The 70,941-nt window shown below is 49.2% G+C and overlaps 1 protein-coding gene and 1 non-coding gene across 2 annotated transcripts; one reads left to right on the top strand and one right to left on the bottom strand.

The window, feature by feature from the left end:
• The first annotated feature begins 37,292 nt into the window (after window positions 1-37,292).
• Window positions 37,293-69,555, top strand: PHGDH (phosphoglycerate dehydrogenase). Its single transcript, XM_036272605.1, has 12 exons — window positions 37,293-37,569; window positions 46,456-46,607; window positions 49,687-49,752; window positions 53,191-53,245; window positions 53,337-53,435; window positions 59,545-59,677; window positions 60,162-60,310; window positions 61,670-61,822; window positions 65,658-65,790; window positions 67,354-67,484; window positions 68,312-68,549; window positions 69,295-69,555. The coding sequence occupies exons 1-12, from the start codon at window positions 37,432-37,434 to the stop codon at window positions 69,447-69,449; spliced, it is 1,602 nt and encodes a 533-aa protein (XP_036128498.1). The 5' UTR covers window positions 37,293-37,431; the 3' UTR covers window positions 69,450-69,555.
• LOC118638044 lies at window positions 50,584-50,668 on the bottom strand. Its single transcript, XR_004961012.1, has one exon. It is a non-coding gene; the product is annotated as a small nucleolar RNA SNORD62 (small nucleolar RNA).
• Window positions 69,556-70,941: the final 1,386 nt, after the last annotated feature.

Below are 70,941 nucleotides of genomic sequence, written 5' to 3'. Positions count from 1 at the left end.
GAGTCTCCAATGTTTAGATTTGGTGCCCATGAAGGGACAAAGTTTTGTGAGAGAGTGGCTGGTAATTACTGAGCACGTCCTACATGCCGGAGACTGTGCTGGGAGCTTTACACGACCCTCCCGCCTCCTCAGGACAACCCAGTTGGGCACTGTCCCTTCCTCTCTTGGGAACGCGAGGACTCGAGCCCAGTAACTCTGCCGAGGCCACAGGGCCAGCGAGTTCCACTCAGCTTTCACAGTCAGGTGGACTCAGGCCTCGTGCTGCTCATCACTGTGCCGTCTTAGGAAAGGCACCTGAAGGGACATTAATACTGCAGTCCTGGATTTAAAAGAAAAGTCTTCCCAGTTTTCTCCGTTTTATCACCTTACCTCCCGATCCAGATGCCGGCACTGGGCTTTCACTTACGTGCTGAGCTGTGCGGAGGGGCGAACAGGTTTGTTTCTAGGGAAGAAGGCTCATGGATCGAATCGGCAGGCCGTGGTCTGGTCCCCGCGCGATGATCCGGCCTCCGGGGTGTGGAGAGAGGAGGGCCTGCGTCCTCACCCCCAGGAAGGTTTCAGTCTCCTCTGGCAGGTGAGACAGGGGTGTCAGGATCACCCAGGGCGGCACGTGACAAGTGCTAACTGAGCAGGAAGAGCCGCTGTCACGTCGGGGTGGGGGCACGTCCCGGGAGGGGCCAGGCAGCGGCTGGAGGACCAGGCCGCGTGGGCAGCGAGCGGGAGGGTGTTTACCTGGACGTGGTGAATCGTGGGACGGAGGCTGAGCTGGGCAGAGGAAGGTGTGTTCGGGAACAGTGAAGGCGCCAGGCTGACTCTAGGTAGGCTCGCTGGGGGCGGGGGGGGGGGGGCAGGAAAGGCAAGCGAAGATTAGATTGTGCAGATCCTGGAAAACAGTGCGAAGTGGTCTGGATTCGTATAATAAATCAGCCCCCAGTGTGAAGCGCAGGTCCGCGTAGGCACTTGTAAGCCGGGAGGCTGTTCAGCAGGAAGAGCAGAAAGGGCTTCGGAGACAAGGTCCACTTTGGGTCAAAGGCCAGCTCTGCAATTTACTACGAGCGTGACTTTGGCTAGTTACTTAATTCTTCTGAGTTTCAGTTTCTTCACCAATAAAATGTAAATAATTCCCATCTCACGTGATGACAAGGCAGGAATCAGCAAACCTTTTCTGCTATTAGCCAGAGGATAAATACGTTAGACTCTGGGCCATCTGGCCCCCGCCTCTGTACAGGAGGACACATAGACAGATATAAACAAATGAGCAAGATGTCCAGTAACATTTCACTTGCAAAAACGGCCCACTGAACTTGACCTAGGGCTGTAGTTTGCTAACCACTGTTATAGAGAGAAATATTACTTGTAAAACACCCAGCACAAAAAAAGACCTTCCCTGATTATTGGCCTAAGAATCTGCCAATTCCTTATGCCCCCCAAGAGCCTTGTACCCCCACACTCTGATATAGTTGATACTTACACATATATGCCTCATTACATGTTTTTCTGCAGTGCCAACCATACTATTGTCCCATAAAAATGCCCTTCAAAACCAATAGATTTCTTAGAATATTATTTGCTAAGGGCATAAAGAAGAGAGTCCTCCTGGGCATAATCATAAATAAGAACCGCCTGATTTCTAGGCCAACAGGGCACCGGCTTTGGAAAGAAGTTCCTCCCTTTCCTCGCCATTTAAGGCAAAGGAAAAAAAGCCCTGGAAATCCACCTGCTGAATTTGGAATAGCACCGCATAGGGAATTTGGAAAGAAAGGGCACCCCCTAACGGAGCTTTTACAGAACTCGGTTGAATTCTCCAGCTAGAACTAACCAAGATGAAGGTACCTTGAAAGCAGTCTGCTCTTTACAAACCCCCTCACACGTGACCTCATTTGATCAACAGCTGTGTTGTGGAATAACTAGCCTCCTGAATAAATTGAAAAAGAAGTATTTAAGGCCTGGGCCAAGGGCACGCTTCATAAGGTGAAGCGAGAGCAAGAGAACAGGTGAGGTGTTGGCGGGGGGCACGGTGGAAAAGACCTACCAATAGTGGGAGACTTTGCCCAATCCCACGATTGTATCTGTTGCCAACCCCTAACAAATTGAACAACAGCAGAAAAGTATCAGCCCATGTCACTGAAACCTCTCCTGTTGCAACATAGTTTTTTTTGTTTTGTTTTTTATCCTCACCCGAGGACATTTTCTCATTTTTTTGTTCAGGTAGAGTGGGAGGGAGAGAGAGGAACAGAGAGAGAGAGAGAAACATCGATGTAAAAGGAACACATCGAGTGGCTGCCACCCGCATGACTGACCAGGGCCGGGGACAAACTGCAACCGAGGTACGCGCCCTTAGCGGGAACTGAACCCGGGTCTCTCAGGACCGCAGGTCGACGCTCTAACCACTGAGCCAAACCGGCCAGGGCACAACATAGTTTTTTTAAAATTACTATTTATTGATTTTTAGAGAGAGAGAAAGAGAAACATCGATTTGCTGTTCCACTTATTTATGCACTCATTGGTTGATTCTTATATGTGTCCTGACCAGGGATTGAACCCACAACCTTGGCATATCAGGACAACACTCTAACCAACTGAGCTACCCAGCCAGTGCCAAAGGAGTTTTTTGTTTGTTTTTTTTAAAATCCTCATCCAAGGATATTTTTGCATTTATCTTCAGATAGAGTGGGAGGGAGAGAGGGAGGAAGAAAGAGAGAAAAACATCAACGTGAGAGAGACACATCGACTGGCTTCCACCTGACGAACTGCAACGGAGGTACGTGCCCTTAGTGGGAACCGAACCTGGGACTCCCTGGTCTTCGGGTCGACCCTCTAACCACTGAGCCAAACCAGCCAGGGCCCAAAAGAGTTTTAAGTGAGCTTGCTATACTCTAGGTAAAGCAGTCTTCCAGCTGGTAAGCCAAGCTGCCCAACAGGAATGATCAGGGCCAGGGACAAACTGTAACCGAGGTATGCGCCCTTAGCGGGAACTGAACCCAAAGCCGGCATCTGGCATCACAAGACACTCACCGCAACCAGCTCATCATCTCCTTCCCCTCTCTGCCAGTAAGTCACTTCCTTAGCGGCTGTGTGAGGTTTGACTGTGGGATCAAGTCCCTGCATTGCAGAGAGTACACACAGCCACCATGGAGCCCTCCTTCCGTCGGAACCTAGGAACAAAGCAGAAGTAGGAGGATGGGAAATAAACAGACTATGTTAAAAAAAGGAGAAACCAGTTCTTCTGTGCGGTAAAAAAAAATCTCAATAAATTGAACATCCGATTCTTCATTGAACTATTTGAATAACAGGATTTGCCACGTACGTTAAGGGCAAAACCAAGGTTGTGGTAGGACATGTTTAACTCCAGAAACAGACGGGCTGAAGCAAGCCCAGTCCTCCCTGCTCCGTGGTTCTGCACTTTGGTCTTGCTTAGTCCATAACCAGGAAGGTTTTCTGAACTGGCTTTGATCCACCCTCAAATTCAGCGCATGTCCGCCCCACCCTCAAATTCAGTTAATGGGGAAAATGTTCTCAATTTTATCCATAACTGTTATCTTTCACTTATCCTAAAGTCTAGTTTCAGCACAAAAGTATTCCTTTGGTGAACATTCGGTGAAGCAGTATTCTGTGATTTTTGGGGGGAGGGAGGGCTTTTGTTGATGTTATTTGGTGAAGGGTGCTTTAACTTCACACTGTTCTTCTCCTGGAGGTGCTTAAGGACCACTGTCTAAAATCAACACTGTTCAGTGTTCTGAGAACAGCAGGCCAGAGAATATTTTATTATTCTTCAGCTTTGTCTGATGACAGTGAGACTCCCAACTGAATGCACTTTAGCTAACTCAACCTCGTTTACATCACTCTGCGGGACTTAGAATGAGAATTTTCTTTCCCTGGTTGACACTCACTTCAAAGAATTGAGCCTTCCATCTGGTCCCAAAATCTCTCCTGATGAATCACCAGAATGTTTGGAGTGCACATCGCCAATGTCCACTTGCCTCTTTCTGGAGATGATCTGTGATACTTCTGGCCCATTTCCCCGTGGGTCTTGCATTTATGCCAGTACCCTGGTCTGGGAAGCCAGCGGACTCTCCAGCTCCAGACTCTAAGAATCGGCGAGACATGTTACATCCTGGCCAGGAAGAATCGGGTCTGCCAGATTCCGGTCAGACTCTTCAATTGATTATGGATCAAAGAGTTTTTTTAAATCCTCACCCATGAATAGTTTTCCATTGATTTTTCAGACAGAGTAGGAGGGAGAGAGACAGAGATAGAGACAGAGACAAAAATATAGACTGGTCACCTCCCACACGACCCCAACTAGGGCTGGGGACTAAACTGCAACCAAGGTACGTGCCCTCGACTGGAACCGAACCCGCAACTCTTTGGTGCTCGGGCCAACACTCTAACTGCTGAGCCAAACAAGCCAGGGAAAAGACCAAAGATTTTTTAAATTTAATTCTCAATTTCTCTCTTTTTTTCTTCAGAGAGAGTGGGAGGGAGGGAGAGAGAAACACTGATGTGAGAGAAACACGTGGATCGGTTGCCTCCCACACAACCCCAACCAGGGCTGAGGACGAACCGCAACCCAGGTACGTGCCCTTGACTCACTGGTCTTCGGGCTGACGCTCTAACCGCTGAGCCAAACTGGCCAGGGCAAGGACCAAAGATTTTTTTTTTTTTTTATCCTCACCCGAGAATATTTTTCCATTTTTTGTACAGATAGAGTGGGAGGGAGAGAGAGGAAGGGAGAGAGAGAGAGAAACATCGACGTGAAGGGACACATCGAGCGGCTGCCACCCACACGACCAACCAGGGCCAGGGACAAACTGCAACCGAGGCACGTGCCCTTAGTGGGAACCGAACCCGGGTCTCTCCGGACCGCAGGCCGACGCTCTAACCGCTGAGCCAAACCGGCCAGGGCTTTTTACTTATTTCTCAATTTCTCAATTTTCTTGTCAAGGCCTAACCAATAGCCTTGCATGTACATAAGCAACACTGCCCCCTAAAGGTCCTGTGTGCTCTGGGCAATTAACTTCCCAACTGCCTTGGAAGATGGGGAGGAAATTGAGCAGATGAACCTGTCCCTCCCAGGGCCCCTTCTGGGGCTCAGAAGCCAGCTTGGTGGCTGGGTGGCCAGCCATCCCCATTTGACTGGGACTGAGGAGGACTTGGGGACATGGGCCTTTCAGTGCTGACACTGGGGAGATCCTGGGCAGGCTGGGCTGACGTGATCAAGCGTGTTGTTTGGAAAGCACGGCAACCTTGTCTGGAACAGGCTCAGAAATATACAGGCTGTCTGCTGAACGGAGGAACACTGGGAAGGAAGGACACAGGGACTCTCACGGCCCCTGGAGACCAAGCGACCAATACGTGGAGACCAATATGTAAAATGTGCATGACTGGTTTTCTCTGCTTGTTCCCAACTTTGGCCTAGGGAGTTGAATTCTGCAGAACAATTTCTGCCTTTACATGAATCATTGACTTAGCTGTCTTCTAAGTATTAGCATACTTGGGCTGGAGTATTGGAGCACAGAAAAGATTGAGAGGGAAAGTCACCTAAAAAGAATGTGTTTGTTGTTTATTTTTATTTTATTTTTTTATTGAAACCAGATTTATGCATTTGTGCAAAATGAGCTGCCTTCTCCTGGTGCTAGTAACAAGCACACTTAAAAACCACAAGCAAGCCCTGGCCGGTTTGGCTCCGCGGTTAGAGCGTCCGCCTGCGGTCCAGAGAGACCCGGGTTCGGTTCCCGCTAAGGGCATGTACCTCGGTTGCAGTTTGTCCCCGGCCCTGGTTGGTTGTACGGGTGGCAACCACTCGATGTGTCCCTTTCACGTCGATGTTTCCCTCTCTCTCTCTTCCTCTCTCTCCCTCCCACTCTGTCTGTACAAAAAATGGAAAAATGTCCTCGGATGAGGATTAAAAAAAAACAAACAAAAAAAAACCACAAGCAAAACAAACACGACCATGTTAATGAGGAGGTACATGAAATGAAACAGGGGAAAGGCTTTAAGAATCTGTTACCTTCTAAGAATCATGTTGTTATTCGTATTTTCCTCACAACCACTTGGGTGTCCTAAAGCCTCGTGGGAAGCTTTGGGTTTGGCTGCAAGGAGAGAACTAAGGCCACAGTTAGGTGTCCTCCTCTGAGGGACCACCTCTTAACAGCTCTGGATTTCACAGGCTGTATGGTCATCTTGTTCCCCAACCAGACTATAAGCCTCTGGAGGGCAAGGACTATTAACTCGCTCAGAAAATTCGTTAAGCACCTGCCCGTTGCTGGATGGTAAGAGGATGCTCCTGCTGCTGGACCTCCCTGGTGTCAGCCCCGTATGTGAGTCCCTGACTGGAGCCTGCTCTCAGACTCCTGGGGACTCTGGCGACACCTGTACTTTTTGCTGAGCCCTCATGATGCCCATCATTTATGTGCCCTGGCACCTGTCATTCTCCCTCCCAACCCTTCTGCCAGCCCTGCTTCTAACTGTCCCACTCTGTTGATGCTTCTACTTACAGGCTCTAGACCCTTTCAGGCTGCTACATCCAACTCGTCTCTGGACTATGTCACTTCATTCATAAATGTTTTCATTCCACAAATGTTTATTGAGTTTCTACTTAGTTCCAGGTGCCATGAAGGCTACAGACATGTTCGCAATCATTAGATTGCTCAGGAAGACACAGGCGTGTGAACAAATCCACACAGGAGAATGTTACATGTGCCTCAGTCCATGTGTGTGCGGCATTCAGTGGGGCACCAAGGATCAATCCTTCCATGGGGTCAGGAGTGAACACTGGATAAATAAGCTTTAACCGGACCTCTGTTTCTATGGCAGTTCTTTTTTTTTTTTTTTTGGTATTTATTTTCAGATAGAGCGGGAGGAAGAGAGAGAGAGAAACACTGACATGAGAGAGACACATAAAGTGGCTGCCACCCACATGACCCCAACTGGGCCAGGGACAAACTGCAACCGAGGTACATGCCCTTAGCAGGAACCGAACCTGGGACTCTCTGGTCCATAAGCCGACGCCCTGACCGCTGAGCCAAACCGGCCAGGGCCTATGGCAGTTCTTAACATTCCCCCTGATCATGCTGCATTGCTGGGTAGACCTCGGGCAGCAGTGGGCAGGAGGGGCAAGCAGAAGCCAGGTGTCTGGGCCTGGTGGCCAAGGGAATCCTGGAGTTCTGCAGAAATTCTGGATGCTCAGTGCGTCGCTCATTAATGCTGCTGGCCAAGTGTTCCCAGTCTTCTGTCTTCCGGGCATGTGGTAGAACTGCGTTTCATGGCCCCTTTGTTTTTTTTGTTTGTTTGTTTTAATTTTTTTTTTTATCTTCACCCGAGGACATTTTTCCATTTTTTTGTTCAGATAGAATGGGAGGGAGAGAGAGAGAGAGAAACATCGACATGAAAGGGACACATAGAGTGGCTGACACCTGCACGACCAACCAGGGCTGGGGACAAACTGCAACCAAGGTACATGCCCTTAGCGGGAACCGAACCCGGGTCTCTCTGGACCGCAGGCCAACACTGTAACTGCTGAGCCAAACCAGCCAGGGCTAGTGGCCCATTTCTAAGGCCATGTAACTAGCTCTGGCCAGTGCAATTAATTGGCACTGTGACACACTCCAAAGTTTTCCTTTCTCCTCTGGCATGACAAGTGACAATACTTCAGACACTGTTCTTCCACCAACCTAGAGGAACCGATACAAATGCCGACACTCTATTGTAATGCTGTGTGAAATCGAGTCCCTTGTCCCTGACCTTGGAATCTCATGTGTTCTCTGGACATCCATAAAACTGTCACAGGTTAACTCGTTAGTTTGCAAGGAAGGTAAAATCTCAAAACCTTCCTACATCCAGAGAGATATAGACCAAAATGGGAAGACTGATTATACGGTAAGGATTCCAAACTTCCCAAATTGGATGCTAGTTTTAACATAACCCTGATGGAATTTGTGACCTTTGAACTTAGTAAAATGATTCTTCGGTTGACCTGGAAGAATAAATAGCTAAGAATCACTAAGAATGTTTAAAACTGGGAGTAAAGAGGGCGTGCTTTCCTAGTCAGATATTAAATTATTCATAAAGTTATAATAATAAAAAATAATTGTGGTTCTGGCATAAAAAAGATAAGCAAATCAACGAAACAGAAGGAAAGGCACAGGAGCAGATTCCATTGCACAGAAGCTAACATAATAGCACGAGGGAAGCATCACCAATCAGTGTTGGAAGATCGAGCTACTGAATAAATTGTGGCAAATAAAAACTAACTGGCCATTTTGGGGAAAATTAATTTAGAGATTCACATGATGCCACAATATATACCCTTTTGATGGATAAGATTTAAATATGGAAAAGCATATCAAACTATTAGCAAATATAAACAAAGTCTGGAAGAACATTTGATTTCTGAATGTGAAAAAACATTTTGAAATATCTTACAGAATTTTGAAATTGTCATGTCCTTTTTTAAAAAAAAAAAAAATGTGTTTTTTTAATTGATTTTAGAGAGAGAGAGAGGAAAGGAGAGGGAGAGAGATAGAAACATCAATGAGAGAGAACATTGATTAGCTGCCTCCTGCATGCCCCCCACTGGGGATCGGGCCCACAACCTGGGCATGTGCCCTGACCGGGAATTGAACTGGTGACCTCTTGGTGCACTGGTCAACGCTCAACCACTGAGCCACACTGACTGGGCGAAATTATCATTTTCTTTGACCAGCAATTTAACTGAAAGAATGCAAACTTCACCTTTGGAGATCTAAAATCATTGACTGTCTTGCTTACTGCTGCATCTGTAGAATGGTAGAAATTTAATATACATCTATGGAATAAACAAAATAAACGATGCACAGAAACCTAAAGATGTGTGTGTAAGGGTGTTGTTGTAGTCCCAGTTGTGTGAGTCTGTTGCCAGCAGTCACTCTGTGCCTTGAGATTTAAATGAAGTTGGCTTAAGAATCCTGACCCTGCAGAACGTTCATGGCTCTCCCCATGGATTCTGAGAGTTTCGGCATTTTGTGTTCTCACAGTTTACTTGTATCTTGCTCAGAGTTCAGGCTCTGAATCCTTAACCCCACTGGCATCTCATCTCTTACGGTGGTTACATCTTTTTGTTCCGAACCAAACTACCGGTGGCATTCAGTCCCCTTCCTTGATTTTCCATCTTCTGAAAACAAAACAAGACAAAGCAAAACAACACAACACCTCCCAAAGCATCTGAATGTGTAGTAACATTTACAGGTTTGAGATTTTTTTAAATGGTATTTTTATAGCCACACAAAGGGACTCATTCAAAAATCCATATTAAAAACTTAAACAACTCAATAGCAAAAACCCAAATAATTCAATTTAAAAATGGGCAGAAGATCTGAATAGACAGCTTTCCAAAGAAGACATTCAGATGGCCAACAGGCACATGAAAAGATGCTCAACATCACTAACCAGCAAGGAAATGCAGATCAAAACCACAGTGAGGTATCACTTCCTGGCAGAATGGCTATGATCAAAAGACAAAAAATAAGCCTGGGTGAGGATGTGGAGAAGAGAAAAGCAGTGTTGGTGAGAATGTAAACTGGCCACGGGGTGGGTGAAACGCATGAAGGGATCAGAGGAACAGATTTCCGATGATAAAATTAGTAAGTCATGGGGATATAAGGTTAGCATCGTGATTATAATTAATAATACTGTACTGCACATTTGAAAGTAACCAGGAGAATAGATCTTGAAAAGAATCACTGTGAGAAAAGTAATTTGTAACTATGTGTATGGTGATGAATGTTAACCGAGCTTACTGTGATCATTTTGCAATGTATGCAAATATTGGATCATTATGTTGTGCACCTGAAACTAATATAACATTATGTTAATTATACCTCAGTTTTAAAAATTCATATCTGACATAGTCATACATAAAAGTCCTCCCACGAATAACTTCTCACTGGCTACATTTCTCCTTGGGCGCCCGTCCTGACTGTCACTTGGCCTGCTCTCTTCACCTTAGAACGCATCTCACATCTTGTCAGCTCTGTGTTTCCAGGGTTAGCTTCCCCTCGGGCTAGTTAGGGAGAGTAAAAGTGCCTGCCTTTGTTCCGCAGAGAAAATTTGCCTTCTCTGCTGTTTCAGTCCTGAGCCTCTCTTTGCGTATCTAAAGCTTCAGTAATAGGCTAGACGACTCAAAGGAGCATTAATTTGGCCTCAAGCTCTGGCAACACAGAAAGTGGGCAGAGGTTTTCACATTTCAGACTTTTCCTCTTTTACCCATCAGGAATTATAAATAAAAGGGGAACAGTATAGATGTCTGTTTTCCCTTTGATATGAAATAGGCCTTTCCTCTCCCCTTAAAAGGTAGAAATGACTACAGACAGTTTGGGTTTTAATATTTTTCTGTACCCAGCTACATTGAATCTTAGAAAATTTTAAAACTATCCAGATGACCATCAATAGAAGATATAAAGTTAAAGAAATCATGAAACAATGAAGAATGTAATAGAGTTTTAAAATGGAAAGATGACCAAGATGTGTTACTAAGATAAGAACAAAAAAGTTCTTGCAGGAAAGTGTGCACAGTGTGAAGCCGTTTGGCAACACCTGAGGATGTATTTTTTGGTTGTCACAACTGGGTGGTGGTGATGAAAGGTGGTGCTTACTACTGGCATCTAGTGGTTAAAGGCCAGGGATGCCACCAAACATCCTAGGATGCACAGGGCAGTCCTCCAAAGAATTTTCTGGTCCAAACTACCCAGAGTGGGGAGGTTAAGAGACAGAGTGGGGAGGTATAAGAGACTCTTGTTCACCGCTGTTCTGGATGAATATATGCCAGACTCTTATCAGCATCCCCAAGAGTTGAGTTATGGAGAAATTACACCCTTTTGAAGTAATTAATTTTTGTTTGTATTTTTTTTATTTCTTTTTCTTTATTCATTTTTAGAGAGAGAGGAAGGGAGAGGGAGAGAGAAACAGAAACATCAGTGAGAGAGAACATCGATTGGCCGCCTCCTGCATGTCCCCCACTGGGAATTTGGCCCACAGTCTGGGCATGTGCCCTGACCCAGAATCGAACCGGCAACCTCTTGGTGCATGGGTTGATGCTCAACCACTGAGCCACACCGGCCGCACTCTGTCTGTATTTCTTTTAATGGGCTTATTAAATCAGAAAAAAAAATGTTTTGAAAAGCCGTGAACAGTTGTAAGAGATAGCACATTAAAAATCAACATATTTAATCAAATTACACAGCAGATGAGCAAACGAGGAGAAGGCAAGTTCAGAGCAGCTAAGAGAGGAGAAACGTGGCTTGTTCCCAAAGGACACTGAGCTGGGTACTGAACTCGGGTACGAATCAGCCCTCTATCCAAAGGAGGATATTCTTCCCCAAGCACACTTCCCCGACGGCCAGTTCTTTCCTGGTTACACTGGGAAGAGCTCCACCTACAGGTTAGTGTTGGCTGGGCAGGGATAGTGTGGGAACGGGTGTTCCTCCCTGTTCAAACGTCACGCCCAGAGTCCTGGGGTTGGGGAATGTAACAGTTAGAAGCTTGATGGAACATAAAAGTACATGTAAAATAGAAGCCATCTGCTATTTGTTCTTCCATGGGGTAAAATTTATGTTTTCTTTTTCTTTCTTTCTGTAATTGTTTTTGTTAAACTGATGTCTCTTGAGCGCCATCTGGTGGACTGGCGGACAGATTTTTATTACCAAGATTGCTCCCACGTCTTCCCCACAACCATTTTAGTCATATCAGCCACCGTCTACATCTAAGTTCCTCTCCTGGAAGGACTGTGTCTTGTCTTCAATTCCTTGGCACCTTGTGCAGCTGACAGATTGTAGACAACCAGAAATTGTGGAAAGAGCGAATACGGATCCATTATAAACTGGAGTGGATGTTGGAGTCACATCTGAACTGGTGTTGGGAGGAGCTGAAAACCAGGAATAAGGTGACCTGCCAGTGAAGGGCCAGCGCAATACCTAAAACTGCAGAACAAAACCGACTGCAGGCCGAAGAGCTTCTGAAATCCCAAACAGGCCCCTGGGGAGAACACAGGAAGCCCATAGAATTCTCCTGGAGCTTGGGCAACTTCTGACAGAGTGGACTCAGGCCTCTCTAACATGTAATTTACCTTGTCCTTGTCATTTCAGCTCTGCCCCTCTCATCCTCCAGTAACACAATTCCTGGCCTCCAGAGTGGGCCCAGGGGAATAAGAACAACTCCCCCTTCTAACAGGGACCTCGGCCAACGGGTGGCCCATTGGGTACTTGAGACCAGTGCTGCAGGGTCTTCAGACTTCTCAAAAGAAATGGAAATCTTGATTATCATGTGAATTTTCCAATATTGTTTCAGATTGCTTCTGGGACACTAGTGAGCCAAAAACCACACAGGTTTGTGGCCAACAGTTAGTGAACCATCAATTAAAAGATCTCTAAGCTTCTTTCCTGCCTTCTGATCTCTGCCCACATCTATGCATGGCTAGTTTTCAAATGAGGTCAAGTGATAATCCCAGCTCAGTGTGAACCAGAAGGTCAGGAGTGTTCTTTCTTTGAAGTTTCAGGACACTCAGTTTCTTTTTAGGGAAAAGACCAAGGTGTTTCTCTTTAGGTAAAATATCTTCCAGAGCAAGCAGCTCCATTGTCCAGAGTACCCCCTCAACACTGCACCCAAATACAGCCGTCTCCTGGGCTTCTTTCTGCCACAGATCTCTGCAACATGTTGTGTGTTGTTCACTGAACTAGATCAAGCTTCTGCATTCTTTTCTCCAGGGTAAGGTCTTTTACAAACTCTTTTCACTTACTTAGAAGTCTGTGATGCTATCAAAGTAATTAAACTAATTTCAATCAAGCACCACCATGCTAAAGTTTTGAATCATTTTGCCAGTTGGCCTTTAAAAAAACAGGGTTGAATATAAACTAATATATGCACACATATAATTTGCATGTACATATATGTAATTATTCACTATAATAAAAATGCATTATATCTGTGCATATATGTACATGTATATATGTAATTATTTGGTTTTTTACATGCAATATTTTTATTTTAGACATGCAAGGAAAGCTATTTCAGAATCTACTAGAGATAAAAGAAGCAACATCTTGTTACAGCTCAGCACAGCATCCAGAGCACACAGATGAGACAATGCATATTTATACAGCATTAAACAGCTCTGGCCGGTTTGGCTCAGCGGTTAGCGTGTGGGCCTGCAGTCCGGAGAGACCCGGATTCGGTTCCCGCTGAGGGCATGTGCTTCGGTTGCAGTTTGTCCCCGACCCTGGTTGGTTGTGCAGGTGGCGGCCACTTGATGTGTCCCTTTCACATCGATGTTTCTCTCTCTCTCTCTCTCTCTCTCTCTCTCTCTCTCTGTCTTCCTTTCTCTCCCTCCCACTCTGTCTGAACAGAAAATGGAAGGGTGTCCATGGGTGAGGATAAAAAAATTAATTAATAATATATTGCAGGGCTGGGGGAGGGATAGAGAGGAAAATGGAAATAAAAGACTAGTGTTTCCCAAAGCTTTCGATGTATAAATCTAAAGTTCTCATTCGATAGCCCATGCAGGTTTCATGGTGAGAATGGTAGAACTGAGCTGCATGCCAGCCAAATACACGTTTTTGTGGTCTTTCAGTGGTGGACCAGTTTGAGCATCTTTTGAATTTATTGTTTAATGGTAGCTTACTTAACTCAGGCTTTCAACTCTCTAGGTATAAATAGTGAATTATTTGGTACTTTCCTTTTATTAAAAGTATACACAATAATGCCCTGGCAGGTTTGGCTCGCCCAAAATAAAATAAGCCTTCTCAAAATTAAAGATGATATCAAGTTCACACACACTGCCAACATACTCGTCAAATAATTGCACATAACGATGAATTATTCCGGGGTATTATCCCGGGGTAGTTAGTTCATTGTCCTGATCCTCAACAGGAAGCAACAATGCAGACTAGCGCGCCTCCTGTGAACACCGCACCACTCAAGAAAGCTGCACGTTTTAGGTCCCCGGGCTAAAATGGTTTGAACAAGTTCTCTCGTGACCTTTTTCTTCTCTTTGCCCCATAGCAGGACATACCATTTCTTCCGTCGAAGCTTTCCTGATGACGGAAAAGCAACATAAACTGCTTGGCAGCCGCAGCTGAGGTTGAGGGGAAGGCCCTGTCGCTCAGCTGCGAAGGACAAGCCATATTGCTCATGGTCTGTAATTATCTTTTATAAACAAGACACATGTCTTCACTTTATTCACGACTTGAAAGTTCTAGAGAACACAGCGTGGGAAAAAAGAGTTGATGAGCCCTGGCCGGTTTGGCTCAGCGGTTAGAGCGTCGGCCTGCGGTCCTGAGAGACCCGGGTTCGGTTCCCGCTAAGGGCACGTACCTCGGCTGCAGTTTGTCCCCGGCCCTGGTAGGTTGTGCGGGTGGCGGCCACTCGATGTGTTCCTTTCACATCGATGTTTCTCTCTCTCTCTCCCTTCCTCTCTCTCCCTCCCACTCTACCTGAACAAAAAATGGAAAACTGTCCTCGGGTGAGGATAAAAAAAAAAAGAGAGAGTTGATGAAAAACGTCTGATCCCTTAACCCAGCCTTGCCAATAGTTGTGGGACATTTTCTAGAGTTGTCAGTCCCATACGAAAATCTGAGCTAAGCAGCTGAACCCTCACTCAAGAAAAATACTCGGTCATGCTACCTCCCAAAGCCTGCACACAGACCCCAAGGATCACATGGACTCCAGGCTCCTGCTACATACTTCAGGGGCCGCACACACAACCTGCATATCGAATTTGGTTGGAACTTGGCCTTTTTTTTTTTTATCCTCACCCGAGGACATTTTTTCATTTTTTGTACAGATAGAGTGGGAGGGAGAGAGAGGAAGAGAGAGAGAGGGAAACATCGATGTGAAAGGGACACATCGAGTGGCTGCCACCCGCACGACCAACCAGGGCCGGGGACAAACTGCAACAGAGGTACACACCCTTAGCGGGAACCGAACCCGGGTCTCTCCAGACCGCAGGTGGACGCTCCAACCGCTGAGCCAAACCGGCCAGGGCAGAACTTGGCCTTTTGACCGTAAACTCTCCTTCAGTCCATCACTCCTTCCAGCAGAACTGAACCAAGATTCCAAGACCCCCCTCTCCTTTTTTTAAATCCTCACCCGAGGATATTTTTACATTTATCTTCAGACAGAGTGGGAAGGGGAGAGAGAGAGAGAGAGAGAGAGAGAGAGAGAGAGACATCGATTGGTTGCCACCCGCACGACCCCAACCAGGGCCGGGGATGAACCGTAACTGAGGCATGTGCCCTTGGCCAGAATCAAACCCGGGACTCCTTGGTCCACAGGCCCACGCTCTAACTGCTGAGCCAAACCAGCCAGTGCTCCAAGACTCCCTGTTTATGCTCCTTCAGAGACTAGGTCCTGTACCATGCGAAGCTTCCCTGTGCCATTAAGGCCTATTAAGATCATATCCATTCACTAAACATACCCAACTCTATCTTTTTCTTGGGTCCTCTCTCCTCCATTTATCCTTATCTCTCTCCCTTCGCCTCAGTTAGGGTTGAGTTCAGGGTCAGCACTGAGGTTCTGTTAGCACTGGTGATAGGCTAACCAGGAAAAGACTAAGAACCCCGACCTAGACCATTGTCCCAGGTTGGGCGAGGCTTCAGTAGTGGGTAACAGGAGGATGTCCAGGGAGTTGCAGCATGTAAATAATCAGGCAGGTATGCAGTACAGAACCTCAAGAAAGCCTGGCAAGGTATCAGGCAGCATTAGGAACCTAGCCAGGGAACTAAGGGTCAGAGCTAGAATTTTAATGTCTAGGATTGGAATAAGCAAGTCAAGAACTAGAGTTCTCAGCCAGGAGTCAAGGTAAGAAATTAGACACAGGGGAACAAAACAGCCATCCAGTCGCTGATGTTGCAGGAGACTGGTGTTTTGAAATAAGGGCACACTTCACAAACAAAAGTTTAAGGTCCCAGCCCGGCTGGTGTGGCTCAGTGATTGAGCATCAACCCAGGCACCAAGAGGTCGCCAGTTCAATTCCCGGTCAGGGCACATGCCCAGGTTGTGGGCTCGATCCCCAGTGGGGGGCATGCAGGAGGCAGCCATTCGATGTTCTCTCTCATCGATGTTTCTCTCTCTCTCTCTCTCCCCCTCTCCCTTCCTCTCTTTCTAAAATCAATAATAAAAAATAAAAAATAAATTTTAAAAAAGTTTAAGGTCCTGCCCTGGCCGGTTTGGCTCGGCGGTTAGAGCATCGGCCTGCGGTCCAGAGAGACTTGGGTTCAGTTCCCGCTAAGGGCATGTACCTCGGTTGCAGTTTGTCCCTGGCCCTGGTTGGGTTGTGTGGGAGGCAGCCACTTGATGTGTCCCTTTCACATTGATGTTTCTCTCTGTCTCTTCCTCTATCTCCCTTCCACTCTATCTGGGGAAAAAAAAAAAAGTTTAAGGTCGCAGCAGGACTAGCAGCAAGATTGATTTGATTCTAAGCCAAAGAGCTTTGGCTCTGGAGTTCCTTATATTCATCCTGTATATCAACCCATTTCTGAGTCAGAGACAAAACTGAACCTGCAAGTGAAGACCAAGTGGATCTTTTCTGGGCCCTTGGGGTCTGAAGGCGAGCCGGCAGGAACCAGCAGGGATGCCATTGCATGCCCACCCCTGCTGGTATTTTATAGAACCATCAGAGTGCGAAGTCAGCACTGAACATATCCTAAGCCAGAGGCTGGTTGTCTGGGGATATTTTCTTGGTTTTATTCATTTATTTGTTTTCTATAAAGCAAGGAGAAAGACAGCAGTGTTGTGGTTATAAGTGTGAACTTTGGAACCAGGCTCACTGGGTTCCTGTCATAAGGTGACCTGCACGACACTGGCGTGTTTTAAAATCTCTGTATTCCTCCTATAGAGTTGAATATAGTCTCACATTATGGAAGATAATATTACAACCCATTTCATGGTGTTGTTATGAAGAATGAATGAATGAATGAATGAATGAATGAATGAATATAAAAATGATTACAGCCTGGCCAGTGTGGTTCAGTGGTTGAGCATTGACCCATGCACCAAGAGGTCGCTGGTTCGATTTCTGATCAGGGCACACGCCCAGGTTGTGGGCCAGATTTCCAGTATGGGGCATGCAGGAGGTGGCTAAATAATGTTCTCTCTCATCAATGTTTCTATCTCTGTCTCCCTTTTCCCTCTTCTCTCTCTAAAATCAATAAAGAAAAATTTTTTTAAAAAATTAAAGCAATTATAACATGCCTGGCACATTATAAACACTATACCTGCTGGCATAGAAATAAAGCAACTGAAAACATTGTATGACTCCAGTCACCTCTGTAGGACTCCTGAGTCTCAAGTGAAATCTCTTGGACAAGGAGGTGCTCAAGAAATGCTCCACAATGATGACAGACTGGGGTGGCGTGAGGTTTATTCAAATAGTATTTAATGCCAGTTGATTTGAGGTTCTCCATGTTTAATTCTTGTTTGTATTCCCTGTTCACGGGAGAGGTCCGGTACCATGTAAGAGTTCAAGACGTGTCTGCTGAATCAAGCATGTAACACAAAACAAAGGTGTTTAGCACTCACTTTGTGTCTAGGTTTTTAAGAAGTTTGGAAAAACTGAGCGCCAAACATAAGTTGAGTAGAGATTGCTAGAGAAAAAGAGGAGAGTGAGGGGAAAAAAAAAAAAAGGAGCCCGGCCAGTGTGGCTCAGAGGATTGAGTGTCGTACCATAGACTGAGAGGTCCTGGTTCGATTCCTGATCAGGGCACATGCCTGGGTTGCGGGCTCAATCCCCAGTAGGGGGCGTGCAGGAGGCAGCCAAATGATGTTTCTCTCTCACATCAATGTTTCTATTTCTTTCTCCCTCCCTCTCTCTCTAAAAAAAATCGATAAAACATATTAAAAAAGAAAAAGAAGGTCAAGAAATAAAGGATCCTGATTCAATAATTCTGTGTTAAAGCATGTTTTTTGTTTTGTTTTGTTTTTATCCTCACCAGAGGACACTTTTTTTTTTTGCATTTATCTTCAGATAGAATCTGAAGGAGTAAAGGAGGAAGTGAGAGAGAGAAACATCGATGTGAGAGAGACACATCAAGTGGTTACCACCCACACGACCAACCGGGGCTGGAGACAAACTGCAACCAAGGTACGTGCCCTTAGCGGGAACCGAAACCAGGACTCTCTGGTCCGCGGGCCGATGCTCTAACCGCTGAGCCAAACTGGCCAGGGCAAAGCATGTGTTGTTAAATAGAGTAGTAGCACTGATTTCTGTATAAAACAGGGTTCTCCAGAGATACAGAGCCAATATGATGTGTATACATACATATAGAAAGACATTTATGATGAAGAATTGTTTTGTGCAATTATGTTTCATCCAAAATCTACAGAGTGGGCCAGCAGCCCGGAGTCAATGGTGCAGATGAAGTCTGAAGGCTGTCTGCTGGAGAATTCCCTTTTGCTCATGGAGGTTGCTCTTTTGTTCTATTCAGGCCTTCAACTGATTGAGTGAGGCCCACCCACAGTAGGGAGGGCAACCTGCTTATCAAAGTTCACCAATTTATGTGTTAATCTCATCCAAAAACATCCTCTAAGTTGACACATGAAATTAACTAGCATGGTCTCTAAGCCCCCTTTGAAACCCAAAATATTCTATGAAAAAGAATGAACACTTAATATGTTTCTACTGTTCTTTTCTAGCGCATATTGATAAGTATACTTGGACAAGTGTACTTGTATTGAAATTTTTGGATGTTGTTTGAGAAAGAATGATAAGTTCTTGCAACTTTGATCATGAAAACAGAAAAGTACCAAAGGAGATGGCACAGCCACAAGGTAGAAGGAACATGAGTCCCTGAATAAACTCGTGGTAGAGAGACGCTAACCAACTTGACCTGCACACCGTGGGATCATTATGTGTGAGAAGCATAAACTTCAGTGTTTCTAAGTACTCTATATGGAGTCTTTGTTACAGCAGCTTAGCCTTTCCTAATAAATATAAACATTGGAACCTGGAAATGGACGCTGTCATAAAAAGATCTTGACTTTCCAGCTGGTGTGGCTCAGTGGTTGAGCATCAGCCCAAGCACTAAGAGGTCGCCGATTCCATTCCCAGTCAGGGCACATGCCCAGGTTGTGGGCCTGATCCCCAGTGGGGGGCATGCAGGAGGCATCCAATCGATGTTCTCTCTCATTGATGTTTCTAGCTCTCTCTCCCTCTCACTTCCTCTCTCTCTAAAAATCAATAAAGGAAAAAAAAAATCTTAAAAAAAAAATCTTGAATATGTAGCATCAGCTTAGCAGTTAGGAGTGGCAGCGAGCACAGACATCAGGGCCCAGGAAGCTGGTGAGCGTTGTGGAAGGCAGACCATTCTTCCCTCTCTTCTCCTGGAGAAAACTTAACATCTCTCTTGACTATGTTTCACAACACATATCATTAATAGGAAATACCTTTGATCCCTAATTGTTTCTATATATCTGCTTTCTCAGGAATATTTGCATTAATGGAGTATTTATTGCCAGCATCTAACCTAATGCCAGGCCCAGAAATATAGGTTAGATGAATAAGTAAGTAAATTCTCAGTGAATGAAGGAATTATTTTCTGAGATTAGATAGGATTAGCAAACACATGGAACATCCAGGTGTTAGGAGAGCCTTTCATTCATTCTAAGTTATGAGACTCACGTGTGTCATTCATCAAGGTAAGTGTCTGGTGAGTCAGGGCTTCCGGACAGACTGGATATGCCAGGTAATAAATTACAAACTCTGCTGACTCACATGGTCACTGCTGGCCCAGTGAAAGTTCTCTTTGTTTGCTGCTTCAGATTTCTTTCTATAAACAGAGCCCTGATCAAATCCAGCAGAATGGTAAACTTGCTATGAGCTGATAGATAGGAAGCAGAAAATTAAAATTAAGAAAAAAAATTTAACTCCAAAATATCCTTTAATATGTTTGTTTTAGAATATACCCTGGTCAGAAAAGATTTTGATATCTTATTTTTTCTGTTCTTCTAATGTCTATACTATGAGAATAAGAAGGAATAAATTATTGAGAAATTATAAGACAAATAATTGGAGGATTGAATTGTGTAAATATTAGGTTCTAAGGAAACAATAATAAACTGAGCAGAATCAAAACAAAAGAAAAAATTATCTAGAATCTTATTATTTTACTATGTTTTAATTTATATGCTCTGTTTCATACTTTATTCACAGGTTTGTCTATTTTTTAAAGAGGTACCCTGAAAAACACACATACACACAAGTGCAAATACACAGAGAAAAATCTTATGTCCACAGGTTAGACCAGCCTGAGGTGAACAGCAAGTCATAGTAACGATATTCAGATCCTATTTCTCTGATTCTCCCCCCTCGTTCTGAAGAGATTTTAATCCTCAAATTTTAATTCCAGTCCTCCTACCTAGTTCTTGAGTTCTCCCAGCAATGGTGTGCCATTTCCACGTTTAAACTTTATATTACCATTCTGTTTACTAAAATGCCCGGACCATCTTGCATTCTCACCAGTAACGTCTGAGAGTTGTTCCACATCCTCATCAACACTAGGAATTGTCTGTTTTGAATTTTAGCCATTCTAGTAGCTGTGTAGTCGAATCTTGGTTTTCATTTGCATGGTCCTAACAACTAGTGATGTTGAGCATCTTTTCATGTGTTTATTGGCTATTTGTATATTTTATTTTGTAAAAATCTTTTCAAGTCTTTTGCCCATTAAAAAATTGGGTTGTTTTCTTGAGTTGTAAGAATTCTTTATGTATTCTGAATACAAGCAAAGAGTGTACGCCTCCTTACCCAGTACTATCTAATACCTTTAGATAGCTATTTTTGGATTGTGTCAGACTTGGTTGTTGTCCTGTGGGGCGAGGAGAGTGGTACCGCATCTTCTTTCTCTCTCATTATAGAAAGTGGGAGCTATGAAGAAGGTTTAAAGTACCAGGAGTGGAATGGGCTTTCATAAATTCTGCTTACGTTCTGTTGCTAGAATTCAGTCATGTGACAATACCTAACTCTGAGAAGGTTGGGAAATGTGGTCAGTCTGGGAGCCCACAGGGTAGTGTTCCCTAGAGAAAATCAGGATTGATGATCAACTACTACTAGAGACAACTACTAGTCTCTGCTGTGGCGGACTTAGGAGGAACATAGTATTTTTCAAACGTTTCCACAATAAGTAACCATGCGGTATCTATTGAATGCTAGACACTAGGTTATAACTGAAGCTAATGTTTACTGAGCACTTGCTATGTTCCAGGCATTTACTGACTCTCTGTAAGTGTCTCTCGATTGTTGAACGGACTTCATTTCCAGGGTGGCCTGAGGCAGACTAGCCACACCTCTCATAGCCCCTGCTCTACTGGGCATGTTGAATGATGCCCCACCTTGCCAGCCCCAGTGGGAGCAGGGTTGTGAGTAATGAGGCTGCCTGCTGAGCACAATCAGTCTCCTGAGGGAAAAGATCACTGAAGATGGAGCATTATTAATACCCCCCCAACTTCAACAAGCCAGTTTTTCCACTCTCCGGGTAATTATTTGTGCGTTTCTGTTGACCCTCAGGGGTTTGGGTAAGATTCCAGTTTGAAGTTGTCCCTTTGCTGTCTGCCATGTCTCCGCACCAAACTCATGACTGCACAGCATTCCATTCTGGCATAGTTCACAGCTCAGTGTTTCTGATTTTCAGTGAATTCCCTGCCTCCCTGCATGCTTTGGCCAGATTCACTTGCAATGGCCCTTGGATTATCCAAATGCATTGGAAATGCTGCCTATGTTACCATCTCTCTGTTCAAAGAATCCAGATACAAATATACAAAGTAATAAGAGCTGGCACTTGGAGGGCCCGTGGCTCACAAGCTGCGTCCACATTCACTGCTGTGTTGGGCCACCCCACCCAGGAGCCACTGGCGAGGCAGAGCTACAGCTACCTTGTGTGCTCACAGGCTTAGAGGAGTGAAATGTTCAGGTTTTACCTTCTCTTTTTGCTCACCCTACTCTCTTGTTACAAAGGTTATCAACATTGAAATGATCTAAAGACATTCAGCAGGGATGGCCTGGAAGAGAAGTAAAAGGACCAGTCAATATGAACAGGATCAAAGGCGCCATAATATTGGGGGGCAGGGGTGTGATTTATTTATTTATTTTCCTTTATTGATTTTAGAGAGAGAGAAAGTGAGAGGAAGAGAGAGATAGGAACATCAATGAGAGAGAACATCGACTGGCTGCCTCCTGCACGCCTCCCCTGGGGATCGGGCCCACAACCTGGGCATGTGTCCTGACCAGGAATCGAACCGGTAACTTTTTGGTGCATGGGTCGACGCTCAACCACTGAGCCATACTGGCCGGCTTGTGATTTATTTATTTTTCAATTACAATTGACACACAATATTATATTAGTTTCAGATGTACAACATATTGATTAGACATTTACATATGTTATAAAATGATCACCCCAATTAGCCCAGTACCCATCTGCTCCCATAAATGGTTATTGTAATATTATTGACTATATTCCCTATATTGTTGTACTTTACATCCTCATTAATAAGTGCCCATTTATACTTAATCTTTTTTTTATTTTTGGTACATGCCCCTAGAGGGAACCGAACCCAGGACTCTCTGGTCCACAGGCCAATGCTCCAACCGCTGAGCCAAACCGGCCAGGGCTATCCTCAATCTTTTTCACCTTTTCATCCATCCCTCCAACCCCCTCCCATCTGGCGACCATCCATCTGTTCTCTGTAGCTATGAGTTTGTTTCCATTTAGTTTGTTTATTTATTTTGCTTTTTAGATTTCACATATAAGTGAAATTATAGGGTATTCTTTCTGTCTGACTTATTTCACACTGTCACAAATGGCAAGATTTTTTTTTAAGGCTTAATAATATTTCATTGTATGTATGTACCACACTGTTGGTGGAATTGTAACCATGGAGGTTCCTCAAAAAATTAAAAACAGAGCTTCAATATGACCTAGATATTCCACGTTTGGGTCTCCATCTGAAGAAATGGAAACTAATTCGGAAAGACCTATGCGCTTCTACGTTCATTGCAGCATTATCACAACAGCTAAGATATGGAGACAACTAAGTGTTCACAGTATTTCTTAAGTAAATGCTATCAACACATCCACCTGAATCCCTTACATGTTCCAGACAAAACCCTACCACCTGAGCAGCTCTCTAGCCCTGCAGTGTTTCCCAATCTCGTTGCTGGAAACTGCACACTCCGTTGATGGCACGGCTCTTTCGGACCTGTCCAGTGTCCACTCTCCTGTCATTACTCACCACGCCTCCCTCACATCCTGCGCTCCAACATTACTGATCTGCTAGGAGCTTCCTCACTGTGTCATGGTTTCTCAGGCATTCCCTCTGCACAAAATGTAATTTATTTCCTAGATTGCGCCAATGGTCTTTCAACATTCAGCTCAGGGAGTGTCCCTGAAATTAGGAGCTTCCTCAGTCCAGCCTCGCAGCTCCATCTGACAATCAATTTCTTTCTTCTATTTTTTAAAATTTTGTATTTCAATTACAGTTTACATTCAGTATTATTAGTTTTTAAATATGTTTTAAAAATTGATTTTAGACAGCGCTGGCCAGTTTGGCTCAGTAGTAGAGCATCGGCCAGTGGACCAACGAGTCATGGGTTCGATTCTGGCCAAGGGCACGTACCTTGGTTTCGGTTTGTTCCCAGTCCTGGTCAGGGTCATGTGGGAAGCAACCTATCGATGTGTCCTTCTCACATCAATGTTTCTCTCTCTCTCCCTTCCACTCTGTATGAAGATAAGTTGAAAAATATCCTCGGGTAAGGATTTTTTTAAAAAATTGATTTTAGAGAGAGAAAAAGGGAGAGGGAGAGAAACATCAATGTGAGAGAGAAACATTGGTTGGCTGCCTCCTGCATGTCCCCCATTGGGGATCAAGTCTGCAACCCGGCATGTGCCCTGACCAGGAATAGAACCCATGACCTTTTGGTACATGGGACAATGCTCAAACAATTGAGCCACACCATCCAGGCCTCAATATCATTTGGTATTAGTTTCAAGTGTACAGCATAGTGGTTAGACAATGATATACTTTACAGAGTGTTACCCCTGATATTTCAAGTACCCGCACCTGCACTTAAAACCCTCTTTAAAGGCTCATCCTTGTTCACTAACGATCCTATCCAATCTTAGCTATTCTCTGAAGTCTTCCAGAAATACTATGCCCCAATGATTTAGTATTCCTCTGAGCTATCCACCACATATATGGTCCATTCCATTTCTTTGTAATTAATAATACTACTAATAATAACATACTACCTCCATCTCCTTAATTCAGGGAGACCACTGAGCTCCTCCACCCGGTTTCTTCATCCCTCCCCTGCAGCATGTAAACTCTCTCCAGACCATACGCTGGGACAATCATAGGGCTTAACTTGTTTGTTTCTGATCTCAGAGATCACTGTCTTTTTCCCTGCCATCCATATATTGAAAACTATTATTTCATGTATTTTGTCCATTGTTTTAGGTAGAAGAATAAACCTGGACCCTGTTGCTTTATCTTGGCCAAAAGCTGAAACCCTACGCAGCCTCCGTGAGCCTCCGTTTTTTCCATCTTTGAAATGGTATTGATAAGATCAGTCTGTTCTACTTTACTGGGTCATCACTATTTTGTGAACTATACAATTCCTACGTAAATAAAAGACCTTATTTGAACAGAGGAAATGTGCCTACAGGTAACTGCGAGAGAAGTTATATTAAAATTGTGTCAGTCATTTGCAAGTGAGTGAGAAGGAATTGATCAGAACTTTTACTAAGACAACTCCGGAGCTGACCAAGGAATTGCAGATAGCAACCCATTTTTGCTCCAAGCCTTCTTACTCTCCGTGATACAAGAGAGAAATGAGGGGTCCAACATAGGAGAGTGAACCTAGATAAGAGTAAATTAGTCAAGGAATTATTCCAGATTGTCCTAAAATACAACATTAAATGTTTCTATCAGAAGTTAGTTTCTACCCTGGAGCATGGGTAGCCAAGGACACTGCCTCTTTGGGGACTTGAGGGCTTGGCGAGGGTGACCCTGACCTGAAAGTGTGAGAAGGTGACCTAAGAAGAGAGAACAGTAACTCTAGAGTCAGGAGTAAGCATGGGGGGTTTGCTGGCTGGGAAAGCAATCAAATTAGAAGAGCCTGGAAAAAGGAAGGTTAATGCAGTACAGGACAGCCAGCACAAACTGAATAAATGGGGACTTTGAATTGATAACTTATCTCACCCATACACTTTGTATATTGAAATACCCCGTGCCCTGAGCTATTCAAGTATGGACTCTTGGGCTTGATATATGTTGACGAAGACTGATCTTGGAGCTCATATTTTGTGGGGGGCGGGGGTTAAATTTTTGAAGAGTGCTATGAACCAAATGTTTATGTCTCCCCAAAGTTCATATGTTGAAGTCCTAATTCCCAAAGTGATTGGGCCTTTGGTGGGGGGAGGGGAGACGTGACTGGTTTTTATGAAGCTATGGGGATGCAGCTCCCATGATAGGTTTGGTACCCTTATAAGCCTTCCCCTCCTTTCCCTTCCCTTCCCCTCCCTTCCCCTCCCCTCCCCTCCTCTCCTCCTCATCTCTGCCACGTGAGGACCAGCAAGAACCGTCTGTAAGCCCGGAAGAAGGCTTTCCCCAGAACCGTGGCCATGCTGGCCCCCTGATCTTGGACTTCTAGCTTCCAGCCCTGTGACAAATAAGTGTTTGCTGTTTAGGCCATCTGGTCTATGGGATTTTGTTACAGTAGCTTGAGCTAAGGCTTTTGCAAGAAAGGCCCTCTGTCTTCCACAGGTGTCTTAATTCATTTTGGTAATGACAGGAGATGAACGGGATGAAACTTCTGTCTGGTGTCTGCTTAGAGATGCCCATTTTGTCTTGAATTCCACTTCCTATGTACATGGCAACCGTTACAGGAGTGACAGCGCCAGGGTCCTCTCCCACCTCCGTCCTGCCTCGACCCTGGTGGCGTGGAGAGGTCACACTGCGCCTAGGCGTGGGTCACAGTGCTTCCGTCTTCAGAGGTGTGTCAGAGGACTGCGCCTCAAGCCCCAGAAGATCCTTTGTTTGGATGTGCCTTCCGTGTTCTTGCCCAACACTGACAAAGAAAGGCCGAATTCCGTGGGTCTTGCCCCACTCGCCTACATGGCTGCGTGCGTGTGCCTCCCTCCTGCGACCCTGCAGATGTTCACGGTGAGCCGCCAGCCTCCGCAATGATGTAACCCTAAGGTCCTGGAGATACTAGGACGGTGCTCACACGTGGCCTTCATCAGCTTCATGAACACGCCGTGCTGCCTCCCCATTGCCCCGACCACCGAGGATCTGCACACAGTTTCCTGTGGGGAGCATTCTTCCCTTCCATTCAGCCTCTCTCCCCAAAGGCTCCCAGGCCCGGCTCACATCTGCATTCTTCCGATACCATCTGGAACTTCGCTCCCTCAGAGAACCCTTCCTGTTCCCCTTCCTCCCTCCCCGCGTCTTGAGTAAGTTTCAAGAATCTCAAAGAACCAATTCTCCATAACAATTGTCCTAGGTTGCAGTTACACCCTCATTTGTGGGATTATTTGTTACGGGTGTTCGCCTCCACTGGAAGTAAACCCTGTGGAAGTGAGACCCCGGGCACCGCCTGGCATATCACAATTGCTCAATGACCTAATGTGTGTGGAAGGAAGAAGGAGGAGTGGAGGTGCACCCCCTTCCCCGCCCCCTCTGCCACCTGAGTGTGCTACAGCAGCATTCCCTGGGACTCAGGTCACCTCCCTTAAATAGCTCTTCTATATTTTGCCTATAATGCCACGCTCCACGCTCAAAATCCAGCCAGTTGAACTGGTTGGGGGATAGGCAGCATATTGTCCTTCATTTTCTGTCTCTCATCTCTGGTCTCAGGCATCTTTAATCAGTAATCACTCCAGGAGACAGAGGCTTGAGGATTAGGGAGGGGATGGTGGGGAGAGTTCTCTGGTCCCATCCATCCTGGCTCTCACTTGAGGCTATTGACAAAGACTAGCGCCCTGGCCGGTTTGGCTCAGCGGTTAGAGTGTCGGTCTGCGGTCCGGAAAGACCGGGGTTCAGTCCCCGCTAGGGGCATGTACTTCAGTTCAGTTTGTCCCCTTCCCTGGTTGGGTCATGTGGCAACGGCTCAATGTGTCCCTTTCACATTGATGTTTCTTTCTCTCTCTCCCCCTCCCACTCTATCTGAACAAAATATCGAAAAGAGTCCTAAGGGTGAGGATTAAAAAAAAAAAAAGACTGGCCGGGACCTTAAGCGACCAATCAGTCGGGAGGGTCTTTGGGAAAAGCTTATGGTTCTTGAACTCCACGTAGTGGTGAGAGCCCTACAGGAAGAACCCTGTGTTTATAATAAAGGTCTGTGGTTCCAAATTCCCTTTCCTTAACTTCCTTTTCCCTTCTATAAATACCCCTCTATCTCGGCACAGGGGAGCAGCACGTGGCTTGCCGTATCTGCATGCACTGGTTGCAACCGTTTCTTTTTCCTGAATAAATTTTTTTTTGGTGATGAAATGCCTAGATGATATTTTTTTCAGTTGACACCGTTAAAGAGAAAACCACCGGCCCCAAATGGCGTCACTTGTGCTAAAGCCCGTGATACCAGACCTGGATTTAATACCTGACCTAATTGCTATTTCAGTCACTTCCAGAAACAAAATTTTAATCTACCAGTCTGAAATTTTCTGGTCAAGCACCAGAGATAATAAGTCACATGGGCCCTCTTCATCCCCCATGTAGAGAAGAGACAAGCTGCATAATGAAAGCCTGCCCCATTCTCTTCCTCCCCACAAGATGTCCTGGTCTAAAAATAATCCCTTCTTTTCTTTTGTTAATAGCTCCATTGCTCCACCCCTCCTCCTGTAAAACCTTCCATTTGTACAACTTTCCCAAGTACCCTTCTTTTTTTTTTTTATCCTCACCCGAGGCTATTTTTCCATTTTTTGTACAGATAGAGTGGGAGGGAGAGAGAGGAAGGGAGAGAGAGAGAGAGAAACATCGACGTGAAGGGACACATCGAGTGGCTGCCACCCGCACGACCAACCAGGGCCGGGGACAAACTGCAACCGAGGTACGTGCCCTTAGCGGGAACCGAACCCGGGTCTCTCTGTACCGCAGGTCGACGCTCTAACCTCTGAGCCAAACCGGCCAGGGCCCAAGTACCCTTCTAATGGCTAAATGGGATGCTGCCCTATTCATGGATCACTTAATAAAGCCAATTAGATCTTCAAATTAACTCGGTTAAATTTTTTTTTTTAATAAGGCTTCACCAGGACTACCCAGGGTTTTGTTTGTTTGTTTGTTTGTCTGTCTGTTTTAATGTAAACTCTCTGGTTAATTAGAGTCAAGGTGGGGGACCAGGTCCATTCATGTTCCTTCTATTCTTCCTGCTTCCTACGATTTTCTGATTTGTTGCTACCTAATCTCTCTGTCCTGGATGGAACGTTGTTCTTTTCATTTTTGGTGGTTTTCAAGTATATTAGTTTTCTGTTGCTGCAATAACAAAGTATCACAATATGGCAGTTTAAAACAACACACATTTATTCTCTTTGAGTTCTAGAGTTCAGAAGCCTGAAATCAGTCCATTCGGCCATAAAGTCAAGGTGCCCTTCTGGAGGCTCTGGGGGACAATCCTTTCCCTGGCCTTTTCCAGTTTCTAGAGGCCACCTGTGGTCCTGGCTTGTGGACCCTTCTCTATTTTCAAAGCACATCACTCCAGCCGGTCTGGCTCAGCAGTGAGAGCGTCGGCCCGAGGACCAATGAGTCATGGGTTCAATTCTGATCAAGGGTACATACCCCAGTTGCTATTTGTCCCCGGCCCCAACTTGTGTGGGAGGCAGCCACTCGATGTGTCTCTCTCACGTCGATGTTTCTTTCTCTCTTTCCCTCCTACTCTGAACAAAAATGAAAAAATATCCTCGGGTGAGGATCAAAAAAAAAAGAGCACATCACTCCACTCTCTACTTCCATCATCACATGGCCTCTCTCTCTTCGACTCTTGCATCCTTCTTATAACAGCTCTTGTGATTACTTCCCCCAATCTCCAAATTATCTAGGGCCATCTCTCCATCTCAAACTTCTTAACATAATCACATCTACAAAGTCCCTTTTGCTTGCCACTTAAAGTAACATACTCACAGGTTCAGGGTATTAAGGGGTGGACATCTTTGGGGTGGAGGAACATGATTTTGCCTACCACATCAAGACTCACATGTCAGTAAATGTCAATATTGGACAATTCTCAGGCAATAGAATCCCTGATTTCTGTCATCAATAGTTATGACATTAAGACTTTTGTATTGCTTCTAAATTAAATATGCTGTTTTATCCATGAAAGGATCTTCAAGTTCATTTTGAAAAATTCAGGGCAGCACAATTAGAAGTTTAACTAGGGATTTAAAGAATGGTTTAATCCTAAATTTATGACCTATTACATGTAACCTCTGGCAAATCATTTTACTTCTTTAAATTGTAAAGTTGGGGTAAATATAACAATGTGTCTCAAATCGAACATTTGTAAAAGGAGAATAATAGTGGTAACTACCCCATAGAGTTGTGAAGATTTACTAAGTTATATTTATCTAGCACTTAAAAATGATCAACAGCCCGGCCAGTGTGGCTCAATGGCTGAATGTCAACCCATGCACCAAGAGGTCACCAGTTCGATTCCTGGTCAGGGCATGTGCCCAGGTTGTGGGCCAAATCCAAAGTCGGGGACATGCAGGAGGCAACCAATCGATGTTCCCTCTCATCGATATTTCTATCTCTCTCCCCTCCCTTCCTCTTTCTCTAAATCAATAAAGAAAAAAAAATTTTTAAATGATCAACAATATTTTTATTATTATTATTATGACTCTTAAGCATTTTGTTACCATACATATTCCATGTAAATATAAGTTCCTAACAAGAGGTTTGAGGATCCTAGGAGACCCATGAATAGGCTTCAGGAGATACATGAATCCCCAAAACTGCAGTGAAGGTGAGTTGTAGGTTTCATCAGATTCTTTTTTTTTTTAGTTTTTTATCCTCACCTGAGGACATTTTTGCATTTATCTTCAGATAGAGTGGGAGGGAGAGAAGGAGGAACAGAGAGAGAGAGAAACATGGATGTGAGAGAGACACATTGAGTGGCTGCCACCCACACGACCCCAACCGGGGGCCGGGGACAAACTGCAACCGAGGTACATGCCCTTAGCGGGAACCGAACCCGGGACTCTCCGGTCCGCAGGCTGACACTCTAACCGCTGAGCCAGACCAGCCAGGGCTTCATCAGATTCTTGCGGAGTTCTGGCCTTGAACAGGTTTTGAGACAGTGTAGTGGAAGGGAAGGAGAGCTGGGAGATCGCAGGGGGATCCAGCGCAGTCACTCAGGGTCCACTCCCAGGTCAGTAAGTTAAAATGTGATTTTATCAGAGTCCCTAGTGCTGATCCGAGTTTTAGAGACTACCACTAGCCAAACTCAGACCAGAGTACAAACCGGAATGCTCCCGTGTTCATGAACAGGGGGATCGCAGGTCTAGAGACTATGACATTAGTGTACAGTTTCCTCACCCCTGTCGCTTGACAGCATGTCCCTGTTGACAGGGGCCTTTCAAAAATCAGCCTTTTGACGTCTGCCTGTTTCTCCTTTGCCACAGGACTTAAAGATGATAAGATCTGGAGAGAACAGATCCGCCCAGCATTCCTTACCTGGCATCGGAGTCTCTGGAAAATAAAATAATTACTCAGAGAGTGGTAAAGAAAGGCAATTGCATAATCAGAAGGGAAATTTTATACAGAGATGATAAAATCTGATAAATTTTTCCCGTTCCACATCACAGCATACCTTGCTGATGACCACGCCCTCCTGAAGGTCACATGCTCTGCCTCCCTGTCTCGTGCTGCAACAGTGCGGGATGAAAGCCAGAACTCACCTTGGATCATCTCCCTGAACATGCAGCCCAGCCTTTCTATTAATATTTTCTTCCTGCAGAAAGATGAGAATACAATTGATTATACTGATTTTTTTTTTTTTTTTTTTTTAACATTCAATGTACTTGGATGAAACAGTATTCTGCTTCCCTTAATTTGATCTGGCGGTTCCCAAAACTCCTTTGTCGGGCATTTACCTTCTCTCGGGATGGGTTACTTTCTCAGGTGGTTAACTTTATCCATTATTCATTGACTTTTTATTAGTTGTTCAGAGTGTACCTTACTGAGTTGCTTCAAGTGACGAGAGACCTAACTCTACTAATCATTATCATTATGGTACTCATTGTCATAGTGATAGTAAAAACAACACCGTGAAAGGAACTTTTTGGTGTGTTAATATAAAGTGATCATTTTAAAACTTAGGTACTACTTGCCCCTCCTTATGACCAACCTTTCAATGGTTTCCCAACCTTCTTAGAATAAACTCTAAACTCCTGGCTGTGGTGGAGTGATATTGGTGTTGCCAGTCCAGGGACCTCATGTGGCTTGTTCAGCATCATGATCCCAGTGCCCAGAATTGTGCCTGGCACACAGAAAGTGTTACAGAAACATGAGGGCAAGTTCCTTGAATGTGCCAGACTTGTTCTGCTTTTCTCTCTGCCTAGAATTCTCTTTCTTTAGTTCTTTGCATAATTGGCTCTTTATTTTACTCTCAATGCAAAGAATCATCTTCTTGGAAAGGCTTTCCCTGATGATAAAGTCTAAAATACATTCCCCTGTGCCTCATCTTCTCCATCGTGTCACTTCGTTTTATATTCTTCATCATACTTCTCACACCCTGAGATGATCCTGTTCCATCTTTCATTTACTTAGTTGTTTTCTGTCACCTACCAGAATATAAGCTCCATGAGAGCACAGATCGTGCTTGGCTTGTTCAAAGCTTCAATCCCAACACCCTGAGCAGTGCCTGGCACTCAACAATATGTGCTGCCTGCCTGCCTGCCTGCCTGCCTGAATGTAAAGCAACTACAGGTGGCACTCATTGGCGTCCTTTGCCTTATTTAGTCCTCACAACAACCTTATGAAATAAGCACTATCCTACTATTAGTCCCGTATTATTGAGAAGAAAACTGCATCTTAGAGAGGCAATGTACTTTGCCCAACATCACATTATTAGTAATTGGAGAAGCTGGAATTAAAAGCCAGCTTCTATTGTACATAGAAAACTCTAAAGACTCCACCAAAAATGACTATATCTAATAAATAAAATTTGTAAAGTAGCAGAATACAAAATTAATATTCAGAAATCAGTGGCATTTTTTAACCAAGGAGGTTAAAGACCTATACTTTAAAAATTATAGGATATTAAAGAAAGAAAGAATGAAGATATAAATAAGTGGAAGCATATATTGTGTTCATGGATTGAAATAATTAACATCATTAAAATGTCCATACTACCCAAAGCAATGTATAGATTCAACACAATTCCAATTAAAATACCAATGGCATACTTCACAGATCTAGAAAAAAATATTCAAAAAATGTATATGGAGCAAAAAGAGACCCCAATATTCTCAACAATCTTGAGAAAGAAGAACAAAGTTGGAGGAATCACAGTACTTGATATCAAATTATACTACAGGGCCATAATAATCAAAACAGCTTGGTATTGGCATAAGAGCAGGAAAATAGATCAATGGAACAGAACAGAAAGCCCAGAAATCGACTCATACCTTTATGGTCAATTAAGTCTCCTCAATAAATGGTGTTGGGAAAATTGAACAGGTACATGCAAAAAAATAAAACTAGACCACCAACTTACACCATACACAAGAATAAATTCAAAATGGATAAAAGAACCCTGGCCACTTTGGCTCAGCAGTTAGAATGTCAGCCCTCGGACTAATGAATCGCAGGTTTGATTCTGCTCAAGGGCACGTCCTGGGTTGCGGTTCGTCCCCCGCCCTGGTTTGGATCATGCAGGAGGCAACCAGTCGATGTCACATCAATTATTTCTCTCTCCTCTTTCCCTCTTTTTCTCTCTTTCTCCCTCTCTTCCTCCCACTGTAAACCATAAAGCCTCGAAACCATAGAAATCCTAGAAGAAAACATAGGCAGTACAATCTCACACATTTCTTGTAGCAGTATTTTTGCCAATATATCTGCTGGGGTAAGGGAAACAACGGAAACAATAAACCAATGGGACTACATCAAACTGAAAAGCTTCTGCACAACAAAGAAAGAAACCACCAACAAAATGAAAAGGAAACCTGCTGAATGGGAGAACATATTTGCCAATGATATATCTGATAAGGGGTTCACTTCCAAAATATACAAAAATCTTATACAACTCAACATTAGGAAGACAATCCAATTAAAAAATGAGAAAAGTGAAAAAAAAAAAGCCCTTACCGGTTTGGCTCAGCGGTTGGAGCGTGGGTCTGCGGACCAGAGAGTCCCGGGTTCGGTTTCCGCTAGGGGCACGTACCAAAAGAAAATGAGAAAAGGATCTGAATAGATACTTTTCCAAAGAGAATATACAGATGGCCAATAAACATGAAAAAAGGTTCTACGCTCAGTCACTAATCATCAAAGAGATGCAAATTAAAACCACATTGAGCTATTACCTCACACCTGTGAGAATGGCTATCATCGATACATCAACAAACAAGTGCTGGTGAGTATGTGGAGTAAAGGGAGCCCTCCTGCACTGGTGGGGGGTCCGCAGACTGGTGCAGCCACTGTGGAAAGCAGTATGGAGTTTCCTCTAAAATTTAAAAATGAAACTGCCTTTTGACCTAGCGATCCCACTTCTGGGAATTTATTCGAAGAAATACGAACCACTAATTAGAAAAAAAAAATGTGCACCCCTATATTCATTGCATGTTATTTACAATAGCCAAAATCTGGAACAGCCCAAGTGCCCATCAGCAGATGAGTAGATAAAAAAGCTGTGGTACATGTACACAACGAAATACTACTCGGCCATAAAAAAGAAGGAAATCTTACCTGTTGTGACTGCATGGACCTGGAGAGTATTATGCTAAATAAAATAAGCCAGTCAGAGAAAGACAAATACTATATGATCTCACTTACATGTGGGGTCTAATGAACAAAATAAACTGACGAACAAATTAGAAACAGAGGTTTGGATACATGGAATAGACTAACAGCTGTCAGAGCAGAGGGGGTTGGGGAGACTGGATGAAAGAAGGTGAAGGGATTAACAAAAAGTGTGGTGATAACCAGAGGGAAAAGGGTCTGGGGTGGAGGTGGGCAAAGTGGGGATAAATGTGGATGGAAAGAGACTTTGCTTTGGTTGGTGGTTACGATGCAGAGTGCAGATGATGTTTTATTGAGCTGTACACTTGAAACTTATATGGTTTTGCCGATCAATGTCACCCCCAATAAATTCAATAAAAAAAACATGAAAAATGGCATTTTTGCTTCTCTTGCACCCCTCCCCCCATCAACCTTCTCCTACAGGCAGAGCCGCTGGACAGCTGGAGATCCTGCACCCTCAGGTGCCTGGGGCGGGGCTGTCCTGATGAGGTCACCACACACCAGGAAGCAAGAGAGGGCATATTATTTGTGGGTTTCCAGCTCCAAAAGAGAGAGCCGAGAAGGGGCTGGCCTGAGATCCCCAGAACAGTCTTTGTTCTCAAGGGGCTCAGGGGAGGGGAGAGAGTGAGGGGTCTGGAGAGAAGAGCAGAACTATGTTCCTGATACTTCCAAGAGGGCCAGAATTTCTGTTTTATGGAAGGAGACAATAACACAGGGAGAGGGAGAACATTTCCCCTGCTCCAACCTTTCCATTGTCAAAGTAAAATCCTCACTTTGCAATAGAAGTCAGAAATAGAGGTGATGGTTGGGGGTGTGGGGAGGGATACTATCTACATGAGCAGTATCAAGGCTCAGCTCAGCCAGCTAATTTAATCACATCTCTTCTAAAACATTTCTTGGCACCTCTGTACTAGCTGTAGAGTCCAGGTGAATCTCCTTCTCAGGGCAAGTCCCTTCCTGAGCAGCCCCTGGCCCCTCTGCAATGTCATCTGCTCCCCTGGCACCTGTCTTGCAATTCTTCACATCTCTAGGCTTTTATAAATGACATTTTTTTTCTCTCTCTCTCTCTCTACTTGGCTACTTCTTCAGTTCTCAAGGTCAGGCAATTTGAAGAGCAGTTTGAGGCAGATGAGTTTTACTTATCTCTATATGCTCCAGCCTCTCAGTGTGTTTGTCTTCAAGGAGAAACCAAGTATCAGCTCAAAGGAAAACCTGCCTGGTACCCCTAAGCTGTGCTGGGGATTCTCGTTCTCCCTCCCAAAGCGCTTTAACACATCCTTATAGTTCTAAGGCTATAATTTAAATGTTGTTTGTCTTTCTTTCTGAGGAAAGAGACATGTCTCATGCATGACCACACCCCAGTATTAAGCCACAGTACCCGGCACATAATAGATGCTCGATAAATTGTTTTTTGAGTGAAATCTCTTCTGAATCTCCACAACGTGGGAAGCACCATGCTGGGCACTATTAGAGGGTTACAAAGCTGAATCTCTGATCTTAATGGGGGTAGGGGGAATAAGACACAAAACATTCGCATATCTTATACAAGGCACTGTGAGATAACTTGAAGATAATGCCATAGAAATTTAAAGAGAACATTTCTGACTTATTGATGGTAAAAATGGCCACATGCCCTCCTTTCCACTTGGAAATCGACTCTTATCTGTTAACTATTTCTTAATGGGTTTAGAAGTGTCTTTCATTGTGTGGCTTGGATCTCTTCTGAAGGTACTTGGGCATAAAAAAATAAAGAAAGAAAATAGCCCTGGTCAGTTTGACTCAGCGGTTAGAGCATCGGCCAGCGGACCAAAGAGACCTGGGTTTGGTTCCAGCCAAAGGCACATACCTCAGTTGTGGTTTGTCCCCAGCCCCTATTGGGGTCGTGCACGTGGCTGCCAGTCAATGTGTCTCTCACATCGATGTCTCTCTCTCTCTCTCTCTCTCTCTCTCTCTCTCTCTCTCTCTCTCTCTTCCTCCCTTTCTCCCTCCTGCTCTATCTGAGGATGAATGAAAAAAGTGTCCTCCAGTGAGGATAAAAAAAAAAAAAGAGAGAGAGAAAGGATTTCCAAAGTGGAATTTTCCAATACTTCTATAAAGTGGGGCATGGGAAAGCATGCTTGTTGTGGGGTTTAAACAGAAAGTTAAGAGCTGGCAAGTGCCTCTTCAGTCAGCATATAAATTAGTGTGACTGACACATCATTTTCTTTTTCTTCATTTTCATTGTCAGAGACAAAGAGGAGAATACTGAACTTGAATAAACATTCTGTCTAAATGCACCAGGTCTCTTGATCTTTTTTTTTTTAATCCTCACCTGAGGACATTTTTTTTTTTTTTGCATTTATCTTCAGACAGAGTAGGAGGGAGAGAGGGGGGAAGAGAGAGAAACATCGAGTGGTTGCTGCCCCCACGACCTCAATTGAGGCCAGAGACAAACTGCAACTCAAGTACCAGGTACGTGCCCTTAGCGGAAACAAAGGAACCCCTGACTCTCTGGTCCGCAGGCCGACGCTCTAACCGCTGAGTCAAATTGGCCAGGTCTCCCTTGATCTTTCTAAAACTCAGGATTCTGTCCCGCTGCTGTGGCTCAGTGGCTGAGCCTCGACCATGCATCAAGAGGTCGCCAGTTTGATTCTCGGTCAGGACTCATGTCCAGGTTATGGGCCTGATCCCCAGTGGGGAGCATGCAGGAGATGGCCAATGGATGTTCTCTCTCCGCATTTCTCTCTCTCTCTCCCTCTCACTTCGTCTCTCTCTAAAAACAAACAAACAAACAAACAAACAAACAATCAATAAAGGAAAATAAATAAATAAAACCCAGGATTCTCATTGTGTCATTCATTTGGTAGTAATCACTTCTTTGTGAGTTCTCAGAAACAGTTTCCTACTGCTTTTGTTTATTTAACTTCCTCTGTCTGTGTCTTTAGTACCCTCAAGAGGTGAGGCCAGCAGAGGACACAGGCTATGTCTTTGTGTGTTCCAGCCCCCTTCAGCATCCAGCACAGGGCCTTGCACAGAATAGGTGCGAGTTCTATAAATGCTGTTCAGGAATTCATGAATGAGTCCTTAGGAGGAAAGAAGATGAAACACTGCAGTTATGGCGAGAAAGAATCGTTCTCAGTTTATTTCAGATATAAATCAGCTAGTCAGCGCAAATTGTGTTTCTATAAGCTCACCAGGTGCAAGGAAGGGTTTTGGCTGAGATTGAGAAATTCAATGCCCGAGAATAATAAAGTGGGAGGGGAACCGAAGGCTCTGAACCTCGAGGAGGAGGCGGAGTCATCGAGAGTTGGAGCATTTCTGCCCAATCAAAAGGAGGCAGTAGGAGCAGGAGGGGGAGATAAAGGGGGAGCGGGAGATCGTGAATCCTGCCCAGTTACACAAGCCCGGCCTCCCGAGCAGCAGCTTCTCGGCTTAGGTGTTTCTGCCCAGGGAGAGCGGTCAGTCCCGAGGCCGGCTCCAGCAATGGCCTTTGCAAGTCTACAGAAAGTGCTCATCAGTGATAGCCTGGACCCTTGCTGCCGGAAGATCCTGCAAAATGGAGGGCTGCAGGTGGTGGAGAAGCAGAACCTGAGCAAAGAGGAGCTGATAGCCGAGTTGCAGGTAATGCGAGCAGGAGAAAGACAATAGCTGGGTGGCATCTTCGGCGGAAACAGGCTGGCCGCGCCCCAGCCAGCGCGCCACCCCCCCACCCCCACTCCCCGTCGGGGGTATCAGTGAGTCCTGGGGCCTCCTGATTTAGGGGCTGGGGGGAGGGGGAAGGAGGGAGGAACAAAAGGCGGTGAGCTGCAGAATGTAAACTTTCCGTTCAGTTTGCAACTGCGCGTACCACGTTGGCTTGCTACCCGCGAGCAGTGCGCTGTGCAGGCTGCCCGCGGGATGCCAGCGCGGCTCCCCAGCGCCTCGGCGCCGTGGCCCTGGCCGCCGGGCGCTGTGCAGGGGCACCCGGGAGAGGCGCCAGAGTGGCTTCCCTGTGCGGGAGCCGGCGGTCCTCCCCCGACTGAGCCCTGGCTCCCTCGGCCGAGTTTTGCCTTCCTGGGGGGCGCCGGCCGAGTCCCAGCCGGTCTCGTGGCAGCCGGGGAAGCTGCAGGGGAGGCAGCAAACGTACCCGCCTTTCGTCTGACGCAAGACTGCTGAGAGTTTTCACCGCCCCTCGGCCTCCTGGGAGCGGAGGAAACGGGCGCGGGCGGGGGGCGCGGAGAGCCGGGGCCGCCCTTGCGGCCGCCGCGGCGGGGTCTCCGCACGTGGCCCAGGCGGATGGCCTCACCTTGGCCTCACCGCTGGTTAGGAATGACCAGACTGGACTCGAGTCGACCCCAGGCGTCCCCAGGAAATCGGTATTTCTTAGCAAATCTTTCCCAGGAACGTATCTCGGTTTGTCGTGATATAGAATGAACACAGTCTACTTCACATGTTACTCTGCCTTGGTTGTCAGGGTCCTGTGAGGTTTGGTGGCCTCGTCCGGTGAATGTTATTTATTTTGTGAACTCTTCACTTCGGCTCCTGCACTTCTGTACTGCACCCAGCATCCCGCTGTCCACCACCCCCACCCCACCGCACCCCACCCCACCCCCACCCACGCGGTGTAGCCTCCACCAACCTCAACCAGCCTCTGCGTGGATCCGCCCCCTCCTCCCGTAGGTCCTCCCCGGGTCCTTAAATCAAACCACAAAGGCGGCTGCTGTTATTTTCGCCATGCCGCAACCGCGTGGTCTCACAGCTGCTTGTGCCCGCTTCTCTGCGGTTGTATCTGCTGCCGTGTTCTCCATGGACCCCCCACCCCTCCCCCATGTGCTGTTTGCAGGAATCCACCCTGCCCTGTACTCAGCGAAGTTTCTGACCGGTCCCTGCCTTCAGGAAGCTTGTAAGCTAGTTAGGGAACCTGGCCAAACGGCGATTGAGACTCTTGACCAGATGTTTGGTAAATGAGACCACCTAGTAGCCCGGCCGCTGCCTGCTCTGTCGCTGCAGAATTGGTGATCGCCTGGATGGGGTTGGGGGACAGGGCTCGGAACCTAATCCCAGGAGCAGGATAGGTCGACTTGGGAGGCAGACGCCTCACACTTCTCACCTCCTCTTTGTATGATGGTATCAATGACCTTGGCTCTGGGCTGTGGCCAGAAGGCAATGGAGTGGCCTCTAGCCCGGCTCCAGACCCTCACCTCCACCAGATCACTAGAATGGGAAAAGTGGCCTTTGCTTGGGGCTTTGTAGCTTTCTCATGGAAATTAGAGATCCTGTGCCTGCAGAGGGAGGTTGGGGAGAGGTGGTCAGGGATAGGTGAGTGTGGAATTGGGAAGAACGGGAGGCCTCCCCAGTAGTGGAGGGTTCAGAGAAGTTGGGAAGACAGCCAGGTGGGTGCTGGGAATCTGGAGCTGAAATCTGGAGGCCGTTTTAAAGGCGCTATGAACTGGCAGGACTAGAGGGGTGTTTCTTGGCTAGACTGCCAGGCATCCTTGGGCTGTTTTTGTAAAACACTCGGTTGGGAGTGCTGGTTAGTCTCCTTGGCAGCCGACTGCAGGGTCCTCGACTCCACTCTGTGCCCTTTTATTCTACGTGGAGAGGCATCTGGGTGAGTGTCCCTGCCCTCCCCCACTGAAATCTTTATAATGTTGAAGGAAGCTCCAACACATCGCCTGAACCAGGCCTGGCCTCTGTTCCCACTCCTTCGTGTTCCGGGCAGGCACGCTTTGCTCTTTCACTCCCCCAGAATGGTCCTCTTCAGACGTGCAGCAAGTCACAGCTAGTCCATTACTGGGCAATGAAGTCGATTTAATGGGTCATGATTAGCATTAAAACACACACACACACACACACACACACACACACACAAAGACCTATCAGAGAGCAGCCCAGGTAGTAAGGCTAGTATTATGTCATGAAATTTGTTTTTCATTATGTGTGTAGTTGTGGGAGGTGTGTAGGGTATGTGAGTTTAAAATCACAACTTAATCATGTGTTCCTTAACTGGGGGTCTTAGTCAAAAATGTTAAGAAAACACTGGCTTGGAATAATAAAGCACCTTCTTTGGAACTCACAAAACTCAGACTGTGTACCCCTCTAACAGTGGGTGCCACTTCTTAAATCTACTGTGCAGGAACATTTATATCTTGCTATGGATCAGTGGCTTTTAAACTTTGACCATGAACCACAAACAGAAATTCATTTTACATCACAACTCAGTACCCACACATATATATATGTGCACACACATTAAAGTCAGTACCCTTACTATTTGTGATGCGTTTGCGTATTTTTTCTGTTCCATTAAATAGCAATGCTGGTCAGAATCCATTAGACCACAAGCTGGTAATGCATTTCCACTTTCATCTCAGAATTTTAAGAAAGATAAAGGAGATAAATTTCCATACAAGAGCCTTTTGCAAGTTTCATTTAAAATAAGAACTTCCAGCCTGTATACCAGGATTTAGTTTGCAAACGTTAAATAATTCCCTACTTAGTCAGTGCACTTCGCTGCCTACCTGCATCCTCTATAGCTGGGAGCATGACCTGGGCAGTTTCTTCCTCTTCCTCTGCAATGTAAGGCAGAGGCATGAACTATGCTAGAGTGGCCCCCGAGGCCAAGCCTGCCCTCCTTGGGAGAGGAAGCATGTGTGAACTTGAGGAACGTGAATGGGTTTTCCACTGCTGAGTTAGCAGTTTGTCGGGAACAGTCACAAATCCAGAACAGTGGCCTGCTGTCTTGCAGCTCTGAGACAGCTGAGAGATGGGGACCAGGTGCCTGTTCCAGCTGGCACTCATAACACTGTTACACACTCAGCTGTTGGCAGTGGGTTGACAGTGGCAAGTGCGTGAGGCCCGTTCCCACCCTGGGAGTGCCAAAAGGGACCTCGGGGATGCTGGAGGAAAAAAGTTAAAATCACAGCAAAGTGAGGATGAATCACATTACAGAGGATTTGCAAAAGGCTGCAGTTTGCTACATGAAGAGAGGAGAGGAGTGGGCAGTATGGAGCCAGATTTTGGAGGAATGACATGTGGTCTGAGAAGGGGATGATGACTAGGAGTGCCCATTATTTTGAGGGATCAGCGGGAGATTGTCTCATTAAATATGTGCTGATTGAATAAGTGGATGCTTCAATTTAGTGAAGCTGGGGTTGTGGAGGGTGTAAGAGGCCTTGGAAACTAATGAACTCTGGTCACATGGGGTGGGACCCGGCTCTGCTGCATGGGAGTCTCCGAGGGCCGATTGCGCTCTTGGTACAGGCAAGCTCAGAATACACATCCCTACTGGGTTGGCTGGAGACTCTTCAGACTTCCTGATTGCAAAGAAAGATGGTTTGAAGGACACCACTGTCAAGGGAAAAGTAGAGACAGGCTGCAGGGTAAATCTCCCTTAGGACCGTCCTTCCATAGAGAGAGGCTAGGCTGGTTAAAGAAAACTAGTGCCGCCCTGGCCAGTTTGGCTCAGCGGTTAGAGCGTCAGCCAGCGGTCCAGAGTGACCCGGGTTCAGTTCCTGCTAAGGGCACGTACCTCGGTTGCAGTTTGTCCCCGGCCCTGGTTGGTCGTGTGGGTGGCAGCCACTCGATGTGTCCCTTTCACATCGATGTTTCTCTGTCTCTCTCTTCCTCTCCCTCCCTCCCACTCTATCTAAACAAAAAATGGAAAAATGTCCTTGGGTGAGGATAAAAAAAAGAAAGAAAACTAGTGCTGTTTCTGAGCTTGTCCTCAGGGCCTGCAAGAATGGGGTGGACAGCCGGGGAGCCTTCGTCCTCCCCACAGCCAGTCTGTTCTGTTCTGGGGGAAGCAGATGCCCAAGGTTTGGGGAGGGTGGTGGCAGCTTTGGAGAGAATCTTCATGGAGACCAGACCCTTGGGCTCATTGCGTAGAGTATGGGGAGCAGGACTGGGCCTGAGATGTGGGCGCAGAACTTGATACTAGAGGCAAGGTGATTAGATTGTAGTCTCTGGCCCCTCTTGTTAGTTGAACTTTGACCCTTGGTCCTGGGCTGACCACTACATATAGGAGGTTTTATTTCCTCAGTGTGGCTAATTACCTAAGTCATTGCTGGTGGTAAAGGAATACACCTTAAAAATGTGCTCCCACACTGCGAAATTGCCCTCCAAAAAGATTCTGCAATTTACACTCCTTATTTTCCTACACTTTCACCAACATTGAGTATTATCAATGTTTTTTTTTTTGCCAATATGATACCAGAAAATACTACATTTTTTCCCCCAAATAAATTTTATTTTTAAAAGAAAGCATCATGTTTTGATCTTCTGAACCTAATACACAAATTTGGCTTACTACAATCTCATGACAAATTAGGAAGTTCCCTGATTTGATTTTTAAAAATCAATTCACAGAGATATCTAGCAAAGAACATTTAAGTAATCTGAAAGTAATTTAAAATTATGTATACATCACTGGTTCAAGAAAAAATGTCAAACATGGTATTACTTTGATTTGAAAATGAGGTAAACTAAGAAGGGTAAATTAACCTATTATTAAGTTAGCTTTTTTTCCATAAATTCTTCCTTTATTGATTTTTATAGAGAGGGAGAGAGATAGAAACACCGGTGAGAGCCCTGGCCAGTTTGGCTCAGCGGTTAGAGCGTCGGCCTGTGGTCCGGAGAGACCCGGGGTCGGTTCCCGCTAAGGGCACGTACTTTGGTTGCAGTTTGTCCCCGGCCCTGGTTGGTCGTGCGGGTGGCAGCCACTCGATGTGTCCCTTCACGTCGATGTTTCTCTCTCTCTCTCCTTCCTCTCTCTCCCTCTCTATCTGTACAAAAAATGGAAAAATATCCTCAAGTGAGGATAAAAAAAAAAAAAAAAAAAAAAGAAACATCGGTGAGAGAGAACATCGATTGGCCGCCTCCTGCATGCCCCTCACTGGGGATCGGGCCCACAACCCTACATGTGCCCTAACCGGGAATCGAACCGGTGTCAACATTCAACCACTGAGCCACACTGGCCGGGCTATTTTTTTAATTATAGTTGACATTCCATATTATTATTATTTTTTTAATCCTCACCCAAAGATATATATTTTTTCTATCAAGAAAAAATAGATAGAGTGGGAGGGAGGGAGAGAGAAACATCGATCTGAGAGACACACATCGACTGGCTGCCTCCCGCATGACCTGACCAGGGCCGGGGACAGATTGGAATTGAACCCGCGAATCATTGGTTCGAGGGCCGAGACCCTAACCGCTGAGTCAAACCAGCCAGAGCTCCATATTATTTTATATTAGTTTCAGGTGTACAACATAGGGATTAGACATTTATATAATTTACAAAGTGATGCCCCCGGTAATTCTAATACCCACCTGGCGCCACACATAGTTATTACAATACATTGACTGTAGGGTGGGGCAAAAGTAAGTTTACAGTTGTTCATATGGAAAATAATAATACAGGAATAAACTGTTTCCCATACTCAAAACTAAACTTACTTTTGCCCCACCCTGTATATTCCCTATGCTCTACCTTAAAATCCGGTGACTACTTTATAACTGAAAATACCATATTTTACTACTCTCGCATTTCTTTTTTTTTTTTTTTTTTTTCCTCACCTGAGGACATTTTTCCACTTTTTGTTCAGGTAGGGTGGGAGGGAGAGAGAAGAACAGAGAGAGAGAGAGAGAAACATCGATGTGAAAGGGACACATCGAGTGGCTGCCACCCGCACGACCAACCAGGGCCGGGGACAAACTGCAACCGAGGTACATGCCCTTAGCGGGAACCGAACCCGGGTCTCTCGGGACCGCAGGCCAACGCTCTAACCGCTGAGCCAAACCGGCCAGGACACTACTCTCGCATTTCTTTGATATCTAGTGTTTAAGAGTTTTTGTAAATTACTGGCTGCTTTGTTAGTTTTCCCGTAAATTGCCTACCTGCTATATCTTTGCCTTTTTAAAAAAAACTGGGTTGTTGTTTTTTTAATCACTTAAAGAATTAATTGTAGGAAGTCTTGATCATTTTTGCTGATAAATCTTTGTTCTGTTATACATGTTGCAAGGAGTTTCTCTCCAGTCAAGCCCATCACTTACTTGTCTTTAATTCTGTGTATGGGATCTATTTCATACAAAAGTTTAAATTTCAAATGTAATCAAATTTGTTCGTATTTTCTGCTATGGTTTCTGGAACTTACACCTTGCTTATGAAACTTTCCCATCCTGAGAACATAAAAAATCCCCTTACATTTTTTTCTAATGCTTTAATTCATCTGGATTTTAAAATATCTGTAGCAAGATAAAAATTAAATCCTTAACATTTTCCTAAAGCCATTTATTGCCTAGAGCTTACTTCACCCATCAGCTTGAATCCTGCCATTATTATTTTGTAATTTTTTATGTAAATCCCCACACATATGTGGGTCTGTTTGCCTAGTGCCTGTTTGGTTCTGTTGATCCATTTGGCCATTTCTGAAGTTTTCTCCTTCTGGCTCCCTCCCAACTCATTCTCCCTTTGCAGAGAACTCTTCCGTGCTCACATAAGCCTCTTTATCACAGTCAAGAGAAGGGATTTCTGATGCTGGATTTTCAGTCATGTGACCTGCTGGAATATTTGGGGAAGGACGGTGGGGGTGGGGAGAATGGTCACAGGGTTTCCATGGCCTCTCTAAATCACTGGATTCATTTATTCAGCAGAGGGTTTTATTGAGTATCAGCTATCAAAACAAACTTAGCTTTAGGGATGTAAGATACAGGTGAGAAAAGCAAACTGCAGGCCAGAGAGAGCACATCTAAATGTGAGGCAGATAAGAGACTAGGGGGGGCGCAGTTGTGGGGTCCAGGTTGTCTGCAGAGGTTTCATGGAAGGGAAGTCGATTGTGCCTGGAAAAGTTGGTAGAGTGTGGCCAGGCAGGGGGATCCTGTTCTTTGGAGCCAAGTGTGGAATTGGATGTGGGCCAGACAGCGGTGTCCTCTTTCTGCCCAGACATTGGCTGATGTTCAACTAGGGAGATATTCAGAGTACCAGGTGTTGGCCGGCAGCCCAGACGGGGTGGCTTCTGCCTGGTTCCTCTGACTTTTCCATGCCTCGTACACGCCGAGGTCACACCACACACGTGCAGTGGTGACTTGTGGTGTGTCTGCCACTGGGGTGGGGCTGTGACTTATCTTGTGTTGACAGGGTCTAGCACAGTGCCAGATACATATATACCAGGCGCCCCGTAGATGGAAGGAAGAAATGAGGAGGAGAAGGAGACCTGGGCAGCTTCATTTTGAGGGTCTCAGCTTCTCACGTCTCAGGGTCAGTGGAGCCAGGGATGTCCCTTTGTTATTGGAAAGGGGACCTGGCCCTGAGCGGGTTTCCTGGGGCCAGCCGGTAGTGTGGGTTCTTGACTTCGAGCAGGAAACATTTCACAGCACGAGTCCAGGTGAGTTTTAGAGGACGTCCATCAAAGCTGGGGCCGGTGAAACAAGGAAGGGCTGGGAAAATGAGCCTCGGCTGGGCTGCTTTGCCTCGCTGAGAAGTCAGAGAGCCCTGGCTAGTGTGGCTCAGCTGGTTGGGCATCATGCCGTGCACCAAAAGGTCACAGGTTTGATTCCTGGTCAGGGCTTAGGTCTGGGTTGTGGGCTTGATTGTGATCATGGAGGAAGCAGCCGATTGATGTTACATTCTCCCATCGATGTTTCTCTCTCTCCCCCTCTCCCTTCCTCTCTCTCTCTAAAAAAAAAAAAAAAAAAAAAAAAATGTCGTTAAAGGGGGCCTCGGGGACAGGTTCAGGGTGTTTGCCTGGGATGAACTGCCACTGTCCATTGCTGCCCTGGTTGCAAGCGTTGTGGGTCCCTTAGATTTGGGAGATGCATGCCTGTGGGGGCAGTAAGTGTGCGGAGAGGCGCAGGGTGCTCCTGGGAGGGAGAGTGCACCCTGGACCCTTGTTTTGAGAGGTTTCATAGGTTGGGTGTTTAGGGGAGGTCTTAGGGGAGAATCTCAATAGAATATTCATCAACTTTATGTACTAAAATGAGGTTTATTCTCTTAACTTCGTCTGTCCTTGGGTGTGGTTGGCAAAGGGCACTAATTGGATTCCTGTTATCTATGTCCCTGAGTAGGTGATTTCAGCTATTTACAGTCTGGTTGGGGAGAAGTGCAAACCGTTTACTTTTCTCAGTGTCCCGGGTTTAGGCAAGACAGACATGGTTTACTAGATGGCTGCACACTGCTGGTTAACCACCTGCCTCAGTTTCCCTCTCCCGCTGGTCTTGGCGCCGGCCTGTCTCGCCGTGTGCAGGGCTAGCTACCGCGCCAGGTGCCGTGCCTGTCCTCTCATTGCCCCCTCACATTGAGGAGGGTGACGCTCAGATGCACAGCTCATCGGGGGTGGAGCTTGGATTTGGACCCAGAGCTGACTGGGCAGCCTCTCAGGCGTGTAAGCAATGCACGGATGCCCTTGCGTCCCTCTCCTGCAGTAGATCCAGAGTCAGCCAGCACGTGGGGGCTCCGGCTTTGGGCAGAGGAGCTCTAGGAGGTCTTCCAGACCAACCCTGTGGATCCAGATATTTCTTCTCCTGCCTCAGGACTGCGAAGGCCTGATTGTCCGCTCGGCCACCAAGGTGACCGCTGATGTCATCAACGCAGCAGAGAAGCTCCAGGTGGTGGGCAGGGCCGGCACGGGCGTGGACAACGTGGACCTGGAGGCCGCCACGAGAAAGGGCGTCCTGGTCATGAAGTGAGTCTCGGAGGCCGGGGTGGGTGTGGAGACGGCCCTCGAGGAGGGAGGGAAGACGGGCTTTAGAGAACGCGGGTCAGAGTTGGAGGGCGTCCAGGAGGAGGCCTGGGGCAGGCCGAGCCCCGACGGGTGGTCCGTGCTCACAGGTTGGCGTCCGAGGGTGTGACATTGAGGGTCTTTGTAAACTCAGTGCTTCACAAACCCGCCCCACAGATGTTTGCAGGTCTGCAGCCTGGTTGGGGAGTCAGAAGAAAGTGAATTTTATCGTCTCCAGTTCTGCCCTTCCCCCAGCCTTGTTCTGCCGAAGTCGGGTGTCCTTAGCTCCGCTCTTATCTGCACACGAATGCACAGCTTTCCGATTAGACTCTACATCCTTTGTCTTCCTCACCTCCCTGTACCCCTCTGTAGCCAGGACCTCAGTTTCTCTTTCACGCCCCATGGCCAATAGGAGAAGGGTCCCCACTGGAGCTGTTTTTTGCAGAAACCCAGGGGAAAGGTCATGTAAGGTCATGTCAGTAGGCTAGTGCAAGGGGACACTCATTTCTGGCTCCCTCATGGCACTTGGTGAGGCAAGACTGTCCCCATCCAGTGCTCTGCCCCTTGTAGTCCTTTTCCCTTTCCTTGGGAGCCTCACTGTCCTCAAGTCCTTTCCCGCCACTTCCCCCCTATAGGCTAGTGGTGAAATGACCAGTCATCTGACTGAAAGCAGTGTCCAACAGGAGAGATGTTAAATGGTGACCCACCTGACCTCCTTGTCCTGGACCCAGAGACAGCAGCCCCGGGCCCTGCCCCTCTCTGGGCGCCCCCATCCAGCCTGTCCAAGGGGAGCCGGGGAGCCAGGTCTGGTGCAAAGATAGGCTCTGAGAATCCTTTATTTACTTATTTATTTATTTATTTTTTATCCTCACCCAAGGACATTTTTCCATTTTTTGTACAGATAGAGTGGGAGGGAGAGAGAGGAAGAGACAGAGAGAGAGAAACATCGACGTGAAGGGACACATTGAGTGGCTGCCACCGCACGACCAACCAGGGCCGGGGACAAACTGCAACCGAAGTACGTGCCCTTATGGGAACTGAACCCGGGTCCCTCCGGACCGCAGGCCGATGCTCTAACCGCTGAGCCAAACCAGCCAGGGCTATTTACTTATTTTTCCTAAACGAGCTCTCGCCAGTTTTATTAAAGAACAATTTTGCATGATTTACTTTTCACCAGTCTGTTCTGGCATGCTGGTAATGACACCAGGATCACCTGGGTCAGTGATAGCCAGTGTCCACATGCTGTGCCCAGTTCAGTGTCATTCACTGTCGTTATGGACTCCAATCTTGGCTGACATGACCTAGTGCTCTGTTTCAGATGTCCTCAAGGCTGGACACTTGTCAAGGTGACGAGGTCGATTTGCCCTGTCTGGCCATTTTCAGAGGCTACTTGTACCCCACCCAGCACATACTTTCCACTTTTATTATTATTATTTTTTTTATCCTCACCCGAGGATATTTTTCCATTTTTTTGCAGATAGAGTGGGAGGGAGAGAGAAGAAGGGGGAGAGAGAGAGAAACATCGACGTGAAGGGACACATCGAGTGGCTGCCACCCACATGACCAACTAGGGCCGGGGACAAACTGCAACCGAGGTACATGCCCTTAGCGGGAACCGAACCCGGGTCTCTCCGGACCACAGGCCGACGCTCTAACCGCTGAGCCAAACTGGCCAGGGCTACTTTCCACTTTTCATAACAAAAGTTGGAGCCTAGAGTTGATCGATGACTCCAGTGACATTTTCACCTCTTTGTGGCCACCATCTCTCTGCCTCTGTGAGGGATGTCCCCCAACCGAGAGCAGCTGCCAAGACATCTTATAATCCTTTTCTCTGAACCTTTAACAAAATATAGAAAAAAGAAGAAAAAAAAAATATATATATATTTTAATCCTCACCTGAGGATATTTTTACATTTATCTTCAGAGAGAGTGGGAGGGAGAGAGAAAGAGAAAGAAACATTGATGTGAGAGAGACACATCGACCGGCTGCCACCCAGGGCTGGCGACAAACCACAACTGAGGTACGTGCCCTTGGCCGGAATTGAACCCAGGACTCCTCGGTCTGCAGGCTGATGCTCTAACCGCCGAGCCAAACTGGCCAGGGCATCTTTTGACCTTTGTTTTAACCTTCATTTCCAGAAATGAAAAGCCCCAGGAGGGAAGAAGGAGGGTGAACATGTATGTTAATAAATCAAAAATAAAGCCTTTGAAGAAGAAAAATAGTTTCAAGGGTTGCCATCTCTCCTTTCTGTAAAATGGGCACAGTCTGCATTGCTCCGAGTGTGAGGAAGCTTTACACACAGGTGGAGATAAAAATAATTGCTTTGGCCCGGCTGCTGTGGCTCGGTGGTTGAGCATCGATCGACCCACGCACCGAGAGGTCGCTGGTTTGATTCCCAGTCAGGGCACATGCCCAGGTTGTGGGCCCGATCCCCAGTGCGGGACATGCAGAAGAGGGACAGTCGATGTTCTTTCTCATCGATGTTTCTATCTCTCCCTCTCCCTTCCTCTCTCCAAAATCAATAAAGAAAAATTATTAATATATATATATATTCGCTTTGTTACTAATAAAAGCCAGGCTGGGCTTGGTGAAGGTTGGGGCAGTGGGCTGACCTCTGCGTCGGATCGATGTACACTCACCACGGGCGCAGCCTCGGTCAGGCTGGCGGCACGGAGCCACCGGGGTTGTGCTCCCTGCAGGTAGATTCAGAAATGAGAGGAGACAGGCAAGGGCCGAGTCGCACGCATCTCTCCCAGTCAAGGGAGACCCTTCTCTTCCTCCGGAGGAGTGAGTTCGGGTAGAGAGACCAGTGTGCTTCTCTACTGGAGGTCCCTCCGCCTGAGAACGTAAAGCCACTGTCTCCTTCCAGCCCTGGGATGTGGGCAGGAGTGCATCAGAGAGACCGGGATGTGGCGTGGGGTCTGTGGAGGGCAGGTAAGCTTATGGAGCAGGGGAGAGCACAGCAGCCCTCAAGGCTCTCCTGGGACAGTGCGATTACTGGGTCTGGGCCCACTGACGTCCCCTCTTTCCTTTGCTCTCCAGCACCCCCAATGGGAACAGTCTCAGCGCCGCGGAGCTCACCTGTGGGATGATCATGTGTCTGGCCAGGTAAGTCGCTGCCTTTCCAGCAGAGCCAGTCCCTCTGGTACGTCAATCATTATGATCCCCAAGCAAGGTGACCCTCAGGCACAGGAGCACTTCAGCTTGGAGGCGTGCAGACCAAGAACCTGCAGGGTGGTCAGTGCTCTGCTGAACATTCAGTGCACTGGCCCTGGAGCCACCAAGGTCAGGCTCTGAGTGCTCTCCAAGGGGGCGGGGTACCAGGGTGTGCTCGTTACCTGGGAGCAGGGTGGTGGAGAAAGGAATTGTGTGTGATCTTTCATCTCTCCTTCCTCACTTTCCACTCTCCACATCCATCCTCGGGCCAGTCCTGGCAGTCGGTCTTCTCACACTCGCTGCTAACCTCTAAGCCTTGCACATGCTGTTTCCTCTGCCGGGAGCACCTTCCCCATCATCTTCGCTGGGCAACTCTGCTTACTCTTCGAGATTAAGCCTCAGTGTTCATTCATCCAAGAAGCTGTCTCTGGGTCCCTCAGCTGAGCTGTGTCCCTCGCCGATTCTCCTGGCCCCAGTGACGGGGTTAACCTCTCTCACTCCTCATAGATCTGTGTTGTAATGAAATAAAATAAAAAGCTGTCCTGGGATCCCTGTGCCTACCTGTGGGTTCATAACACAAGGGAACGCAAATGGTCAGATCTCTTGCTCTTTTAGCCAGAACTTTGGGGCTGGGGACCTCTTGAATGTAGGGGACAGCCTAGGAACCGACGGGTGTGACGCGTGATGTGCACGGGTCTGTGGTCGGGGAAGGGCATGGAGCCAGGGACACGGCTCTAGGTCCCTTGCGGAACCTTGGATCCTTTTTTTTTTCATGTTCCTAGATCCCTCAGTCACTTTTCTCTTCCTCTCCCTGGTATGAGTTCACGGTGGAGGGCCAGGAGGCTCTACTGGAATTGCAACACCGAGACCGTGGGTCCTTAAACCAGCAGCCAGGATTCCTTATTTCTCTCCTCAGGCCTGAAATCTTCGGGGCCAAGACACGACTCTGTGCCTCTCTCAAGACCCGTTCTCCCTCCTGCTGGGGAGGACTGGGAGGGGCTCACCTTGGTTCTGACTCTCCGCTGATGGCTCCTTAGATCTTACTGGTCACGGATGTTCACAGGCCAGGGAAGAGGAGAGGAGGTTGAGGGAGGGAACAGGCACAGCTTCCAGAAGGGGTCCCTGGGCTGGCTGTCGACCCCCAGACCATCAGGGCTGCACGTTCCCCCGGAAACTATTAAATGCCTGGTATTTTTTTGCTTGGTTTTTGTTTTGAGTGAAGGAGGGTTCTCCGTGTAGCTTTCTATCTAATTAATTCTCTCACTTCCTTTTTTCTGGAGGTGGAAAGAAAGCTTGAGCCAGGAATAATGCTGCCCCTATTTCACGACCAGCTTTATTTAAGAGTCGGGAAAGGGAAACGATTTCAAAGAGGCGTCTCCAGTCCCTCATCCACAGCCTCGCCCATCCGAGAGGGGCAGCACTGAGAAATACGGACCCGTGGAGAAGGAAGGGCCGTCGCTCCTAACTTGTGTTTCATCGGACTGCTCTCCCCGCAGGGCCGCGTCTGGGGCTGGAGCGTGGACGGGAGGCCGAGCACAGGGCGCGGGGTGCAGAGGCCCTACTGGGCGTCGCACGGGCTTTGAACAAGTGGGAGTTCCTCGGGTACCGGAGGAAAACGGGCTCAGAAAAAGACAAATGCAGATTTCCCCACTTTGCCTGCTTTTCCTTCTCTTGTTAAGTCAGGCCACTTTTTTTTAATCCTCACCCAACGATATTTTCCCATTGATTTTCAGATTCAGTGGGAGGAAGGGAGGGAGGGAGAGAGGAACATCGATGTGAGAGAGACACATCAACTGGTTGCCTCCCACACGACCCTGACCAGGGCTGGGGACCGAACCACAACCGAGGTACGTGCCCTCGATGGAACTGAACCCGTGACTCTGGTCTGCGGGCCGATGCTCTAACCACCAGCCAAACCAGCCAGGGCAGGCAGGCCACCCTTGCCCACATCTTGGTCCCCCGAGCCTGGCGTGGTGAGGGCCTCACCTGCGAGTCTCTGACCAGCGGGGGACAGCCGCTGGAGGGAGGGTCTGGGGGTTTCTCCTGCTGTGTCGACAGCACCGGGGCGCAGAGATCAGATCGGGAGATGAGGGAACAGGGAGGAGGGGGGTGGGGTGGGGGTTGGGGGGCTCCCGTCTCACTGGGTGAGGCATTTGTCAGGCTGGCTTCACTGGGAAGCCGGCACTTGCTCCGCACGTTCCCTTACTGCTCTCCTGAACGGGGGCGTGATGGGCCGGAGCGGGGACATGGCGCTCCCCCCGAAGCTGCTTCCTGATGTGGCTGAGTTCACCCGCGGTCCGTGGGGCTGTCATCTAGGAAAAGAGCCTCACCCTCAGGTGGAGGTCCTGATAACGTGCAGACGTGAAGGAACTGTTTTGAAAATGAGAACGCATGGAAGTAGAAACACAGGAGCAATAGATTGGAATCTATTTCTGCACACCCAGCAGGAAAGCCTGCACTTGAATACTTCGGAGGCTGCCTGGTGGGAGGTCTTCCCTGGCCTTGAATCGGCTCAGATGCCTCCAGCTGGGCGGTGCTGGCGAGGTGTCAGCCTGCAGTGCCCCCGCTGTGCAGCTGTGAGCTTTAAGGGAGCTAAGGTGTGTCTGAACATTTCCTATAAGAATGTCCGAAATAGAGAAGATACTCCTTAAACATTCTAAACGTTGTTTCTCGTCTTTGTTGCTTCCAGGGAAGCCTGGATGACCTTGTCCCATGTGGCATGTCTTACTCGGTGACCTCTCACTTTGCCCTGACTTTCTTTGTCTCCTCCAGAAAACACGTGGAGACTCAGACTCCCATGTTAACCAATAGGAGAGAGGCTGTGTGGGGTGTGGCGTGTCTGCCTGCGTGCGGGGTGGGACGGGGAGAAGGTAGGAGTGTGTGGACTGCGCACCCGCACACCCAAATCTAGCCTGAGACCGCTGGGACTTGAGAAACTCCCAAGGAAGAAGAAATAATCAGCTGTCCCCTGACACAGTAGATGTAGTTTGTGGCCCTGGATGGAATAGGAAAATGAAAATCCTTGAATTTCTGGAGCACATGATGCCATCAGCGTCTCTCAACACCCCCTTGCTTATTCCTGCAAACCCTGGAGGACTGGCTATTGTGTTTTCTGTGCCTAGAGTCACTCTGATCCCCCACAGGCTGAAGTGGAACCTCTTCCCAGACTCCCAGCTGGAGACAGACGCTCCAGGACCCCAAGTCAAGTCTGCCAGGGCTTCCCCTCTGCTGCACCCCTTGACCCTCCTCTATGATTCTGAACCTGAGTCCCAGGCCCAGGCTGAGCTTGGCTGGTGACCCGCAGAGGCGGTGGCCGTGCACACGTCATGTCGTGCCTCCTTGAGCTGGCGGGGGTGTGCGCGGGCTCTGAACCTGTGTCTGTCCTTGCAGGCAGATTCCCCAGGCGACGGCTTCGATGAAGGATGGCAAATGGGAGCGGAAGAAGGTGAGCAGCCGGCCTTCCCTCCCCCCAGCCTGCCTCTGCCTGAGGTTCACTCCTGGCGCTGACTTTGGCTTCTTTGCCTGTTTGGTTGTAGTTCATGGGCACCGAGTTGAATGGAAAGACCCTGGGAATTCTTGGCCTGGGCAGAATCGGGAGAGAGGTGGCCATCCGGATGCAGTCCTTTGGGATGAAGGTAAGGGTCCGCTGGCTTGCTGTAGAATGTTTGGAAGAGGGTTGTGTTTGAGAGAAGCTGAAGGATTGGTCCTAGGAGGCGCTGACACCCCTACTCCCTTTCAGAGCCTCCGACTTAAATAGGCGGTAAAGCCAGGGAGGGCGGGAGCGTTGCGTGTTGATATGGACACTTGAACTCAGAATCTGGGAATACCTGGTGGAGGTCCTTCAGCTCCGGGGTGGGTGACAGCCCTGGGTCCCAGCGGAGCCGAGAGAGTCCCGTATCCTGCCAGCCTTTCCTCCCCTGCTGTGAGGGCCTCCTTGTTTGCCCTGTCTGTTGCCTGTAATTCAGAAAACGAGCAGATTTATAGCAATTGTCTGTCCATCTTCCAGCTCCTCTTGCAGTTCGGTCTCTGATTGAAAGGTGTGTGTGCTGACAGGATTGTAGAGCTGGTGGTGGCTGGAAGACCCCACACATTGCTCAGAAGTGATCCTGCCCCCTGCCCCCCCCTAGGGCCCTGCCTTATCCTGTCCTGGGAGGCTGCCAGTTGAGGGAGGGTGGTTATCAATAGCAGTGCCAACCCCAGGGACGCGGCACAGAGGGGGATCCACAGGGGTCCCCGGTTGGCCAGTGACAGGCACCTGGGAGGGCTGGTGGATGCCTCCCTGTTCCCGTGGCTGTGAGGGCATCGTGGGTTCAAATTGCAGGCAGGGAGGCTTTAGTTAAACATTAAGGAAAACAGCTTTGAAAATCAGATCATTTCGGGTCTAGAAAAATTGACAGAGCAGGGTTACAGAATTTTCCATTTCTCCCTTGCTCCCTCTCTTTTTGTCTGTCCCTCCTACCTTCATAGAGTTAGAGGGACCTTATGGACGAACCCTTAATTTTATGTTGACCTCCGGAGTTTGTACATTTTTGTTAAGGGCTCACAGCAAATGGATGATAGACAAGAACCCAGGTGGGCATCCCATGACACCACGGTGCCTTTTCCTCCGCCTCCTGCCTCCACTGCCCCTCGCATTTAAGTCATCCAGACGCCTTTCCTGCGCCTTGGCACTGGGACGGGCAGGTACATTTTTCTACATCTCCAAGAGCAGTGAGTGTGGCCCAGCAGGATTCGCTGATCACGAAAACAAACCAACCCCACGTCCTTCTGTGCAGGGGAGGCAAGGTGCCGCCCGCCACAGAAAGCGCTTTCTCCTGCCTCTCGGGAGGGATCCAGGTAAAGGTGTAGCTCATGGGGAATTTTGATCATCTAAAAGCAGGGGTCACGCCTGGCCGGTGCGGCTCAGTGGTTGAGCGTCGACCCATGCACCAAGAGGTCACCGGTTTGATTCCCGGTCAGGGCACATGCCCAGGTTGTGGGCCAAATCCCCAGTTGGGGTTGTGCAAGAAGCGGCTGATCGATATTCCCTTGGGTCCAGCGATTGTGCCCTGCGGTCTGCTGTGTCAGATACTGCGCTCCAGTGACCCTGTGGAGTCAATATTAGCCCAGTTGCAGGTAAGGAAACTGAGGCCCAGGAAGGTTATCTGATATGCTCAAGAAAACAGGCCTAGCCCTGGCCGGTTTGGCTCAGCGGCTAGAGCGTCAGCTTGCGGTCTGGAGAGACCCGGGTTCGGTTCCCGCTAAGGGCATGTACCTTGGCTGCAGTTTGTCCCCGGCCCTGGTTGGGTCGTGTGGGTGGCGGCCACTCGATGTGTCCCTTTCACATCGATGTTTCTCTCTCTTCCTCTCCTCTCCTTCCTGCTCTATCTGAGTGAAAAATGGAAAAATGTCCTCGGGTGAGGATTAAAAAAAAAAAAAAGAAAAAGAAAACAGGCCTAGTGAGCAGTGGAGTTCAGCTCAGACTCCCGGTCCCCCGACTTCTAACCTGGTGCTCTTTGCCCGAACCCCCGTCTTCATTCCTGGCCATGTTCGTTAAACAGCCCCCTCCGGAGCTCTCTTGTCTCAGTCTGGTAGCTGGAATCCTCACCACCCCAGAGCAGTGATTTCCAACTTCTTCCCAGGGCCTCAAGTTCTAGAAAGGTGCCTTAGGGGCCTGGGGAAGGGTCACCTCTGCAGCTTTGAATTGACCTGGTTTCATACTGGGCTTCTGCTGCAGAGTTCTTTGGGCGGGCAGAGCTGCAAGGCTAGGCCAACCCGTGGCTGCAGGGCAGAGTGGGCGTGGCTGTTAGGCCTCTTCACTGGACCCCCGGCTCTGGAAGGTGACCTCGCTCTCCTCCGTCCAGGGGGCTGGGGGCCGGCAGGACCAGCCTCCCAAAGCTGCCTTCTGTGACAGCCGCTGGGAGGTCGCCTGTTCCCTTGAAAAGCTAGGTTCCTTTGTTGCCCCGAGCTCAGGGATCTGTCTGGGGGCTGGGATTGAGGCAGGGAGTTCCTTTATGCATCCCCAAGACTCCTCTCTAGGAATAGTCTTCAGATTGGGTCCCTGGGCCCAGTGTCACCCTTCAGACCTCCCCCGACAGCATGGTCTCCTGGTGTAAGGACTCCAGGTCGTACTGAGCTCAGTTCCTGTCTGCCCTGTGTGTCTCCAGTGAGAAACAAGAATGGGTTTTCTTTCAGCGGGTTTCCCTGCAGCTGTCTGCAGATGAATGAGATACTGTCTCTGTGAAAGAAAACTGTCAGGCTTGTGACCCGGGTGGGAGATGCTTCTCTCCTGCTGTCCCCATCCGCTGCCTTTAGCCCAGGCACTTGGGCACAGACTTGGCCTGCGACCCTTCCTCCAGGCAGCTACCCCCGTGCCTGAGTTCGGAGAGCCAAGGGTCCATAGAGGTGTGCAAACCCGCTCTCTCAGCCTCGGCTTCGTGACCTCTGTTGGTGTCCCGTCCTCTCCCCGCGCCACGTCTGAGCTAGAGACGAAGGGGCCATTGTTCCCGCCTCAGCAGCGGACAAAGAAGGCTTGTGAGAACGGGCAGAGTCCTCTCCTCCCCTGGACGTTTCATTCTCCCTGAGAAACGAGTAGGTTCTCTGAGGGGAGGGCCATGTGGCCTGCCACCAGCTGGTGATCCTATAGGGCACCGGGAGGCAGCTTCCTTCCCCAGAGCCTCCACCCACGGCCGGGGTGGGGCCCACGTGGCCCACGTGGCCTTCCTCTTGCACATGGTGATGAAAAGTGTGATCCAGAAGCTCCACCTCACCCATGACCATCCCAGTGTCTTCTCCAGAGGCGCTGGCTTTGGTACAGCCATCTTCTTTGCCATTATTTTTTCTAAAATCACTATATTTGTGTAATTTCAAAAGAAATCCATCATCAGTGGGGAAGCATTAAAAAGCATAGGAGCCCTGACCAGTTTGGCTCAGCGGCTGGAGCATTGGCCCTCTGAGCAGAGGGTCACGGGTTCGGTTTCCGCTAAGGGCATGTACCTCGGTTGCGGTTCGTCCCCGGCCCCTGTTGGGGTCGTGTGGGAGGTGGCCAGTGGATGTGTTTCTCACTCGATGTTTCTCTCCTTCTCTTCCTCCCTCTCTGCCTCCCACTCTATCTAAAGATAAATGCAAATATGTCCTCAGGTGGGGGGGGGGGGCACAAAGAAGAGGGAAGGGATTTCGCTGCCCAGTGGTAGCACTGTTTAAATATGATGATGCTTTCTGTACGTCCTGCTTGTTGTTTAATCCCGGGCCAGCTCTGAGTATTCTTCTCAGGGCTAAGGGATCTTTCTTTTTAAAAGTTAGACCAGAAGGTGACTTTGAAATCATCCCCCCAGCCTCCTTACTTTGGATTGTGGACCCAGGTCCAGAGGGCACTGGCATGAGCCTGGGCACAGTTGACAGCGACTGAGACAGCACCAGGTCCAGGTCTCCTGGTTCAGAGTCTTGGGCCTTGCAGACCTGTCCAGCTCAGTAGCTATCCTGCCTTCTCGAGGACATTGCTGCCTTTGAGATGCTTAGGGCTCCAACACCCCTTTCCCCGAGTCGATGTTGCTGACATGAGCCGAGCCCATGGAGAGCTCTGGGAGGCCACCTGAGGTCTTTGCTGTTGCAGGAGGTAGATGCTTTGCACGTGGTTGCAGATGCTTCCAGATGCTTTCCACGTGGTTGCAAATGCTTCCAGATGTTTTGCACCTGGTTGCAGATGCTTCCAGCTGCCCTTGCTGGCTTGGTAACCTTTAGAGCATGGCCCTTGCTCGGGGATGGGTGTGTCTGGCAGACAAGCTGTTTTTGATGTAAGAGAGATGTTTCCATCTCACTAGCCCATTTTCTCGGGTGGGGCTGTGGGCCTCTCCACCTCACTCCAGATTAGCGGCTGGGCACAGGGAGTGCAGGCTGTGGAGTCAGTGCTAGTTTGTGTCTCAGCTGGACCACCCGCCATGTGTGTGCCTTGGCTGAAGCACTTAACCTCTCTCCCTTAGTTTCCTCATCCGTCCAGCAGGGAATAACTATACCTGGCCCGTCAGGTATGAATTAGATGAAAGCACCTGCCACATAGTAAATGCTACCTAAGTGTTCGCCTTTATTAGCTATGATTACATGTCCTTCCTTCCTTCCTCTGAGCTTTGTCTTCTCCAACTTTCTTTCTTCCTGTTCCCGGAAAGGGGACCTGACCTGAGCGGGTCTGCCTGGGGCCGGCCTATAGTGTGCGGGTTCTTGACTTCATGCAGGAAAGATTGCACAGCACAGGTGCAGGTGACTTTTAGAGGACATTTATTAAAGCTAGGGACAGTGAAAGAAACAAGGAGGGGCATAGGATAGAAGAAGCAACAGGAGAGGGACTGGGTGGGGAAATGAGCCTGGGCTGGCTGCTTTGGCTCACTGAAAAGTCAGAGAAAGGGAGGCCTTGGGGACAGGGTCAGGGGGTCAGCCTGGGAAGAGCTTGCTGCTGCCACCGACCATTGCTCCCTGGTTGGCAGCCTCCTGCGGTCTGTGGGGGAGGAGGAGGGGGAGGGTCCTTTGTCTTGAGGCTTTTATCTCTCCCTGCAGGTGGGAATCTTGGAGATCTCAGGGGAGGGTTTCAGCAGAACATCCATCAGTTTTCTAGTGTGCTCCTTCAGGGTCGTGGTCCTCACTGATTGGTCAGTGTCAGGGCAGGGGGTCATTAGTCATTGTAGCTGGTCTTGGTGTCACCCACCTGTTTTGCTGCTTTTCTGGGCCTGGAGCTGAAATACAACTAAGGCCTAGATGTTGTCTCTAGGGAGGCGACCTCCTGTATCTGCTGTAAGTCGCTGGGCTATCTGTCTCAGTTTCCCCATTCCACTTGCCCTGGCTTACTGGCCTGTCTCATTCCCTTCCCTAATGCGATGGCCTCTGGCCTGTTTCATGAGGTTAGTGAGGCCTACACTCAAGTTTCCAGGCTGCCCCACCTCTCAGCAGTCAGCCTGCCTTCCTTCCTCCTCAGCAGCCTCAGGGGGCCCCTCTGCTGTGGGGGGCCCTCCTCCTCCCCCTCCTCAGACCAAGGTTGTTTCTGGGCCCTCCCCCACCCATGGTACCTTGATGTCTCACTTTCCTCCTCTGATGTCCTCCCTCCCCACCCCATCGGCCCTGCCTTGTTGAAAGCATCTGTCGTTAGTCATTTAGACCCCCTGTGGTTAGTCACCATGGTTTGCCTTCCAACACTAGATGCATCTTAGGCCTAAAAGTCATTTCAGGAGAGGGGACGGTGCACTCCCTGTGTGAGCCCGGGTCCTACACCCCTTCCCTGATGACCTCTGCACCACCATCTTCCCCCTCCCCCCGTCCCGCCCTCCGCCCTCTGCTCAAGGATCCAGTGCCCCTGCCTGTTTTCTGGCCCTGTGAGTCAGGTCCTCGGACTGCAGCCAGCCTCTCCTCCCTTTCCTGGTGGTGCCCCACACTGATCCCCATGTGCCGGTCCTCCCTCATGTGGGCCCTGCTTTCTTAGGGCTTCCAAGCTCCACCTTGGCCACATACGAGCTGCTCTTACAATTGTGATTAAGAGCGTGCAGTCAGACACACCTCCGTTTCCACTCTGGCCCTGCCCCTTCCTAGTGTGTAAGCCTCACTGCCTCCAGCTCCAGAGTAGAAAGAGTAGTACCAACCCCTTTGTATTGTCCCAAGAAGTACACTGTTGTCCACAAAAGGCCCAGCATAGTGCTTGGTATATGGCAAATGCTCAATGGTAGCCATTATTAATGAGCCAAATGCTGGTAATTAATAATGACACGCACTCTCTCTCTTGACAAGACTGTAGGGTACGACCCCATCATTTCACCAGAGGTCTCGGCTTCCTTTGGTGTTCAGCAGCTGCTCCTGGAGGAGATCTGGCCTCTCTGTGACTTCATCACCGTACACACCCCTCTTCTGCCCTCCACGACGGGTAGGTGTGTCCCTACCTTGTGGTTTGGACACAGAAGCCACAGACCAGATAAGAGTGGGTCCCCAGTCAGGGGCGTCCACAGATACTCTGTGTGTGTGACCAGTTCTGGGGAGGGTCGCCTAGGTCTGCCAGCATCAGGGCGGGGATGCTTTGTGAGGTGCCCTGTCATCAGATCAGAGGGGCGAGCACGCGGGAATTCTGGAGTGTGGGCTGAGCTGGGGCAACATGTTGGACCCGTGCCCTGGATACCTGCCTGGGCCACTGCAGGCCTCTCTGGTCTGGACCCACTCCAAGCAGTGATATCTCAGGGACTTCTAGGATGTTTCTTAACTGCGTCTGGCCCAGTATCCTTATGGGAAAGGTGGGACCAGAGAGTCTGTTGTCCTGAAGGAAGGAGGCCTGTGGGTGGGAAGGCGGATGAGCAGGAGCCAAGCACGTGGGATCCTGACACCGTCACTGCAAGAAAGCTCTTCCCTCGCTCCAGGCCTGTTGAACGACACCACCTTCGCCAAGTGCAAGAAGGGGGTGCGCGTGGTGAACTGTGCCCGCGGAGGCATCGTGGACGAAGGCGCCCTGCTGCGGGCCCTGCAGTCGGGCCAGTGCGCCGGGGCCGCGCTGGACGTGTTCACCGAGGTGAGTGCGGGCGGCCGGGTGCGGGCGCCCAGGGCCGAGGGGCGGGGGCGGGGGTGACGCAGAGACGCTCGGATCATGGGCTCTAGGTCCATGGTAAATGGGAGAAATGGTCAAATGTATGTGAAAAATAACACCTTTGCAGTTTGAGGAGCCCTGGCACGGTGTGGTGCGGAGGCAGCCACCTTGTCTTCTTCCAAACCTGGGTTTTAAATCAGACCCGGGCTGTGCTCCTCGGCCGCTGCCTTGCTGACAGCGTCAGAGGAGACAGCAGCGCATCGTTCCGAGGTCGAGGACGGCAGGGAGAGGGTTTCGCGGTTGCCGCGGTTCTGCGGAGTGAACCCAGCCAGGTCCGCCCGGTGTCCTTCGCTTTCCTTTCCCCTCCTCTCCCGCGGAGGGAAGCTGGGGACAGCGGTCCGAAGCTACCCTGGTCCCCAGGGTGGGGGCTCGCCCTAGGTCTCCCTCCCCCACTCCCACACCAGACCGAGTGGTGAAGGGTGCGTTCCACTCGAGTCCCATGCCTCCTGAACATCGGAAGCCCGGGGGAAAGGTCGTGGACTTTGTGACCAGCGCACCAGAGGGTGTGCTGGATGTGAGCGCTGTGTGGCCTTGGCCAGCCCCCCTCGGAGCCCCGTGGCACGTCCAGTGTGCACAGTGCATTGGGCTTGTGTTTCTGCTAACCTTTCCCAGCTAGTTTGCAGGATCCCTGCGGGTGGGTGTGCCTGGCCCTCCCGGGTTGCCATCCCCAGCACGGCGCCCTCCCCCACCCTCAGCCTCCTCAGAGCACCTATTGCCAGGACCCTGGGACCCCCCGGGTGATGTGGGAGCTAACAGAGCCCTGGGGGAATGGCCAGAAGAGCAGAGGCCTAAGTAATGTCCCCAAGGGCAATGCTTTGTGCTCAGTGAGCAGAAGGGGTGGAGGGACACGAGTGCGGGGTGCAGGTACCCAGGTGGGCCACCTATCCCAGTGCGAAGCACTGTGTGACAGTAAGTGCTGTGAGGATGCCGTGGGGGAGGGGCTTCAGGGACACCGGTAACAGCGCTCCTTACTGGTTTGAGAACCTACATGACTGGTCTGGAATCTCCATGACTATGTAATGAGGTAGGTAGTATTAACCCATTTTATTTAGAGTAGGAAACTGAGGCCCAGAGAGATGGAGATTTGCCCCAGGGCACATTGGAATGTGGGCCACAACTCTGTTCACGACTCTACCGAGGTGGGGTATCATTGAGGAAGCTGGGTGTGGAGTCCAGTGACCACCTGACAAAGTAAAAGCAGAAGGCAGCCCCGCTCCCGCCTTCGTCCCCTCTGTGCCCTCGGCAGTCCTTAGCAGGCAATCAGAGGTGTCTCTTCCTGGGCAGGAGCCGCCACGGGACCGAGCCTTGGTGGACCATGAGAACGTCATCAGCTGCCCCCACCTGGGTGCCAGCACCAAGGAGGCCCAGAGCCGCTGCGGGGAGGAGATCGCTATCCAGTTCGTGGACATGGTGAAGGGCAGAGCCCTAGCAGGGGTTGTAAGTAACCACGTGGGGTGGGATCTGGAGGTCAGAGGGAGGAGCAGGAGTCTTGGGGGGAATGGTAACAGCCGGGACGAGTTGTGGTGTGACCAGATTCAACTCTGGGAGCTGAAGATAAGGGAATCCACTTGAGTCAGCCACTGGGTGGGGTGGCTGGAGCTGGCCTGCCCCTCTCCTTGATAGCTGGGGCCTGGCACCAGGGAGCCCAGCTCCACCCTGATACATTGTAGCCTTGTGCAGAGATTGTAGCTCTTCCCAGGCCCAGTATCCAGGGAAAGGCTCCTTTGTTCTCTCCTTTGTTCTCTCCTTTGTTCTCCGCCTACCTTGGAAGGAAGGAGTGTGGCTGGGGTGAGGGCTGGGCTCCGATGGGGGCGGGCGGGGAATGGCTTGTGGAGAGACCCCCTGAGGGCTGGGGTGCTGTCACCTCGGAGCCCTGAGCGCTCCTTTCATTGTGAACATCTGAGGACCCTGGGTGGGGACTCACCTGCCCCCTTCCTACCATGAGGAACCCTCCATGCCAGTTGGCCCCCAAATCATGCCTAATGTCCTCACTTCTTTTTTGTGTGTGTATGAGATGCACATTTAAATACTTTTTTAGTTTATTGTTTTCAGTATTACAGATGTCCCCTAATCCCTACCTTTTTCACTTCTTGTCTTTGTTCACATTGGGCCCTTCTTGGGATGTTTCTCCTCTAAGCCTAACCTGGCTCACACCGCTAGTGTTGTCTCATTCAGTCTTCGCACGTTCCTTCAGCTCCAGGGGTACCAGACACGCACCCAGGCCCTGGGGACAGACCAGTGAGGCAGGCACAGCTCTCTTTTGAGGGGCTCACCGCCCCTTCGCAGACCTTGGCTTGGCTTTTCCAGCTCAGTCCTCTAGCAACGAACCACCTCCCCTCGTAATCATTAAGGTTTTGTGTATTTATATCCTTCTCTTTAAATTCTAAGTTCTCTCAGGACCAAAAAAAAACCAACAACAAAGAAACAAACAAAAAACAGGATGTGAGCTTCTCTGCAGCTGACATGGCTCTGCCCAGACGCAGGGGTAGGGAACCTTTTTCCGCCAAGGGCCATTAGGATATTTATAACATCATTCGTAGGCCCTACAAAATGTGGTCAAGCTAATTTGGTGAGGCTGTGATGTCAGCTGGTATTGATTTCTCAGGCCTTAGGGCCTTATACCGCCCATACTGCCGTTCCCCACCCCACCCCAGAGCATTGAATAAGGGTGGGGGCGGGGCGAGCCTTCCTGGCTGACCCTCAGCACGGGGATTTTCACTGCTCCGACCGGCCGTGGCAGGAGAGGCACAGCTGCTTGGTTAAGCCCCACCAGTTCTGGGTTGATAGCACAGTCCTCGGGGCCACCCTGCCCTCTGCGTCCTGAGAAAGTAAGGGACCCAGCTGCTGCCCTGCAGGAGGACCCCTCAGGGCCATCTGGTGGTGGCCACAGGGTGGTGGCCAACAAGGACACTTGTCCTGTCTGTGTCTGTCGGCTGCTCAGGACGGGGCACATGTTCTCACTATTTTAGCACACCCGAAGCCTGAGCAGGTTCATGCCTCCCCCCTGAGGCTGATCGGACCCAGGCTGAGGTGTGGGCTGTGACCACTGCCAGGCAGTCTGGACTTGGCTTTTCCCTGTAGTCCTCACAGGTGGGTTTCTGCCCTCGGCGTGCGGCCGTGGGAGTTAGTGACATGGGCACCAGGTAGCGGTGGCATCTCAGGCCTTTCTGTGAAGGGGACTCCTTAACACCAGCTCCATCAAAGGGAACCACCGAATGTCCCCATCTTACTTAAGGGGTAAAATCCCTTGGTCCAAATGGTTAAAATCGGGCAAATTGAACTCTCCACCCAAAGTGGCGGGTGGTCTTAGAGAAGGCATTTAGAAATAAGATATTTTTGTCACTAGGAAGTATGACTGTCCCTGATTCTTCACTGTGTCCTCTTCGGTTCCATTCTGTGCCAACCCTGGACACTGGCTTAGGGTCAGGTTGGGGCCCACAGGCACCCCTCCTCCTGGAGCCCTCCTGCCCACCTTTGAGAGAAGACAAGGACCTGCTTCTATGGGGGGCCTGTGACGAGCTCCGGGGTGGGCTCTGCAGGTGCTGTGCTGTGGGCAGAAACCAGGCAGGGTGCCTGCTTCTGGAAGCTTCGTTGCATACTTCTCCTCCTGCCATAAGCTCCCAGCCCACCCAGCTGTTTCCTGACACCGGCTCTGCTCCCAGCAGCTGGCCCTCTCGTGTCCCCTCCTGGCTGCTGCTGTTCTTGGCTGTGTTCTGTTGGGGAGCCCCGCGCAGGGGGCCTTCACGCCAGCCTGCCGCGCACCAGGGTCCGGTGGGCAGCCCCACCTCTTTGGTCACGTCCAACATCATGATGCTCTCCTTTTTTTTGCTGCTTTTTTAAACTTTTATTTATTTTTATATATTTTTCCTTTATTGATTCTTAGAGAGAGAGAGAGAGAGAGAAACATTGATGAGAGAGAACATCGATTGACCTTTTCCTGCATGCCCCCCACTGGGGATCGGGCCCACAACCTGGGCATGTGCCCTGACCTGGAATCAAACTGGCGACCTCTTGGTGCGTGGGTCAATGCTCAACCACTGCGCCACACCAGCCAGGCTTACTGACTTTAGAGAGAGAGAGAGACATTGATGTATAAGAGAAACATCGATCGGTTGCCTCTGCACATGTTCCCACCGGGGATCGAACCCACAACCTTTCGGGCACCAGATGACACTACAACCAACTGAACCACCAGCCAGGGCATGATGCTGTCTTCTAGCTCTGCCAGCTACATCCCCATGAAAACGGGAATACAGCACCGTGTTTTCCGTTTCTCACATCGTGTAGCGGTCTGTTGGATTTCTGTGAGACCCAGGCTTCCAATTAAATCCTTTTTAGATGGTTCTTTTTACAAACTGCCTCACAGAGGGGGCCAGTGAGGAGCTCGGAGCCAGAGCCTCTCAAACCACAGCATGGAATAGAAATGTGGGTCCTGGATACGCTGCTTTGTTGTCAAAGCCCCGGTGGGGTCCAGCTGGCCAGCCCCCAGACTTACCACCTTCTGCCGGACACGGCACATCTGGTGGGCTGCACGGGTCAACGTTTGAAGAGTGACAGGACTGTCAAAAGGATATGAATCCATCCAGCTTTATAAATTGTGTTATTTGGTCAGAGTGTTTAATGACAATGTAAACACAATGAAAAACATCAAGATACAAAGTGAAAAAGAGGAAAGGTCTGGCTGGTGTGGCTCAGTGGTTGAGCATCGACCCATGTACCAAGAGGTCGCCGGTTCGATTCCCGGTCAGGGCACATGCCCAGGTTGTGGGGGGGCATGCAGAAGGCGGCCAGTCGATGTTCTCTCTCATCGATGTTTCTAGCTCTTTCTCTCTCTAAAATGAATTAAGGGGGGGGGGGAGGAAGACGTACTAGGAATACTACCCAGAGAGACCTGCCACTCTATGTCCAAGTGAGCTGTGACTCCCCAGTTACCCCATGTCTAGACCCATCCCCAGCACAGGAAACGGTGTCCTGGATGGGGTAGGACAGGCTCAGTTCAGGGAGGAGGTGCCTCTCTAACCCCCACCCCTCTGTCAGTTTGGAGGGTCCTAGCCTTTGTGCTCTGTGCTGACTCAGCAGCTCTCCTCCGCTGTGGGAACAAGTGCTGGTCTTGCTGGGGGCTAATGGAAGCTGTCGAACCCCAGGCTCCAAAGGCCAGGGTGGCCCATGCCTTCTGCTCTCTGGGGAGCTGAGTCTCAGCAACAAGACCTTGTTTGATCAGATGTGCCCCGTCCCACCTCTTCCTAACCTCGACCCTGCTCCCTCTCTGCAGGTAAATGCCCAGGCCCTTACCAGTGCCTTCTCTCCGCACACGAAACCTTGGATTGGTCTGGCAGAAGCTCTGGGGACACTGATGCGAGCCTGGGCTGGGTCCCCCAAAGGGACCATCCAGGTGGTAACACAGGGTGAGCCAGGGACACTGGAGAGGGAAGGGGAAGGAGGGTGTGGACTGTGCACCCCACCGGGTGTGTGTGCTGCAGGGCAGACAGTGAGGGACTCAAAGTGACCTTGGTCTTGGGACTCCATGTCCCATGCTCTGAGGATGGTTCACTTGCTACTAAGTGGAGACAGAAGAGGAGGGGACAGAAAGACATTGGGAAATATTTAATTTTCACATTGTATTTGTGCAGTATTTTATTTTATGTATTTATTTCTTTTTTAAATCCTCACCTGAGGACATTTTTTTCCATCTATCTTTAGACAGAGTGGGAGGGAGGGGAAGAGGGAGAGAAAGAGAGAAACATCGATGTGAGAGAGACACATCGACTGTTTGCCTCTTGAACAACCTCTACCAGGGCCGGGGACGAACGCAACTGAGATACATGCCCTTGACTGGAATCGAACCCGGGACTCCCTGGTCCACGGGCCCATGCTCCAGCCTCTGAGCCAAGCCGGCTAGGGCAGTGTTTGTGCAGTATTTTAAAGATGTACATGTTTGGGGCGCAAGAGGAACCTCCACAAGAGAGTTTCACGTAAGAGGTGATCTTGGTGGCGGGAGCCCTGGATTAAGTGACAGGACATTTGACTGACTTTCACCGTCACTCACTCTGTGCGACATTCCCATCTCTGGGCCCTGAGTGTCAGGGGCATGCCAGACGTGGTGGGGACAGTCTGTGCTCTGACAGACCAAGATGAGCCTGGCACCAGCTGACGGGCTCGGGGAAGTTTGCTCAGCCTTGGCGTGGGGACAGCGCCCTCTGTCTGCCCCACGGTGCCTGAGCAGCTCCTGCCAGCATTGCGAGGTCCGGCCCTCTGCAGGTGTGCTTGAGACCAGGGAGGGCTCCAATCCCCTAACTTTTTTTTTTAATCCTCACCCGAGGATATTTTTTTTCCCATTTATCTTCAGATAGAGTGGGAGGGAGAGAGAAACATTGATGTGAGAGAGACACATTGATCGGTTGCCTCCCGCACGACCCCGACAAGGCCAGGGACTGAACCACAACCTTGACCGGAATCGAACCTGAGGCTTATCTTCCGCATTGCCTGTTGGGCATTTACTGTCCTGGGGAGAGACTAGGGGAGGGCGGGCAGCCCCTGGGCAAGGCTGGCGCCAGGGCATCTCCACAGGCGTGGGTCCCCAGGCTCCAGAGGCCACAGGGCAGGGAACGGGGCCACCATTGCTCCAGTTGCCCGTCCACTTCCTGAGGCCAGCAGGGGTGTGAGCGCCAGGTGGGGATGGGAGCAAGACGTTTTTCAAGTGTCCCCTTGGAGAATGACAGGAGGTGCGGGGCGCCGGCCGTGGCGGGTGTGTGGGGGCACTGGATTTGGGCTGCGTTATGGAGAGGGGTTTCTTAGATGGAGGGAGTGTCCTCGGGGTCCTGACCTGTTGCGTCTCTGCTGCCCAGGCTGGAATCAGGCCCCCAGTGCAGTGAGGAGCCCCTGACCCAAAAGTGGGTGCTGGGGTCTCCTGCCCCTCCCGTGTTGCTCAGTAAACAGTGACCTCATGGAGGCTTCTTTTCGGTCCCCAGGCACATCCCTGAAGAATGCCGGCAACTGCCTCAGCCCCGCAGTCATCGTCGGCCTCCTGAAAGACGCTTCCAGTCACGCGGACGTGAACTTGGTGAACGCCAAGCTCCTGGTGAAGGAGGCTGGCCTCAACGTGGGTGCCCTGCCCTGCCCCCCCACCCCGCCCGCACTGCCCTGTCCTCCCCTACGCTTTCCGAGCACCCTCACCGCCCTGCTCAGCGAGGGGCAGCCCTGGTGCGGCCCTGCCCTTGACACTACCTGTGAGAGGCAGCGTAAAACACGTCTTCGTCTGCAAAGGGGGACAGCGCCCGCCTTTGAGTGTGGCTCTGCGTGAGGTGCTGTGTGTGTATGCTCTGTGGCAGCACCCCATTTCACAGCCCAGAAAACTGGGGAGCCAGGCTGCACCAGCTGGAGGCCGGGAGTCATCACACCCGGTTTCCTGCCTGGCTTGCACAGTCTGGGGGCCGGCAGCACATCCGCTCAGCTCTGCTGCCCACGGCTTTCCCTTGGCATCTCTCCCTCTGGTCCCCTTTGTGATCAAAGTCTTTCTCAGCCAGTGGGAGCTGGCAGATGATTGGGAAGTAGGGTTCCCACGACCCCCCCTTTCTCCACCCCTACATCCCAGTCAAGCCACTGGTTCTGTGCAGGAAGCAGTGAGCAGGAGGGTCCAGACTGGGTCAGCCTCCCGGCAGACCTGCCAACCCAGGTCCTCACAGCCCTGCCTCTGCCTGCTCCCTCCTTCCCACCCCTCCCCTCCAAGCTGTTACCAGTTCTTCCCCTGTGGGGGCCATGGACTGGACTGTCCCAGGAAGCTGCTTCGCCCATTGGCCCATTCCAACGGCCCTGAACTGCCAACCTGGTTGGCCAAACTGCAGGCCCTACAGATTGGCCATGGGGCTGAGGCGAGGATGGCCTGATGCAGCCAGGAGGTGTGACTGCCCCCCTGCCTTCTCTTCACAGGTAACCACCTCCCATAACCCTGCTGTGCCGGGAGAGCAAGGATTCGGGGAAGGCTTCCTGAGTGTGGCCCTGGCAGGTGCCCCTTACCAGGCTGTGGGCTTGGTCCAGGGCACCACACCTGTGCTGCAGGCACTCAACGGAGCTGTCTTCAGACCAGAAGTGCCTCTCCGCAGGGGTCTGCCCCTGCTCCTGTTCCGGGCTCAGCCCTCCAACCCTGCCATGCTGCCTACCATGATTGGTGAGGAGGGGCCCCTGGGGCTGGCTGGTGTCTGAGGCAGGGGGGTGCGGCAGGGGAAGGGGGTGTCCTGTCCTGGGATCGGGTTCCACAGACCTTTGCCTCCCTCAGCTCTTTTCCAGCCTCAGGGCGCCTCTGGGTCTGCAGCAGACAGGGTCTGTCCTGCCGGTTTCCAGAGCACTGGGAAGTGGATCAGGACTTCAGAGGGAAGTGCCTTATCGGAGGTCGCAGGGCAGCGTGGCAGGGCTTGGACCCAGAGCCACGGTGAACAGGGCTGCTCACCGTGGGAAGCAGAGTGTGGCCTGCCCGTGGAGCCGAGTCCCAGGAGCTCAGCCGCGGGGCGGGGTTCCTCTGACCGCAGCCAGGCTGGCGGGCATCCCCAGGACCTGCCCAGTCCCCTGGCGCCCTGGCACTTTCCTGGCAGAGTTCTCAACGGGCTGCATCTCCCCATCCTTGCTAGCGGCCCAGGGACTTTCCTTTTCACTCTCTCCCTGTTGGTCTGGATAAGCCTGGCAGCCAGCCACCAGTCAGGAGAGCTTTGTGGCTCCTCTGCCCTGGCCAGTGTCACCCGAGGGTGAGGGTCGGGGTGTTCCTAACGTCTTCGGATAGTGAGGGCGAGGGCAAGTGTTCCTCAGCTCGGAGTCTGAGACCATCGCCCCTCATTGCAGCGCTGATCACAGCAGTGCAAACTCCCAGCCTGTCGCTTCTTGGCCATGCCCTGTGCCGACCACGGGTTTCTTCTTCCCAGGGCTCCTGGCAGAGGCAGGCGTGCAGCTGCTGTCCTACCAGACCTCGGTGGTGTCGGATGGGGAGACGTGGCACGTCATGGGCATCTCCTCCCTGCTGCCCAGCCTGGACGCCTGGAAGCAGCACGTGACCGAAGCCTTCCAGTTCCACTTCTAACCTCGGGCTCACCAGGCCCAGCCTCGGGCTTTGTGGTCAACACTGAGAGGTCACGTTCTTGGGGCTGACCCCTGTAGCACAGCAATTACCACCTAATAAACAGCCCACCCCACCTCCTCCTTACTTTGTGTTGTCATTACCCACAAGAGCCACCAGAGGGCGACTACCGGCAGCCATGGGGTTGGCTTGGGCTGCTGGATCTGGATGGGCAAACTGCATGCCTGGAGTGGGGACTCTGACGGGGATCTCCCTCCTGTCTCGGTTGTTCAGAGGCATTTTTACAGCAACAAAACTTGCTATTTCAGAACCCGTCCATCTTGAACCAGACATGGCTGGATGATTTGCCAAAGAGGAGCATTAAAACCCAGACTTCTCCCATACCCGCCTGGTGGGAGAGACAGTGCCACCGCGGGTGCTTATGAATTCTGTGGAGTCCAGGGGAGGAAGTAATTCAGCTGAAGGTGTTTGGGAGGATTTCTTAAGGGGAAGAAAGTGAGTGAGACATGGGGCGTGAGGATGTTAGGTGAGTTTGCGAAGCCAGCTCAGTATGGGTTGGATAGTATAATACTTGATTTTTTTTTTTTAAAGATAATTTTCATAAACATGACAGAATGGCACTTCCTGACCCTACGGATTTCACCTGCTGGGGGTTTTTCCCTGTCGTTGGGGATGCAGCAGACGTACCTGTGCTCACTAGCTTCTGTTTTTGAGACTGCTGCCCGGGGATAAAGCCTGGCACAGGGCATCTGATGGGCACTGACAGGAGCAAACCCACACTTGGGCCTCCGTGCTGTGGTTGAGCTGCAGGCTGGCGCACCTGCAGGACTCGGAGCCGGCGTGCCGTCCCCTGGCTGTGGCAGACCCAGGAGATGGGCTGGATGAGGACCGTGGGCTGGCAGCAGCACCGACTCACCACTGTTTATAGGACGGACCTGAGGCCTCTAGTGAACCTTGTTTTTTCATTCCTGTGCCTTTAAGTTAACCGGTCTCAGTTGCACACAGAACCCCTTGCACTAAAGAGCCTGCCCCTTGACCAAGTGATAATACTCACTTGGATCTGGACGGGGTGTCCTAACTACCAGATGACCCCTCCTCTCCTACTGGAAAGGGAACTATGCATCACGGGGCATCTGGTGAAGGGGTCCCTGAGCCCATGGCAGCTAGAAAAACAAGCAGAGATTGATGAAATTAAGATTTGAGCTCAATTTTCAGCCTCGTCCCTCAAAACTCCCTAGACAAACCATACTCTGCGCTCTCAGGTGGCCAGAACAATTTTAGAAACCCAAATTACTTGAGCATCCCACAATATCTTTGTGGATATGGGTGGCATGTCACTGCATAGGGCCATTTCACCGCATTGCTCTGTTTCGTGACTGTCCACATCAACTCTCAAGTGTAAAAAGGGAAGATCAATGAAAAACCCAGCTGGTGCCCACAGAGGGCGCTGTCTAGTCCTTGGCGTTCTGCTGGCGTGTGGCACCTTCGCACCGCC

The sequence above is a fragment of the Molossus molossus genome, unplaced genomic scaffold, assembly GCF_014108415.1.
Source record: "Molossus molossus isolate mMolMol1 unplaced genomic scaffold, mMolMol1.p scaffold_m16_p_20, whole genome shotgun sequence".
Lineage (NCBI taxonomy): Eukaryota > Metazoa > Chordata > Mammalia > Chiroptera > Molossidae > Molossus > Molossus molossus.
The sequence above is the reverse complement of the archived record's forward strand: the minus strand, read 5'-3'. Positions and strand labels throughout refer to the sequence as shown.

Excerpts from the sequence above, each read along its gene's own strand:
- PHGDH (XM_036272605.1), top strand. The coding sequence starts at position 37,432 with ATGGCCTTTGCAAGTCTACAGAAAGTGCTCATCAGTGATAGCCTGGAC. Across the intron at positions 53,436-59,544 it reads TGCAGTCCTTTGGGATGAAG|ACTGTAGGGTACGACCCCAT; the intron begins GTAAGGGTCCGC and ends TCTCTTGACAAG. Across the intron at positions 68,550-69,294 it reads CATGCTGCCTACCATGATTG|GGCTCCTGGCAGAGGCAGGC; the intron begins GTGAGGAGGGGC and ends TCTTCTTCCCAG.